Here is a 72,089-nt window from a genome sequence, read left to right on the forward strand (position 1 = left end):
AACAACTCCCGCTTCACTTGCAGTCTGTACATTACTTTTTACAGCGTTTGAATTACGCTTGGGTCGCATAGCAGAGGGCTGGGTGGGTGGCTTATTGCGAACAAGTTTATTACCCACACGAACCGTGGAAGAGTCTTTAAACGCGACCTTCTGGGCGGGCTGGCTGTGAAGAACATGAATATCCATGGGCGGGGCAGCACTAGAATTGTTCTTGCGTTTACGCAAACAAACAGTCTGGATGTGTCCTTGCCTTTGACAAAAGTGACAAACCGCGTTTCTTAACGGGCAACGTTCACGAGGATGAGCAAGAACACACTTAGGGCAAGACTTAACTCTATCATTTTGCACACGCGGCTGACGAATGTGTTTAACATGACGCGGCCGGCTAGTGTTTACAGTCTGACTCTGCCGGTGGGGCCGCGGGCGTGACATAACTTGCTTAGCACAGGCAATTTGAGAAATACATGGCTGATCTAACTCACACTCAGCATAGTCAAAAGTATCTTGGACTTCAATGATGTTCATCACAGTCTCTAATGACGGGTCAGGCAACTTTAAGATAGCAGCACGAATACGAGAATCTGCAATGTTTTGAGTAATAGCGTCTCGTAGCATGACATCACTGTAGGAAGCTCCACACACACAATTAAATCGGCACTGACGGGTGAGGCCCCGTAAATCTGTTAACCACTGTTTATTAGATTGATGTGGCAGTTTCTTTAATCTGAAGAACTTGAATCTGGCTGCTGCCACATGAACTCGCGACTCGAAATACTCAGCAAGCTTGTTAACAACAACGTCATAGTCTAAAGCTTCTGGCTGGGATTCCGGGAACAACTTACAAAGTAGTCGATAGACTTCCACGCCTGTAGTGGAAATTAAATAAAGCTGCCGCTCAGTACCTGTGATTTTGTAGACTGTCATGTGCGCCTGCAACTGCGCGAAATATTCTCGCCATTCTTCTCTTGATGCATCAAAAGCACGGAACGGTGGTGCTGCCTGCGCTTGTTCCTTTTGTGTTGGAGGATTAGCCGCTTGTTTGGCGATTGCGTCCACCAGACTTTGTATTTGCTGACTCTGTAACAAGATCAACTGTTGTAATTCGGCAGACATAGTGAACACAAATTAAACCAGCCCCCAAAATTTTATCGCTATAATTAGTATAACCAGAAACAAGTAGAACCAGCCCTGCACACGAATTCGGAAGTCCTCGTCGCCAGTTTTGTGGCGGCGTTCGTAGCGACAGCAATTCGCTGTAGAAACGGCTTACGAAGTCACCGCCACACTTTTAATAGCGGGCCGACCGGTCCGCTGGAACAGTGAACAGAAAGATGAAAACCCAAACACTCTGATTAAATAAAAGTCGGTACTTATCTTTATTAACGAAGATACAGAACACAGTAGTAAACGCCGTGTCTACAGAGATCTGTCTAGTTCGAGTCTGAGCGGCTAGGTCAGCGTCGGCTGACGACAAACAACAACTCTGCTGCGATGAACACACAACTGACTAGCAAGTACACAATTCGGTGGCGAGTATACAACTGAGCGGCGAATACAGAACTGTCCTAGCGCTCACGACTCCAGCGCTTAAGAACCCAGAAGCCAGCGGTGGCGCGCGCAGACTTGCGGCGATTTCCTGTCTCGCTGGCGCTGCTTATGCGGACGGCGTCCGGACTTTGATGCTGCCAACCTTTTGGCAGCGGGCTCGGGTGGCATTACTGGCTAGGATATAACACAAAGCTATGGCATCACCACATGGCAACTTTGTACTATAAACGAACAAGATCAAGAAACTCCTTGAGGAGTCTCATAATTTATGCTATGAGATGGTAGCGAAACATGTGTACCGCAAAGAAAAGGATAAGTTACTGCAATCTTTTTCCATCGATTTTGGCATTAGTGCAATTTCAGCCTGTACATATACTGAGCCTGTACATATACCTCCGTTCTGAGGGAACAGCACATTTCCTTTTGGAAATATTCGCAGTGGTCTTACACTATGATCTTAATAGATTCTCCACTTCAGTCACTTGCTGCGAATAAAAATGTAGTAATCGTTTCGATAGATACTGACTATAATTAGAAGTGGTTATTTTAAAAACGCTCGGCACTACCCTACAGCAATGAATTCTGATTAATGAGTTCTTCAATACGTGAATGTATTATTTACTACGATTGAATTGTTACTAGATAAAGAGAAAGTTTGACATCCGATTGTACGAGTAACGGCAACGCTCCTCGCTACTTACTTTGTACGTTTGTCAAGGATATCCAGGTAAGACCTGCCCGTAAACGTCTGAAGTAGTTGAGGCAACCTGAATCTGTGCAATACTAAGAGATGTAATACGAAAGAAAAAAATGGAGCCATCACGCAGAAGATTAGTTGACATGTACATTACAAGTTTAAACTTGCTGATGCAGTAAGAAACAAACGCAGTAGAAATACCGCATTTACATAGCGGCATCACACAGAAGCTAGCTGCATGTGATTTGCAATGTTACAATTTCGTAACTTAAAATGTAACTGATAATTTACAATAATTAAGTTGATGTCAGTCAAACGTAACACAAAATATACATTATTTTACAAATACTATACAGTTGAAAAAATAAGATATCAATCTTAAATGTCGATACAAGCAAAACAAATGAGATTAGGAAGAGAGAATCTGAGGGAAGTTGACGAGGTTTCGTACTTGGCGAGCGAAATAACTGACAAAGGGAGAAACGTAAAGTGGACATTGAAAAAAATGGAAAATGTGAAATGCTAACTTCGATCACAGACCAAAATGTTAGGATTTTCTCAGTCTGATTGCTTGGAGTGTGCCCTTACATGGTATTGAAACGTGTACGATGAACGAAAAGATGCTTTTGAAATGTGGTGACAAAGAAGAAGACGAAGATTAGCACAGAGTAACTGATGAAGATTTACTGAATCGAACTAGGGGAAGAGCATGACACAACCGTTAGAAGACGTAGGATGACAGCACATATCCTGCCGTATCAGGAATAATTAATCAAGAAACTGTGGGAAGTGGGAAGTGTGAAAGAGGGATCAAGTTTTGAATACAGTAGGAGGGCTCCACTTCGCATAGATAACAACAGGTATTAGGAGTCTTGCATTGAACAGTCTAGCTTGGAATACTGCATCAGATGAAGACTCAGGTGGTGACTACTACACAAGAAAACCAGAGAAGTTGCTACAAAACGCTTTAAAAAATGTTAAAATGAATAGAAGCTAAAATTATCGTACAAAATGTTTTCAAAACGTTTTAGTGTTTATTCTCCTTCCCCGGTATCAACTAGACATTATTAGCCCGTTAAGTTGCCTGTTTGTGTGTGTAATGCTCGTCTGCCTTAGATATTACATGGAACATTTTTACTGTTGACTAAGACTTATGTCTATGCCACGGCACTTACATGTATCATTTTATTGTTGACTAAGCCTTATGACTTTTCACACAGCATGTAACATGCGTTATTACTTCTTCTGAGGAAGGCAGAAAAAGGCTTGAATAAACTTTTGACGTGCTACTGGTTAGCTGTATGATTCCCACAGTATCCATTATTAGACCGATTAACGAAAATTTCCATCCCTTCCTGCAAACCTCGCTGTGGCCTTTATTAGCATCTTAAAGTAAATTAAGGTTTGTATAGACATTATTAAACATATGTTCATTCTCATATGTAAGCTTATGAGTGTCTATAGCAGACTTGTTATTTTAATATGTAATACAAACTTTAGGCCGTCAAAATTTCGTTTTGGATGCATTTGTTCGTACTTAAATGTGTGGTCAAAGTGTTGTGGACGTCAAACACTATTCTGGGCACGGGTTAGGAAATCGGCCACGATTTTATTGGAGCAGCCACACTGGCTTTCACTTTTCCTTAAACAAAGGATTTACGTAAAATATGGGCTGAATCTGAAGACCGCTCCTCTCGCTGAAGTCCAGTCAGCGAAAGTAAATGCACTATCTTGCGCAAGTCCACAGTCCTGCATATCATTTGGATGATTCCTATGATATTTGTCTTTGAATTCAACCCGATCCTCTGCTATGAATCAAGTGAGGTCGATCTACGCCAAGAGAATAGAGTCGTATTCTGGAGTACGGTAGTGGAAAATCCCATCCGGTTAGTCACATTTAGTTTATTCGAGAGTCATCTGAAATTCTTACGATGAATGCCGAGATGGTTCCTTTCAAAGGCGAGGGCCGATATGCTGACTGATTCTTCCCCTATCCGAGCACGTAGGGCGTCTTTAATGACATACAGCCTAATCCACCGACGTCGGTTAAAAATAAACTGTGGTAAAGTCGGCATTTAACCCTGTTCAACGCAAAATCCAGTTAAGGGTGACAATTAAACGCTCTCAATTTTAACGCGGCTCATGCCCGGCTTTTTCGAGGTGATTAGGGTTTCATAAGGGTATGGTATTAAGATGGTTACGCGTTTCAAAGTACTGAGTCAGACACAAGGCATTGTATAATATTCGAAGTACATAAGATGAACGCAGAAAGTTTATTAACTTAAGAACCAAACTTATAAGGAGAAGAATTAAATTGTGCCTCCACACTTGACCACATTTCACGTTTTCCTCTAACAAGAAAACCACCCGAGAAACGAGGTTTTGCAGTTTTTTATGTTTGTGGTACGTGCAGTTCAAAACGCTAATATACCTGTCCCAAAGCAGTAGGATGCAACTCCCGCAAATTATCGAGAAAATCGTCTTTTAAGTTTTCCATCCGTGGTTAACATGCGGGAACGAAAAACATTTTTTTCGATGGGCAGTACGTCTCTCTGATAACGTGCTTGTTTGACGCGTTGTTGGGGGGAGGGAAAGGGAGCCTGAGTACGATGCCAGGCCTGAATTCTAATATATATACGAATGTGTATGTTTTATGAGCATATAAGTGAAACGTAAAATACAAAAAGGAAAAAATAAATTTTTAGTTCCTTTAACCATACAATCTCGATTAGCAATCTTTTATAAAAGATCGCTCTTTTAGAATTCTATGCCATATATAGTTAGAAATAAGAATATGTGTGATGAATTGTAAGTTTAAATGAGATAGGTATTCGAACTAAACAGACCAAAACAGAGAGAAATAAGCGAAACGAGACACTGTTCGTGTCCTCTTTTATACTGCAACTGTCACTTCTTTTCTTTTCATGAAATGGTGCATCCGCGCTGAACAATTCAAGTACATCCATTTGGTACTTGGTAAAAGTTCGTGTTCATCTTTTTCCATTTTACCAAACGTAAACGAACGGACTAGTAGCGAGAGATAAACGTACTTCTGTTTGTTGACGGAAGTGAGATCATAAAAATAAATGGCTCTGAGCACTATGGGACTTAACATCTGAGGTCATCAGTCCCCTAGACTTAGAACTACTTAAACCTAACTAACCTAAGGACATCAAACACATCCATTCCCGAGGCAGGATTCGAACCTGCGACCGTAGCAGTCGCGCGGTTCCGGACTGAAGCGCCTAGAACCGCTCGTCCACCACGGCTGGCTGAAGTGAGATCATAAGACAGTGACGTCATTTACCAGTGACTGTCTAGAAAACTTATGTATGTAGGCTGCCGTATGGAAACTCATATCTCTATTAACATCTTTGCATCTCCAGGGCGTCTTCCATTACAGACCAGGTAGTTAACTGTGGTCAAACGCACAGTTGGCTGGCGACGGTTCGCTGACCGGCGATTAACGCTGGTGCACAGCAGAGACATTTTTATCGCGGATTACTGTTCACAATGATCACGGGAATTCGGTTATCTTGCTTTTTGACTGATGTTGGTGCACCCGGCCAATAGTCAATGGAATGTTAGATCCTAATCTTCCTTCCCGTGCTAAGTTACATGAAATTGCAGAGAGGATTAAATAAAGCAGATGAGAAAAAAGTTAAGCTAGTGGCATTTGGAGCAGGGCAGCTCAAAAAAGATTCGAGTACCTTAGCAAAGACGCTAATCGCAGAACTGGTTCAGCCACCTGCAACTTCAAAGTGCAACGGACGCAGATGAGGAACGAGAAGGGCAAAGGAGGGTGAATTCAGGCGCAGACTTCTCATCCAAATCCCCGGCAGGATCAAAACGCACAGAGGGCAGGGCTGCGCTCGGTGAGCCCTGCGCCCCTCTGAAATGCGTAGCGCAGCGCAGCGCAACACCCCCTCTTGTTTCACCTCGGCCGCCGCACAGTTAACCAGAGGGTGGATGCGCTTCCCGTGTCTCGCGGATGACAGACGCCGCGTGCGCCACTTGCTCCCCTGTAATTACTTTGCTCAGCCGGGAGCTCTCCAGCATGCAACGAAGCGGGGGCACAGTCGACTAATCAACTCATCGCCCCATTACCTGCTGGGAAATTCTACATTTTTCACGAGGAGTTCTTCAGAATCTTATAGAGGAGAGCAAAAGGCAAACCTCTAAAAAGCGACTCATTATTATCTAGCTTTTCGTCACTGTATGTTGCACTCTATAGACAAATCTGAAACAACAAAATTAAAAAAAAGGAAATACTATTAAATACAAGCTCTAATGGCTATAAGTGCAGATAATTTTACATGCGGTACCTTAATATGCCTTAATATGTACATGCGTCAATGTGTTGTATTTGTACTCTGCATCACACAATCATCACGCAAACACGTCAATAATTTTAGGACTTGATATTATCTGCATGGTTGTACTGCACCATTTATTAAGTCATCTACACCTGTCCGTGTAGTCTGTTTCGAAGCCACATGTCCCAGTTCAACACCTGACCTAGTACCTAGGGGAAAATAAGCTCGTGACACATATACTTGGAGGGACCGATGACCATAGCAGTCTGGTCCCTTTAATCCCACAAACCAACCAACCAACATATACTTGGAGGTGCCCCAGGGATCAGTGTTGGGACCACTCCTGTTCCTTATTTATGTAAATGATATGCCCTCTGGTATTGCGGGTAACTCTAAAATATATCTGTTTGCTGATGACACTAGCTTGGTAGTAAGGGATGTCGTTTGCAACTCTGGCTCGGTTTCAAATAGCGCAATTCATGACATAAGTTCATGGCTTGTAGAAAATAAACTAAAGCTAAATGACAATAAGACTCAGTTTTTACAGTTTCTAACACACAATTCAACAAAACCTGACGTTGTAATTTCACACACTGGGTATATGATTAGTGAAACTGAACAGTTCAAATTTCTAGGTGTCCAGATAGATAGATCCTGATCAAAGACTTAATCCTGCCATTTTTACTATTCGAACGTTATCTGAAGTAAGTGATCTTTCAACGTGAAAATTAGTCTACTTTTGCTTATTTTCATTCACTTATGTGGTATGGTATTATATATTGGGGTAACTCTTCCCATTCTAAAAGGATATTTTTGGCTCAGAAACGGCCGGTTTGAGCAATAAGTGGTGTAAGTTCACGAACCTCTTATCGACCCCTGTTCACGAATCTGGATTTCTGGCATTGACCTCTCAATATATATATATATATATATATATATATATATATATATATATATATATATATATATATATATACTCCTTATTGTCATTTCTTGTTAACAATATTAGCTTATTAGCAAGATTAAGCAGCTTTCACTCAGTTAATACTTGGCAGAAATCAAACCTGCATTTGGATCGGACTTCCTTACCTCTTGTGCAGAAAGGTGTGCAGTGAACTCCTACATCGTCTTTCAATAAGCTACCACAATAATTTAAAAACCGTAGCAGTAATCCATTCGCTTTCAAATCGAAATTGAAGTGTTTCGTAATGAGTCACTCCTTATATTCTGTCGAGGAGCTCCTTGAGAAATTAAACTGATTCTAATTGTATTGTTTACTGCGTTTACTTAAACTTACGGCTTGACTTTTTTCGGGTTCATAAACATTTTATTTTTATCTGTTATTAATTTTATGTTGTAATTTCATGTACTGACTCGTTCCATGTCCTTGGAGATTTGCTATTCAGTTTGGCCCTACGGAACTTGAAGTGTAAATAAGAGTAAAACCAACCTAACAATATACAACTTGTAATGTCTGTAATTATTAGCCCGCTAATGACGTTCAAACTGAAGTATTGTAGTTCAGAATACCGACCTCAGTTACCAATAGAAATATCGGCACTTATACCCTTATAACCTCTATTACAAGAAGAGTTGGCCGAAATCTTCCAGTTTTATACTTTCAAGAGGTGGTATGAGACACAAAAACCCAATCTGTTAAGGACAAATTTCGTTTCTGAAATTAGACCATTCATAATACATGTCTTCGTAGAAGAGTTGTAAAGAATATGCTGTCCCCACCTACATTTGTTTTCTAGTCATCCAGCTAAACAACGATTAATTTGATGACTGACACGTTATACAGACAGATATCCACTCATCGCGTTCGTCATTAACAATAGGCTACTTCCCATCATTAAAGTGATGTGCTGCACGATGCTGTGTCGTGGCCCTCAGTTCAAAGACTGGTCTGATACAGCTCTTTGCACTAGTCTAGCCTCTACAAGCCTCTTCATTTATATACAGCTACATCAGAATAACACCCATTGTACTTACTGCAGTTAAATATTGATGTTTCTCTACAATTGTTACCCCTCCCTGCCCTACCACCTTACCATCATTACCAAGAAGATGATCCCTTCATACTTAAGGATGTGTAGTGTCAATTGATTCCTTCTATTAATCAAATTGTATCATACATATGTTTCTTCGGTTCAGTACCTCCTCAGTGATTTCTGCTCCTGATGGCGATAGTGGAAGAAGCTGCAGAAAGCACAAGCCATACCACTGTGAAAGACTCCAAGAACATACCTCTCATTAATAATCCGATCAACCCATCTCATCTTCAGCATTCTCCTGTAACACCATGATTCAGAAACTTCTATAGCCTTTTTGTCTGAACTGTTTATCTTCCATGTTTCACTTCCAAGTACCTTCAGAAAAATTTTCCTAACATTTAAATTCACATGGATGCCAACGAATTTCTCTATTTCGGATATAATTCACTTTCTATTGTCGCTTTACACTTTATATGCTCTCTACTTTGATCATCGTCAGGGACATTGTTCCCCAAATAAGCTCCATCTGCCATTTTTGGAATTCCGTCTCTTAATTCCCTATTAATCACTTGAAAGAAGACTTTATTCCATAAAATGATTTTCTGTTCACCTTATAATCTCTTTGCAAGACATTGTCCACTCAGCGTCCAACGTGATAATTTCTAATAATCTGAGACCAATAAGCAAATTCATTACGGAACAGTCAAATGAAACTTGAAAGAAAGTTTCTAGAAAAAGTGTGGACAGTATTGAAGCTACAGTGTGTAGAATAAATTACTTGTTTAAAACATTCCAAGTCGCAGCATGTTTGGTGACAGCATGAAACCTGCCGAAAAGCTGATCTCTTCAGCTACAGTGAGTGATCCATTCTTCTTTCCGAATATTTTTCTTTTCTGCTCGAATGAGCCAACAAAGGGCCACGTGTCTGTTTCAGTTCCTTGTTATTTCCTTATTCGCTGTTTTCTTCCTGTCTTCTGGCCACTTCACACTAGTTTTTACTCTCCTGCCTTGCATTCTTTTCATATTCAACTACCTTTTCCCTAAAAAATTCTCTGTCAGTCGTTTCTTCGGCTGCTGAATATTTTTTCTAAATCATTTATTTTTTGTAGACCAACACCTTGTTGGCTTATTATTCCAGAAACATTTGAATATATTTTTGGTTAATTTACTGTCTTGCATTCAGCACAAAAGTCCAAAAAATTGCAGTCTTCTTTTTCTCTTTGCTTATGACATCTTTTCTATGTTTCTAGAAATTTCGTCAGTACTACGTAATCTCCAACCTTCCATAGTTTATCGTGAGCCTAATATTTTCTAATAATTCATCTTTCTAGTATTTCTAATTAATCTAAATGATAGTTGAACACTTGACATTCATCTGTTCTAGCTTCAGTACAGTACTGTAATGTTTTCTTGTAGCATTTTAGGCAAAAATGTCGATAGCTATACCACATGTCCTTCCCACATTATGTAGTCCTCCCTCTATAGGAGCTTTTTCCAAATCATTTTTTATTATAAATAGATTAATTTTTAAATTTTTTAATCTTTTCGGTTTGGTCAGTATCTTTTTTACATATTACAGTGCCTTTTTATCGTTTGTAAAAATCTGATTTTTCTGCAGAAGTTCTGAGGCCGGTCCTGGTGGCTGTTTCTTCTGAAAGATTAATTTCTATTGGCTGCAGATGCCACATTTTCAGAAAGTATGTGAAACTGTTTATTCCAGTATTTTTGTTTCCCGTCCCCACCTTGACTGGTCAAATCTTCATTATAGTTTTCAGTCCAAATTATCGCTTTTTTCCAGAATATAACAGAAAATAATTGGGGATAGCCCACCACCTTTTCGTACACCTCTGTGTGTTTCCAAGGGATGGATATTTCTCCCATAAATTTAGCTTTCGATACTTTGTCCGTATATGTTTCCCGAATCAGGTTTGCTAATTTAAACTTAACATGAAATCTTCGGATTCTGTGATCAATAGTTTCTCTATCAATTGAACCAAAGACGTTTTTCAAATCAATGCACTACAAATTCTTTTGCCTTCCAGAGTCAGTGGTGAATGATTGTCTTCAGATTAAATATTTGTTCAAAACATGCTTTTCCCATCCTAAGACCACCTCGAATAGTCACCTAAATGACTGTCGTGTAGTTTCTACTCTGTTTAATACAGTCTTGGAAAATATTTTACACGCACCTCGTAGCAAAGAAAGTCCTCTACAGCTTAAACGTCTTATTTACGTTCTTTCTTATTTACTGGATGTATTAAGGCTATATTTTTCTCTCGTGGAATTTTTTTCTGATTTCGGCATTTACTCAGAGATTAAGTTCAGCTCATTTTCTTATATGTTTTTGGTAGACACCATTTCTAATGTTCCGCTGTAACAGTTTTCTCCATGAGCTTTATTGTTTTTTAAGGTTTCAATTACTTTCTCAATTTTTTTACTAGTCTAACATAAATTTTGCTCCGAGATTTTGATGAGTTTATGATAATGAAACAAAAAATTGCCTCTTCCTGTTCATAAATTTATGATTGTGTTCATGAAAGAGTTAAATTTTAGTAGTCTTCTCTCTTTACTTTAAAACGGTATTTAAGGGGTGATGAAAAAGTTTCCGTACGAGGGCGTTCCTGCAACGTAGCGCGGCCTCGATTAAGGTATATAAGCACCGACATGTAGGTGAACGATTAGTGTGGAACTCGTGTCTTTCCGATAATTGCGGAAAGGTGAACTTTGGCGATGTGATTATCAAATGCGGCCAAACAGGACCAACGTTCTGTTATTCTTTTCTTGGTTGCTGAAGGGCAAGCATCGGCAGAAATCCATCGGAGAGCGAAGAATGTATATGGAGCAGCATGTCTATATAAAACCACCATGGAATACTTTTGCTTCATGGTAACACACGTCCCTATTTCGCAAATGTTGTGACGTGGAAGGTACGCCAACTCAAATGGGAGACACTCGAGCGCTCGCCCGACACTCCTAATCTCTGTCCTTATTCGACTATCACGCCTTCGGTTCCTTAAGAAAGATCTTTAAGGTTCCATTACCAATGTCGGTCGAGGATGTGCACGAGGCAGTTACGGACGCAGCACTACACGGTTTTTTACCTGTCGTGTATTTAGGACCTGGTGCGTTGGCACAATGATTGCCTCAATACTCGTGGCGATTTTGTTTCAATAACATACCGATTCTGGAATGTACGCCTTTAGAACGGAAACTTTTTCATCGGCCCTCATAGTAATACCTTTTTTACAACTGACGCCATTTTCAGCAATCTTGATCCTAGTTGTCGTCGGTAAGCATGCGACAGAATGTGATGGCTAATATTTTCCAAAGCGCCGCGCATAAAAGCGGAATATTTTCGCTTCTCATATCTACTAGTGACCGAAAGGTAGGGTCAATTACTTTGGATAACTCTTGGGCTACGGTCCAATTGTATACCGAACGAAAGTATAATCTCACTGTGCCAATACCAGAGTAATAGGTCAAAGAATATTCTACTTGGGTAAATGGAGCAAGTCGGTTGTTTCTTTCTCTGCGGTGAGTCTTAGGGGGCTTATAGAGGCACCATTTAGTTCATAGGCGGATCTTGAGAAATTCAGAAAAACACGGTTTTTGGGCAACAAAACCGAGGCGTGGTTTTCATGACGTAAATCGCAACAGTTGGCCGAAACTTCTAAGGTATATTCCTAAGATCCCGATATCGAAAAACTTTGAGAAGTTTCTTGGTATCTTTCTCCACTTCCAAGATACAGAGGTTCAAAGTTACTGTAGTTGTACAAAACAAACGTTACGTCAGGTGTGAGGCGAGAAAGTCTATAAAGTGACATAAAATGGAGAAATATGCTGTGAAGTGTCTCCGTTATCATCAGAAGTGGTCTGGGCACCCTATGTTGGTAGTACTGAAGCACATGCAAAATTATATACTTTTCGGTTATTAGAATTTCACGTAAATAAAGTATCAAAATTTTACTGGCCCAAAAAGTTCTTTTCATAGAGTGACGTGCTCTGCTGTAGCAAGGAAAAGAAGGAAGCCAGCGGAAATATGCCCCTATCGGAGCACAAAGAAGCGGATATGCTCTTGTTCATTTAAAGACTGACTGAAAAGTGGGATACCAGCTGCCTCATTCAATTTTCCTCAGCACCTATAAAAAATTTCCTAACAATTTTAGCAAGGGAACGTGTTCACGCTTTTTATGCTAAGAGTGAAGGAGACAGTGGAAATCGGAAAGAGACGGAAAAGTAATAAATATTGGAAGAAAGTCGACAGTGGTTGTGGAACAGAAAGAATGAAGGAGACAATGGCAGTGTAAGAGAAAGATAGGGACACAGTGACAGTGGAGCATAGTTGATAGCGACAGAACAGTGTTAGGAAACGAGTGAAGGAGAGGAATAACGGGATGGAGAAAATGGAAGTAGATGTGAGCCAGCAATAGTGTGAGGCACGACGGTGAAAAGAGAAGTGAGAATGAAAAGAGACAGCTGCAGTGAGAAGAAGGAATCAGAGAAGCAGCACGATATAGCAAAAGGTAGACAATGGTAGTGAGAGGAGACAGTTGTATTAGGAACGAAAGAGACTGTGGCTAAGAGACAGGTGACAGAGAGAGAGAGAGAAACACACAAAGTGAAACCCAGGTTATAGGTTTAGGATAGGACAGGATCAAACAACACGTGGAAGGGAGACACACGAAGTGACAAGCTACTGAAATTTACCAGTACAAACAAAACAGTATTCAATAACCACAAAGCATCTGAGTTTATAACATTAAGAATGAAATTTGAATCGTAACTTACTAAAGTTCACCAGTTAATCCCACCAAACCCCATAGCCTGCAACCCGGCGGCTGTCGCACCAAGGAACAAGACAACTGCTCAGCTTTTGCAAGGTATGACAGACGACGCTGCAAAGCAGTCCCGCGGCAATAACTTAAACCTCGGGCGGTGGGCAGGATGCCGCCAAGGTAGCGGCCCAGAAGTCACGGCTGCAAACACCAACGTAGACTCGCGTGATTTGCAGTCAACTACGAACATAAATCACACGCGAGGTAGCATCCTCAAACAATAACAGAATATACACTCACAAAAGATGAGACTCGCTTTAGCAAGATAAATACAACTCGACACCTTAGGTAAAACAAATAGCTAAAGCTAAACTTAAATAAATAAACTAATATACAGGGTGGTCCATCTGAAGTTTAGGATGAGATTATCCCGAAAACTATACATCGGGTAAAAATAGTGCGTAAGACAAGTTCGTAAGGTCAAAGAGGTACATCAAATGATACTACACGTGACACCCGCCCCAGCCCCTGTAGGTGGGGTGGGGGGCAACTTTTAAATCTTAAACGGAAACATCCATTTCTAATTGCAGATTCGGATTCTCCATAAAAAAGTAATCAAGTTATCTCTGAAACATTTTTTAAACCATTGACAGATGGCGCTGAAATCAAGAAAAATTGGGGAAGAACTACGATTTATTTAGAATGATCCGAGAAGGACCCATCAAATCGATACAAAATATGCACCAATTCTTTCATTACGCCAAATTAAGCTATTTTGTTTACAAAATATATCCCACCCACCACACTTTTTGATGGAGGGAGGCGAAATGGTATTAATATCTCGTTAAGGAACTCTTCACAATTGCATTACTTACCCGACTGTGGCGCTACCGTGGCCAAACTGCAAACTATGGGTCAGTATAAAGGTCAGTGCAATGCAATCAGACGTCACTTCACTTTCAGATTGTGGACCGTAAACATCAACTGACGAAAGTAAATTATTCTTTAGCGAAACATGGCTCACTATCCTCCTACAGAGATTGTTGATATGATGTTAATTTTAGGTGAATATCATGACAATTACGTCGCAGCTGCGCAATTGTATGCGGATCGTTTCCCAAACAGACGACATCCAAGCGAAAACATTATTCGAAATTGCACTCAACGAGCTCGAAATGAATTTCGTCATCGCGAATACAATGAAAAGGCCCCCCGTACCATTACTGTTCTCGCCTGTGTTCAACTGGATCCCGAAATTAGCAGTCGTGCGATTCAGAGACAAAATGGGATACCGAAATCAACTGTTTTGAGAATTTTGAAGGCACATAAATACCATGCGTATCATATCACACTGACACAGTCATTAACGCCGAAAGATATGCAAATACACGTGCATTTCTGCCAAAGGGCCTTGGTAATGATAAGAGGTGACAATGATTTTTTAGATACGTTATGTTCACCGATGAAGCCACATTCAAAAACAATGGCGAATTAAATCGTCATGATTGTCATTATTGATCTCCTGTCAGTCCACACTGGCACCGACCCGTTGACAATCAACACAAATGGTCGTTAATGGTCTGGTGTGGAATTTTAAACGGTTACTTGATAGAACTGTATTTTTTTGGCTGAAATGTTACTGGGGAATCTTATTTACAACGTCTTCGCGATGATTAGTTGGAGCTAATGGAAGATGTTGATTTAGAAACTAGACAACGAATATGGTTCCAACAGAACGGAGCAGCTCCCCATTATGCTAAAAATGTGCGGAACGTTTTAAGTTTACGGTACCCTGGTCGGTGGATAGGACGCGGCGGACCAATTCAGTGGCCTTAACGATCACCAGACCTGACATGTCATTTTTTTTGTTGGGTTATTTAAAAAATATTGGTTATGAAAGACAGCTCACAAACAGAATCGATACGGAGCACCGCATTCGAAGAGCGTGTGCTGCCATACCATGGGATGTGCTGCTCAAAACTGTGGACAACTTTCGCAGACGATTGACTTAATGCATTGAAACAAATGGGAGATAATTTTTAACAATCTCTTCGTGGCTAATTTGACTAATTAAGCACCCCAAATTGTGAGAGGCAAGGGGAATCACACCAATTAAGCACCCCATGGGAACGTCATTCTACTACGTCGATGTCGTTGTACCTGGGTAACGCTAAAAGTGGGATACAGTACATTCTGTACAAAAATAGCTTAATTTGGCTTAACGAAAGCATTGGTGCACATTTTTTATCGATTTGATGCGTTTTTCTCGGATAATTCTAAATAAATCAGAGTTATTACCCAATTTTACTTTTTTCTCGATTTCAATGCCATCTGTCAGTGGTTTGAAAAATGTTTCAGACAAAACTTGATTATTTTTTTAAATGGAAAATCCGAATCTGGAATAAAAACTGGGTGTATCCATTGAAGATTTAAAAGTTGTTCCCCGCCCCACACAAGGGGGCAGGGGGTTGAAGGTCACGTCTGGTATCATTTGATGTCCCCCTTTGAGCTTACGAACTTGTCTTACCCACTATGTGTAGTTTTCGAGATAATCTCATCCGAAACTTCAGATGGACCACACTGTATATATATATATATATATATATATATATATATATATATATATATATATATATATATATATATATATGTGTGTGTGTGTGTGTGTGTGTGTGTGTGTGCGTGTGTGTGTGTTCAACGCATCAGTGCCAAAGCTAAGTACTTGGTTTTTTACGTTCATTTTTACTTTTTGTGACTACTCACCACAAAATTCAGTAATTTCAAAGATGGAATTGTATGTGTTGGCTTATGTTTATGCATATTATGGCTTGGCAGCCTGTTATTTACAATGTAGTTGGACCAAAGTGCTGTTATTTTCGCACTATTTTCCTGAAAGTAGCAATACAGACGGTTGTGTTGTTACATTGGCCATTGTATTACACACCCTTGGTGGGATCCTTTTCCAGTGAAGTTATGTACATCGTTTACGCAGCTGTTTCAGTTTGTTTTCTTTTAGTATCTAAAATTTTCTTACGGATGAACGAGATTTAGGAATATTTATGTCGCCACATTCCTCCAGATATTATGTTATTGCCGCTTCTCACTTGTTCAGCGAGCTGTTTCGTACAATGCGGTGCAAAATAGTTTGCTGTGACGTTTATTGGTGCGTGGGTTGAGGCAGAACATATTCTCCGAGATCAAAAGACAAATAAAACGACTCACCATTAAGGAATTATCCGAATGGAACTAACATCGGTAGGCGTACACGTTGAAATAATTAAATGGTTTCTGTTTAAGAAAATCACAAATTGAGCAATTCATTAAAGCGATTGTCGACCTCTGGCCCTTATACAAGCAGTTATTCGGTTTATAATCGATTGACAAAGATGGTGGATGTCCTCCTGAGGGATATATTGTCAAATTCTGTCCAATTGTAAGTAGGCTGTTTAGGTTTTTATGTTGGTACCGCCACGTAGCGCAATGTATGAAAATCACTGACTATGCAGTCTGTGGCTGGTTGGACTCATTCTTGGAATATTCGCTTGTGTAGTGTTGGGCAGTTGGATGTGAACAGCGCGTAGCGTTGTGCATTTGAAGGTGAGTCGCCAGCAGTGGTGGCTGGTTCAAATGGTTCAAATGGCTCTGAGCACTGTGGGACTTAACATCTGTGGTCATCAGTCCCCTAGAACTTAGAACTACTTAAACCTAACTAACCTAAGGACATCACACACATCCATGCCCGAGGCAGGATTCGAACCTGCGACCGTAGCAGTCGCGCGGATCCGGACTGAGCGCCTAGAACCGCTAGACCACCGCGGCCGGCCAGCAGTGGTGGATGTGGGGAGCGAGATGGCAGAGTTTTGAGAGCGGACGATCTAGACGTGGAATGGAAATTTGTAACACTGGATATCATGAACTTTTGTACACTATTAAGGTAAATACATTGTTTGTTCACTATCAAAATCTTTCATTTCCTAACTATGCCTATCAGTAGTTAGTGTCTTCAGTAGTTAGAATCTTTCATTTCGCTGCCAGTATTGGCGCTCGCTGTATTGCAGTTGTTCGAGCAACAAAAATTTTTGTGAGGTAAGTGATTCATGAAAGCTATAGGTTATTGTTAGTCAGGGCTAAAAAAAAAAATTGTGTGTCAATTTAGTGATGATCAGAATAAGTAAAGAGAGAAATGTTTGAGTAAGTTCAGTTTTGTTCAGCTGTTTGAAAATCAAATAACGTAAGAGGTTTATCAGCACAGTCATTTATAATTTTTCTAAAGGGACGTTTCACAATTGACGGGTTAGATCGTCAAAATCTCGAGATGGTTGAGGGTCCTGCCCATAATGTTACAAATGTTCGCAATTGGGAAGAGATCTTTCGATCTTGCTAGTCAAGGAAGGGTTTGGCATGCATGGAGACAAGCAGTAGAAACTGCCGCCTAGTGCGAGCAGACTTTATCTTGCTGAAGTGTAAGCATTAAGCACAGGATGGCTAGTCATGAAGGGCTAGAAAACTAGTCGTAGCATATCGTCAGTGTTCCGCTGTGCTGTAAGGACATCGCGGATGACAACCAAAGGGGTCCTACTACGAAAAGAAGTGGCACCTCAGACCCTCACTCTCGGCTGTCAGACAGTACGACTGGCTGCAGGCAGATTTGCATCCCATCACGGTCCGTGGTGACCCCAGACACGTCTTCGGCCTGGAATCTCATTGACTGGAGTAGAATTGTCTTCAGTGATGAGTCACTCCTCGAACTCAGCCCCGATGACTAGCGAAGACGCGTCCGGAGGACAGCGTTGGGATACCACCCTGACATATATGTCGACAACCTAGAGTGATGGTCTGGCTTGCCATTTCTTTTTATAGCAGTGGTCAATTTGTTGCCAACTGAGGCACCCTTGCACCACAGCGGTACGTCGTCGATCTTCTACGCCCCGTTTTGTTCCCCTTCATGGCATGCTACCGTTGCATTACATTACAGCGAGTTAATGCCTGCCCACACATGGATAGAATTTTTACCGGTTGTCTTTGGGCTTGCCCAACTCTACGTCGGCCAGCAAGGTCGCCGAGTCTTTCACGAATTGATAACGGTGGGAGAATTACAGGCAGGACCTTCCAACCATCTCGTGATTACGACTGATGAGCCAGTGCGACAGAATAAGGCACGATATTCCTCAAGAGAACATCCAACAACCTTATTAATCAATGCCAAGCCGAATCACTTCTTGCATAAGGACCAGAGGTGGGCCAACACGATACCAACTACATCAATTTGTCGAGGTCCTTGTCTTGAACAAATCATCCAATTTTTCTGAAATTATAATCATTTGTTTATGAGTACATCTACATCACATCTACCGATGAGCGCCCCATTCGGATAATTCTTCCGTGATGCGTTGCGTTTTCATTCTTTTTTTTCGTACATTTGTATAAAGAAACTGCAACGAACGCTTGACATTAGCAGAACTTCGTCTAACATTTAACCATCCTATTTTCCATAATGTGCATCACCTGGGGTGGGGATGCGGCAGGTTCTTTACACTCACTCCAAGAGAACTTAAAAAAACTCGTGAATGAAGAAGGATTTTTTAAAGAGGTACTGATGTGTTACTTGGGTCCACAAAATGTTAATATTTTTTAGTATTTTCTAAGCATCATCAATACACTTTCAATAACACGCACTACCAACGGTGGGGTGCTTCAAGCCCACCCTAAAAAAAATTTAAAATGCAAGTTTATTAATTGTTGTTGAGTTTTACTCACAACATACTTCGTAAAGAAAGACTTACGTGGAAGTAAGTAACTGACGAGATTACAATACTTTCGAAAGGTGTATAAGAAGTAGGCTCCCCAGCCTTGGTATTGCCAAGGCTACTAGAAAGAATCAGGTAGGCCATTCCGGGGTTCGCACTGCTATTGGCTAAAGCGTATGACGTCAGCGGGAATATTGTTTGGAGCTGCCGCTCCTGGGCCTCGGAATACTGCCCCAGTGGTACGCGAGAGTTTCTACACTAGGCTCATGGACTGTGTGTTGTAAAGTCCTGATGCACATTATTTAAACCTAAAATTATTAAATAAACACTTGTACGTCAATAGCCACCTTCAAAGACTCTTACTGCGCCATAAATAATTGTAGCTCAGAAAGATCACGAAGCATACCACCAAGTTTTTTTATGTTCCCTGTATTAGCTAGTATGTTCAGCTTCCTCATTTTAATGATGGTTCTTGCTTCATTTCGGGATACTTTGACGTAGTTTTGGAAATTATCTTTTGCATACTCCGTCACCATTAACAACATATCGCCCATCAAAACTGGAAAATGTCACTTTAATCTCATTTATTTTATCGAACCAGTCAACGGAATGATTCCACCTCCAGAGATTACAGATATCCAATCGCTATCGGTGATGTAATCTGAAGGAGAAGTGACTCCACCTTCGGAGAATACAGATATCTAATCACTATCGGTGATGTAATTGAATCCAGAACAAGTTTCTCTGAGACTGAACCCAAGTAATTGTCAATATATGATAGACTCTGCCCTGATGTGAAACACTGTCTAATTCGTTGATTAACTGTAGAAGAAAACTGATAGCTGAATGTACGTAGTGCAAATTTGACGTCATCCACATGAATGCGAAAAGGAATCCGCTAAATTTCGGTTACACGATAAATCACACAAATCTAGAGGCTGTAAGTTCAACTAAATACGTCGGGACTATGGTTACGAACAACTTCAATTCTAAGATCACATAATAGTGTTGTGGAGAATACAAACCATAAACTGAGATTTATAGGCAGAACACTTAGGAAATATAACAGATCTAATGAAAGGACTTCTTCTCCGACATCTCCTGGAGTGTTGTTCTGCGGTTTGGGGTCCGCGTCAGATAGGACTAACGGAGGACATTGGAGAAGTTCAAAGAAGGGCAGTTCCTTCTGTATTATAGCGAAATAGGGGAGGGAGTACCATCAATATCATATGTGTCTTGGTGTTTTTCATTGCGGTAGGATCAAATGGTTCAGATGGCTCTGAGCACTATGGGACTAAACTTCTAAGGTCCCCTACAACTTAGAACTACTTAAACCGAACTAACCTAAGGACATCACACACATCCATGCCCGAGGCAGGATTCGAACCTGTGACCGTAGCGGATACGCGATTCCAGACTGTAGCGCCTAGAACCGCTCGGCCACCTCGGCCGGCGAAGTAGGATCTTCACATGAAATGTTAATCACCATCTTTCTCCTCCGAATGCGAAAAAAAATTTTGTCGCTCACCTACATAGGGAGAAATGCTCACCGTAAAAAAAAAAAAAAAGACAAACAGTGCTCACACTAAAATATTTAAATGTTCGTTATTCCCGCGCAATGTTCGAGTGTGGAATGGTAGAGAAATAGCTTGAGGGTGATTCGATGAACCCTCTGCCGGGCAATTAATTACGAAATGCGGAGTAGTAGGGTGGATGTAGAAGAAGCATATCTATTTACTTCCACAACATATTTCCTCTACTTGGGTTGCAGGATCCTTTTACTTCTTTTTCGAAAAGTAGTTTTCTCTCCTTAGCCGTTGTATATAATCTGGCTACGTCGTGTTCAGCAGTAGCATCTAAGTCAAGAACTACGTGTGTGCTTGTCGACAGATTTAATTTCTTCGGAGACAAATCATCTAAAGCACACAGTGTTCTCTTCTGTTTTCACATCGGCGATCTCTATGAAAAAGCAATAAGCTTGTAACTGCAGAGCTGGTAATATATAGAAACGTGTTTGTAAAGGGGATGAATATATGGCAGTTACATGTACGTTGTCCTTGTTGGTACTTGCGACAACTTTGGATGCACGTCCATGGCAATTTGAAATTCATTGTGATGGCAAAAAGTCACAGTTTAAGTACCTTTTCAGTGAAAACCACAAAAGCTAATTCGTTAAGTCCCCTTCATAATCTTCGGAAAGGAAATGATCTCAACAAATCTTTGCATTATTCACATTAACAGAAACGGTATTTTACAGCGTGGCATCTATTTCCGCTTCAGTTCTCTTATCTTGAGGAAATCGATGATAAGCGACATCCACAGATTTATATGAAGCATTTTTGCATTCAGCAATAGGACAGTGATTTCTAATTTTGCTCATAGTACTACAACTCGACCAGCTGGAAGGATAGCCAATAAGAAACTGTATTCTATTTATTTCAAAGAAGGGATGTGAGAATTTGCTTGCATTAACAATGCACGTGTAGCGTTCTCACCTCCCACTTATTCCTAATGACGTCATGATGTTTCAGCAGCAGTCTGCGTGGACAGTCAATATGGCATGCCCTGTGCGGGGATTAACAGGAATAAAACAAGGTCAACTGAAAATGACTTGTTCCGGGAAAGAATAAAAAGAAGAAATGTTATATTTTACGGATGGCTGGGTTTTACAAAACCCTAAATTTAATTCACATACACAAAAAAGCATCAAGCTCAGCTTCCGTGCCCAGAAAAACTACTGTTTGCAGCCACAGTATCCACGAAGTATGAGGAGGACTTCACGAGGCATAAATCAATACTTCAGCATGCTTCCATCCCAAGACAAAAGTCCATACACATGGCAACTAAGACAAGCTGACCGCTGAATGAAAAGGTTTCAAGACTGGCCATCACGCTAGTGCAAGATATTCCGGAAATCGGCATTCTGAGGAGCTGCAGTGAATGGTGGATTCGTATGTCACACTGGAAACGTCGCTGCCCCACGTGCATAGAATCCAGCAAAGCTCTGTTGGCGGGGCAGTGCGAAAGCAGGTACAGAAGCAGAAATAAGCTTCTGCAGTTTAGATTCACCGTAACGAATGAACAAAGGCTGAGGGTTGAGAACTGTAGGGTACGCATAAATGGGTCAGGTGTGCACTACCCGTAAGAGGCTGCTACTCAGGTAGCTGTTTTTTTGTGGGGTGAAGAAAAAAAATGGCTCTGAGCACTATGGGACTCAACTTCTGAGGTCATTAGTCCCCTAGAACTTAGAACTAGTTAAACCTAACCAACCTAAGGACATCACAAACATCCATGCCCGAGGCAGGATTCGAACCTGCGACCGTAGCGGTCTTGCGCTTCCAGACTGCAGCGCCTTTAACCGCACGGCCACTTCGGCCGGCGTGGGGTGAACACAGGGGTTTTTAGATTACACGACTCTCCATCTAATTCAGACAACGAAAGCTGATGAAAAGCCAGAATTATCAGTGTCATATTAAAAGAAATGCCTCTACAGGTGAGAGCGTTAAAATCCTACTGTTTAACTGTCGAAGCGTTCCCAACAAAATGCCAAAGTTGGAACCGCTCCTGAAAAGCAGTGAAACTCGCATAATAATAGGCACAGAAATCTGGTAGAAACCTGAAACTGAGAGCAGTGAGATTTTTGGGAAAAATTTAAGTGTATCTCTAAAGGACAGGCAAATGGAATGTTGCAGTAGACTAGAAACTCAGATTCACCGAGATAGAAATTTAAGCTGCAAGTGACATTGTTTGGAGAAGACTTAATATTAGGGTTGGTCACAAAATTATAGTTGGGTCCTTCTTTCGCTCACCTGACTCATCTCGTGATGTAACCGAAAACTTTATAGAAAGCCTTAGTTCACTTGTACTTAAGTTCCCGGATCATCAGTGGATACATTAATCATCCAATAATGAACTGGGAAAATAACGGTTTTATTCGTGGTGGGTGTGATAAAACATCCTGTGAAGCATTGGTAAGTACCTTCTCTGAGACCTGCTTAGAAGAGACAGTTCAGAATGGCATTCATGGCGGAAATACGTTGAATCTAATGGCAACAAGTGGACCTGACCTCTTTGAGGATGTCCAAATCGAAACCGTTGTCAGTGACCGTGACGTGGTTATGGTAACAATGATTGCCAAACTTCAAAGGACAACTAAAACAAGCAGAAAGATATATATGTTCAGTAAATTAGATTAATAATCAATAGTGCCATTTCTCAGTGAGGAGTTTGAAACTTTCAGCATAGAGCATGAGAATATATTGGAACTATGGCTCAGGTTTAAAGGAATAATTGACCATGCACTGGATCGATATGTTAGATACGTTTCCAGCAGAACAGTTCATAATGGGAGTGACCATCCACGGAATATAGACACTGTAAGGAAACGTCTAAAGGAACAGATTATGCAGCATAAAAGGTGTAAAACGAAGCATAGGGCTATAGAGAGAGAGAGAGATGCTGAATGAAAAGCATTTGGATAGCAACCGAGCAGTGTGTGAAGCTTTCAATGACTATCGTAGCAAATATTGTCGAATGATCTTTCACAAAAGCCAAAGAAATTCTGGTCGTATGTAAAGGCTGTTAGTGGCACCAGAGTTAGTGTCCAGTTCCCAGAAAATTCGACAGAAATGAAGGACAGCAAAGCAGAAGCCGAAATTCTCAACTCCGTTTTCATATGTTTCTTTACGAAGGAAAACCGAGGAGAATTACCCCACTTTAGACCTCGTACGACTGAAAAGGTGAGAGAAATAAATATTAGTGTCAACGGTGTTGAGAAACAGCTGAAATCGTTAATATTGAAAAAAGCTCCGGGGCCCAATGGAATCCCTATCATACCGCATAATGAATTTGCGCCTGAGGCAGCCCCACTTATGAAAAGCATTTGATTCAGCACCTACCCCCTACTCTTATTGCCAAAAGTACGATCATATGGTGTTCTGAGCACTATGGGACTTAACATCCGAGGTCATCAGTCCCCTAGAACTTCGAACGACTTCAACATAACTAACCTAAGGACATCACACACATCCATGCGGTCGCGCGGTTCCAGACTGTTGCGCCAAGAACCGCTCGGCCACAGCGGCCGGCTAATCATATGGTGTATCAAGTGAAATTTTTGACTGCATTAAGGACATTTTGGTAGGGAGGACACAGCAGTTATCTAGGATGGAGAGCCATCGTCAGATGTAGAAGTAACTTTGGGTGTGCACCAGGCAAGTGTGTTGGGTCCCTTGCTGCTCATGCTGGGTAGTACTGACCTTGCAGACAATATTAACAGACTTTTTGCATGTAGTGCAGTTATCTATAATGAAGTATCGTCTAAAAGAAGCTGCATAAATATTCAGTCAGATGTTGATAAGATTTCAAATTGATGCTCAGACTGACAATTTGCTTTAAATGTTCAAAAATGTAAAACAGTGCACTTCAAAAGACGAAACCATAGTATCCTATGTAATACCTCTGAGAAGCTTTTTGAACTGGGCAACTCATACAAATACTTGGGTGTAACACTTCGCAGGTTTATGTAATGGAATGATCACATAAGCTCCGTCGTGCTTATAGCAGGTGGTAGACTTCAGTTTGTTGGTACAATACTGGGGAAGTACAATCAGTGTACAAAGGAGACTGCTTGCAAATCACTTGTGCGACCGGTTCTGGAATATTGCTCTAGTGTACGCGACCCATAACAAATTGGACTAACGGGAGATATTGAACGTATACACAGAAGGGTAGCGCGATGGTTTCTTTGATCCGTGGGAGAGTGCTACAGAGATACTGAAGAAACAGAACTGGCAGACTGATGAAGATAGACGCAAAATATCCCGGGAAAGTCTGTTACCAAATTTTCGAGAACCGGCTTTAAATGATGACTCTAGGACTATACTACAAGCCCCTACATGTCGCTCACATAGGGGTCGTGAGGATAAGATTAGAATAATTACAGCATGCACAGAGCGATTCAAAATATCATTCTTCCCACGCTCTATACGTTAATGGTACGGGAAGAAACCGTAATAACTGCTACAGTGAGACGTATCCTCTGCCGCGTACTTAGTGGTTTTCGCATAGATGTATATGTAGACGTAGACACTCAAAGAACGGGTAGTACGAATAACAGCACTGCAGATTGCGAATTTAGCTAAAGGATTAGTATTATTATTGTAGTGGAGAAAGTGTTTTGTTTCTGTTTTCCTGTTTATTCACTGTAATATCAGGTATTTTTGTAGTAATGTTACTGTATTAGGACTGAAGTATTTTTAGTACCATGCACATAAATGTGGCTTTTTTGGTCTATTTTATCTTTTCGGATAATAGAACGTGATTGTACAAAAAGAAAATTATGAATAAATAATGGATTGGGCAAATTTGCAGTACACCATTAGTGTGAAAATAATAACTTTCTTTTTTGTGTCTGTGTATCGTGTAACAAAGTAAGATTTGATGAGCTTGTAAAGGATATAAAGCAGCACTGAAGTTGTATGCGAGGCACGACCAAGAACAGGGGACACATTTTAACAAATGACAATTGTTTTTGGATCACTTAGTAGCTTAGCAGACTGTTTCGCCGAGTGAGGGCTCGGACTACCGCGCGAGAGCGTTCATCTGGAGGAGACGGGCAGAAGACACGGCCTCTGTGTCGCGGAGTGTGTGCGCCCCCCTCCCCCAGTGCCGCTCATCGCTCATTAGCCCGCCCCCCCCCCCCACCCCACCCCCTCACTCCTCCTACACAACTGTGTTTGGCTCACGCGAGCCGGAAACAAAGGCCGCCCGCGGGCACGTGTGCCTGTGTGTGTGTACGTGTGTGCCGCGCAGAGCCGCTTCAAACAACGGCAATGATTGTTTAACGGTGCGCACGGCCTGGTGCCTATTGCCCTCCCCATCGTTGGCAAATGTTGTTATACCACAGCAAACCTCCACCCCGCCACAGCGGCATCCGTGCCTACACATGTCACGACACTCAGTGTGTACTCTATGTCCTTTCCTCTTTCCGTCTCTCTTTCTCTCTCGTCGAGACCTGTCGCCGCGGTCCGCTAGGTAAAGCGGCTATACCTGTGTAGATGACTCACTCCACGTACCAGAAGGCGCGTAGCTGCAGTTCATGAGTGCTGGTTTCACTTCGTTTCCGGCATGGGGAAGACCGCGTGCAGCTCATGTTCCGTTCTGCAACATGCAGTTTTGCACTGATATCATTCGCACACCGGACAAAAGTTAGTCACTCCCAGGGGCTGTGTCCACTCATTAATGAATATGTTCTACAGACCTAACAATTTGTGAAGAACCTCCGGCCGGCGTGACCGTTCGGTTCTAGGCGCTTCAGTCTGGAACCGCGTGACCGCTACGGTCGCAGGTTCGAATCCTGCCTCGGGCATGGATGTGTGTGATGTCCTTAGGTTAGTCAGGTTTAAGTAGTTCTAAGTTCTAGGGTACTGATGACCACAGATATTAAGTCCCATAGTGCTCAGAGCAAATTATAACCTTTTTTTTTTTTTTTTTTTTTTTTAAGCAGAACCTGACAGCTACGCTTCTCCTTCTGTTCCAGATAGTAGGCCATTCAAAGTGCAGTACGGTCGTACATCACCCTATTTCTTCCAAATAGTCACAGACATTTTCTATGAAATTGAGGACAGTTGATTTGGAAGGATAGTCGAGGCACTATGGGTAGCCAAACCAACAACGTACGGGTGTAGTTCTTAGAACACATTCTCATCTTGGTAGACTGGAGTATCCACTGCTTGCTCATCGTGAAGATATAGAAAAAAAGGCAACACTTTGTCACTGAGAATGTCGATTTAAAAATTGTGGTCCATTTTGAAGGTTACGTGAATGAGTGGGCCCAAGCCTTGGTACGACAAACACCCTAAAACATCACAGAACTGGAATGAATTTTTCAGTGTTCACTGGAGGTTGCACTGATATGAAACTGTCTTCTACATTAAAATTGTGTAGCAGACCGGGACTGGAACCCGGGGCCTTTGCCTTCCACAGGCAAGTCCTCTACTAACTGAGCTACCCAAACAAGACTCACAACCCATCCTCACAGCCTTACTTCCGCCAGTACCTCATCTCCTAACTCACGGACTTCATAGAAGTACTGCTGCGAAACTTACATTACTAGCAGCGCTGGAAGAAAGGATATTGCGGAGACATGACTAAGCTACAGCCCGGGGTACGTTCCCAGAATTTTTCACTCTGCAACGGAGTGTGTGCTGATATGAAATTTCCTGGCCTATTAAAACTGTGGGCTGGATCGGAAGTGGAACCAGGAACATTCGTCTTCTCGGGCAAATTCTCTACCGACTCAATTACCCAAGCACATTTCACGACGGCAAAGGTCCAGGGTTCGAGTCCGACACACAGTTTTAATTAGGCAAGAAGTTTCATCATAGAATCCCTTCCGATCTGAACTATTACGTCCCACAAAACACCCCGAGAGAGACGTGTCACTGGGTTGTCGAAGCACACGTGGCCTTCCACAATTCGAAATAAAAAATCGCGACATATTGGACGACGCTATTCGTCTCCAGGTGACTACTACCCACTTTCTGTGTGCCTTTTATAACCTACCCATTCTAACGGTCCATTGCACGAAGTTCAGTTCGCACTTTTCGCTCGGAAATTGGTTGACAGGGACCCGTAATCACTGAGGGCGTCGACTGATGCCGAGTATCACTGACAAGGAGTGGGTTGCGCGGGATTAGCCGAGCGGTCTGAGGCGCTGCAGTCATGGACTGTGCGGCTGGTCCCGGCGAAGGTTCGAGTCCTCCCTCGGGCATGGGTGTGTGTGTTTGACCTTAGGATAATTTAGGTTAAGTAGTGTGTAAGCTTAAGGACTGATGACCTTAGCAGTTCAGTCCCATAAGATTTCACACACATTTTAACATTTTATTTTTTTTATTTTATTTTTTTTGACAGGGAGTGACACAGTTCTCTGGTCCCTGTCGATCAATATATCGTTACGACCACTGTTCTTTGTTCGCACTACGTGCTTGCGAGTGGGATGCGCCATTCTTTGATGACACACCGGAGAGTCCGCGTTGATACACCAGGTAATGAGCACATCCAAACACGATGGCCCCTTCCTACCATTCTGTCACGTCTCCGTGTCGATGAGTGTTACTGTTGTGATTCCGTACATCAACTCACTGCCATAGGTGCGGTCTGCCTCGCCAGACACCAATTGTACACCAACTATATGTCTCCAGAGCGACAAACGCACTCTTTCAAGACAGCAGTGAATATTGTGTCGTGTGAGCTTAGCTCCATTACAGCGACGTTAGCAAGCAAGATGTCTCATTTTCCAAGGTAGTGAATTCGTGTTTGGTAGAAGATGATCAAAGGTATAAAATGTAATGCTGGGATTGCTTTCGTCGTTTCGTCATGCTACTTCAGTTGAGTGATGGTCTGATTTCGTCAACATCGTAAGTACGATTATCTCCAACCAGGTCTACTCTGCAGTTAATTCATTTCCCCGCAGCCTTCGTCTTCTGTGCTACAAAATACGACGGTGAAGAAGGGCGAATGACGTCATTCGGTGGAAAATTATTTGAAGCTGCTCCACCTCGGACGCAAAGCTCCGTCTTACTTTTGATAGTGTATAGAAGCATGAGTGATTATTATCTGTGCTGGTGTGTATGTTCAGTGAAAATATAAATTACTTGTCGTTACGTAATGTATATTGTGTCCATTATAGAATGCAGAGACGAATAAGTAATATACGCTACAATATAAGCAGATTCCGAACTGCGAACGATAAAATCGTCAAATTGAGGGACTCGTTTTCATTTCAGCAAGAGCGTAAGCTAAATTTTAAATTTTCATGGCAATTGTTAAACTTTTATGACGAACAATCAATAGAGCAAAACTTAATTACAAGAGGCGAATAATCTCACGCGTGTAGCGTTCACCGATGCTATGACTTGTTGACGGTGCAGCCCGAATCGTCGGCGTTTAAAACAGTTAAATGGCGTTGTCGGTGCAAAAATCCGTTGTTGAAAGTTATATAAATTGTTCTAAATGACGACACTGAATTGCTTATCGCCGCAATTTTGAGACGGAGATGACACTCTGAAAGAATTCTTTAATTTATGAAGCACTGTTGTTATAGAAATGATCGGAGCAAGGTAAGATGGCTCTGAGCACTATGGGACTTAACTGCTGTGGTCATCAGTCCCGAAGAACGTAGAACTACTTAAACCTAAGGACATCACACACATCCATGCCCGAGGTAGGATTCGAACCTGCGACCGTAGCGGTCACTCGGTTCCAGACTGTAGCGCCTAGAACCGCTCGGCCACTCCGGCCGGCAGCAAGGTAAGAGTTGGAAGTGGAATGGTACAGGAGGGAAGACCTTTCAATACAAGGTTTTTTACAAATCAGGCAGCGCTAATCAACGCAATTTTGAGACTGAGAAGATTCTCTGAAAGAGTTCTTTATGAAGCAGTGTTATAGAAATTATGGGAACAAGGTAAGAGTTGGAAATAGAGGGGTACAGGAGAGAAGACCTTTCAATACAAGTTATTTTAGAAATCAAGCAGCACCAGCCAGAATTCCGCATCCTGAATAAAATCTTCCGCACTTTTATTAAGAAGTCACTACCGGTTTCGCATTAGTAGGGATGCATCTTCGGATGATCTGTACAAGAAATTAAAACATTACAGAATTACAATGTTTTTTTTTTTTTTAAAGAGAGGTGCACTACCGTAAAGCACAATATATAAATGAGAGTTGAGTGTTCAGAATCTTTTAAAAGTCGGCATTACACTCTATATTTTAGACGGGGCTGAAATTTATCGGTCACTAAAAAAGTTTCCCACAAATTACTCTTAACGCGCAGACCGAGGAGTTGGAACGATATCGCTAATCAAGTTCTAATTCATTCAGTTGACCACGCAATCTGCTTCTTAATTCATATGAATTCGTAACTGAACAATGTACCAAGATATTTATACATATGAACTTTTGGTTTTCAGTGTTCAATCACTCCTTAAAACATTTGTTTGCTTTTTCGCCTGTGTCTTCCAGATTTCTTAAAGAAATGGTCTTCAAGGAGGGAGAAGCATCTGGATCTGCAGTAGTGCCTTTTAGTACATTGGTAGAGCCTGTTGACAGCTTGAGTTCGCCCGGTCCCGCCATGTTGACGAGAAGCAGTTTCCCGTGTAATGCCTGAAGAGGGAGAGCGGCGCGACGACTACGTGGTCGACGACTACGGCGCCTGCAGCCTCAGCCTCAACCTCAACCACCACCTCAACCTCAGCCGGGGCGGGCCCTCAACGCGCCGCGCGCCGCGGATCACGTGACAAGAGGCCGCCGCTAAGACGGCTCGTCGCCGCAGCGCTCCTTCAGCCTGAAGACGCGACGTCCAAGGGCGGCGCGGCTGCAGGTGCAGGGCGGCGACGGCGGTGCCGGCGGCGCACAGATGACGTTGTGCGGGGTCGTCGTAGGCCGGGGCCACGCGCTGCCCTGTCTATGTGAGCGGTTCCCCGTCTGCATCTTGTCAGTCACTCGGTAACCATACTGGCACCAACACACAAGGTGACAGAGAGTAGGTCGACATACAGGATAATGTTTCCCAAAACTGTTTCATAGCGGAAGTTCGTAACGCTGTCGCTCGTTTCAACCATCGCAAGGCGTTCGATACAGTTCCCCACAGTCGTTTAATGAACAAAGTAAGAGCATATGGACTATCTGACCAATTGTGTGATTTTGTAGAGTTCCTAGATAACAGAACGCAGCATGTCATTCATTCTCAATGGGGAGAAGTCTTCCTAAGTAAGAGTGGTTTCAGTTGTGCTGCAGGGGAGTGTCGTAGGACCGTTGCTATTCACAACATACATAAATGACCTTGTGGATGACATCGGAAGTTCACTGAGGCTTTTTGCGGATGATGCTGTGGTATGTCGAGACGTTGTAACAATGGAAAATTGTACTCAAATGCAGGAGGATCTGCAGCGAATTGACGCATGGTGCAGGGAATGGCAATTGAATCTCAATGTAGACAAGCGTAATGTGCTGCGAATACATAGAAAGATAGATCCCTTATCATTTAGCTACAAAATAGCAGGTCAGAAACTGGAAGCAGTTAATTCCATAAATTATCTGGGAGTACGCATTAGGAGTGATTTAAAATGGAATGATCATATAAAGTTGATCATCGCTAAAGCAGATGCCAGACTGAGATTCATTGGAAGAATCCTAAGGAAATGCAATCCGAAAACAAAGGATGTAGGTTACTGTACGCTTGTTCGCCCACTGCTTGAATACTGCTCAGCAGTGTGGGATCCGTACCAGATAGGGTTGATAGAAGAGATAGAGAAGATCCAACGGAGAGCAGCGCGCTTCGTTACAGGATCATTTAGTAATCGCGAAAGCGTTACGGAGATGATAGATAAATTGCAGTGGAAGACTCTGCAGGAGAGACGCTCAGTAGCTCGGTACGGGCTTTTGTTGAATTTTCGAGAACATACCTTCACCGAAGAGTCAAGCAGTATATTGCTCCCTCTTACGTATATCTCGCTGGACCATGAGGATAAAATCAGAGGTTAGAGCCCACACAGAGGCATACCGATAATCCTTCTTTCCACGAACAATACGACACTGGAATAGAAGGGAGAACCGATAGACGTACTCAAGGTACCCTCCGCCACGCACCGTCAGGTGGCTTGCAGAGTATGGATGTAGATGGATGTAGATGTACATGTGCTGAAATGTCATATATTGAGATAGGCGATCGCACAACAGGCTCAGCTAAAGTACCTTAACCATTCTAGGGACATTAATAAATTTGTGTATCACCGGTCTTAAAGTCTGCTTATTACTTTATTTACAACAAACCATCGATTGTATTGGTATCAAAGTATTCATAATATTTCGTAAAAGATATCATAGTCGCCGTTGACTATATGAAATATTTGTTATTACGATTGAAATTTCGGCCTTAGGGCCATTTTCAAGTAACACTGCAAAAGTCACCTTTTTAGCTCGCTTTGCTGCTGTAGATGTCGTTTTAATTTTGACATTGATTTAATTAGGAGGTACATCGTTTGCTTTACATTTCCTATTAAACTTCATATACTCTGATGTCTTCGGTAACTCAATCTTGGTGCGCTGGTAGTGCAGTAATATCCCATATGCCTGGCTAGGCGTACGGTTGATTAACTTCTCATGGTTGGGATTCACAGTCACACAATATTTCTTACAGGACACCATAGTCACCTTTCACTACATGAAATATTTATTATTAGGATTGCAGTTTCGGCCTTAGTGCCATTTTCAAGTAACACTGCAAAAGTTACCTTTTTAGCTCGCTTTGCTGCTGTACATGTCATCTTTCGTTTATATATCGGTATCTTAAAACAGTATAATACTACATCACGATTATTAGTTTACAAATATATGACGGCAAGTGCCAATAAAACAGAAATTGTTGAGTATTATTCAACCATTAATTTTTTTATATCATAGATACATATGCCACTATTTGTATTTTTACTGCATTACTGTCGACACTCATTCGTCGTTTTATTACAACATGAAGTTAACAGCACGTAGAATATTTTCAATATTGTGAAAGATTCACTCTAAAACATCCTGAGAGGAATTGACACTCTTGATAATCACTTATTAAACTAAAAATAAACTGAAATACGAAATCGGAAATCGTAATATAATTGTTTTGACTCTTAGAACATTCTGGAATCTTTGGAGAATAATTAGCGCTGTTTATATTATCACAGCCTGATGCCTTTTGGGACAGACTTGATTAGCCGTTTTGTTACTGAAAGGGTTAGCATCATGAAACGCTCTTTCGGGATGGTAGTTTTGAAAAAGACAATGAAACTGTTTCAGATGTTTGTATTCGATCTGAAATTGTGGTCTTTTTTGTGTAATACAGAACTATGATTATCAGTGTAGATTGGATTACGTATGACGAAAATAAAAGCACGTATTCGAAAAATGTATACTGTTGCTTCTTGCTTGTCGTTATAACAACTCAGGACCTGATAGCTGGAATTAATATGGCGCATTCATTTAGATGAACTGACGCGATCTCGAAGTTAAATAACCTTTTTTAGATTTTGTGTGTTGTCACTTCCTTAAACCTGGCAATTCATTGCTTGTTCAGTGGTTTCCATTATTCTGCCATGTCACCGTGAAAACGAACTATTTTCTAATCGCTGTTATTAAGGGAGGGGCATTACCTCCTACAGCGACCACCTACAGCGACCTCCTACATTCATTCATGGCCGTCTGCAGTGTCTTCTCGGAATACCTTATCATTATCGTGTCATAAAAACGCTGACCGTCGTACTAACTCATTTCCGGGTACAGGCGACTTTTTGCCGCGATATTCGCTTTGTTTGCGTGACTTACAGTCCACGACCGTCAGTCTACACAGCACCCCACGACCGTGAACTAAACACAGCGGATGAAATCGCTTGGGAATATCTGGAAACCAAAACATTATCACGGGAACAATCTCCTCCTACTGTTGTGCTCAGTGGATTACCTTAGAAAACAGGTAGCGTATTTCAACTGTTCCAGACAAGGTGGACTGAATTCATGGGAAGAGTTCCAACACGATCGTGTTTACGTCTTAAAACAAGGATATCACGGGTAGCAACAAAGTTTTGATTGCCGAAGTTAACAGATTGCCAGGTGCGATAAGTGAGTGTCTTCTGGAAGTTACCTCGTGTCCACGACAAGTAGAACTGTGTGCGCGTTACAAAGGAATTGGAGAAGCAACAAGGATAAAATAAATTACTATTGTGATTAATATAAAAACGGAGGAATACATAAAATTATAATTACCATCTCACAAGAATTTAGCCTGCGACGAGGAGCTTTGTGTTCTTTCTTTCTTTGTATAGGCTGTAACAAGTAGAAGTGCAGATATTTTGTATGTGGTGCCTTAATACGCATACACATCAGTGGGTCGGTTGTTTTTTTCTCTGCATCGAACACTCTCCCAACAAATACGTCACGTCAGAACTTTACGTACTGATGTCGTCTGCAAGATCGTAATGGCACAACTAAGCGAGTTCCGCCTTTCAGTGTAGACTAACCGTTTGCGTCCACGTGTCCACACTTAAACAACTGACCTGCTGCCCAAGGGGAAGTAAGCATACGTGTATTGCTCTTTCCACGCACACTTGTACTAAAAAACCTAAAAGCATACGACTTGCAATATCTATTATTCTTAGTCTGCAGATTACATAAATACTGATGTAATGTTGCCCAGCACACCGTTCTCAGTCGCCAACAGAAATATATGAACTTGTGCGCTATAAATCCAGTATACTGTATGAATGCAGAGTCTCGCGGCGATAACATTGAATAAGATGCTCTCGGGTTTCCAACCGCGTCAACTGCTTAAAACTACACGAGCTTTCGGCCAAGCACTCCTTGGCCATTGTCAAGTGTATGACTGCCAGTGGGCTGTTGGTGCGCCCTTAGATATGCTAGCTGCCGGCTGTGACGTCACTGGAGCCCGTGACATTGCCATATATGGGCATGTTTTGAGTCGGCATTCGGTGTGCCCTCTTCAACCGCGCGATCGCTGGATCCCACGCAGCGCTGAGCTACAAGCCACCGTCTCCTTTCGGGGTGTTTGCGGTAATTTTTATTTCAATAGCTTCCTTTATTAAACTGTCCCAGAAGCCGTTAGTGCCAGCCACGACAGAGGTATCGTCAAATTTTATGTGGTGACCGTTTTCTAACGCATGCACAGCTAACGCAGATTTCTCTGGATAGCGTAGGCTATAATACCTCTCACGTTCTTTCCTGCGTTGTTCCACAGTACGCACTGGTTATCCGATGTACTTCTGGCCACACTCACAAGGTATTTCGTAGATTCCAGGTGTTCTGAGACCTACCGCGTCTTCACTGGTCTCAGTAATTGACGGATTTTCGTTGGAGGCCTGAAGATTGATTTGATACTGTGTCTTTTGAACAGGCGGCTTATCTTTGGCGACACAGAGCCAAAGAATGGCATCAAAGGAAGTTCCTTTTCCTGCTCTTCGTCGGTGGTCTTATTTTGATATTTCCCAGAAATCACTTCCTTCACTTGATGGCCGCTGTATCCGTTATTGCTGCAAACCTTGCGGAGGTGGCTCAGTTCATGGGGCAGGTTATCGTCGTCTGATATTACTTTTGCACGATGCATCAATGTTTGTAATACTGTGCGCTTCTGTGCTGGGTGATGATGGCTGGTGACGTTGTACACGAAATTGGAGAACTTAAGAGTGTGCCTAAACAGCTCGACCACGTCACTTACAAAGTACTGGGAAATTAGGTTCAAAGCGTCTTTGATAGGCACATTCGTAAACAGCGCCACTACATCAAAACTGACCATTATATCATCCTCACTAAGGGGTGGACGGTTGGGTGCTGATAAATTCTGCTGAGTTTTTTATATGATGATCTCAATGTCCCACATGTGGGGCGAGCAGCTTGCTCAGGATTGCGATCAGACAGACGGCCTAGCAATGGGTAGCCCGTTGGCTCCAGCTGTTGTAAACCTCTTCATGGGGAATTTTGAGGATTTTGCCATAGATACAGCGCCATTGAAGCCGAATGTTTCTTTCGATACGTTGACGACACGTTCGTCATTTCGTCACCAGGACGCGAAAAACTAGACGAGTTTTTGGAACACCTCAATGGCAGCAACAGTAATATTCAGTACACCATGGAGGTGGAAAAAGATAATGCATTGCACTTCATCGACGTCCTTGTCCACCGAAAACGAAATGGGTGCCTTGGCCGTAGCGTCTACAGAAAACCCAGCCACACAGACCTCTACGTGCACGTCACCATCCATCATCATCCAGCACAGAAGCGCACAGTATTACAAACATTGATGCATCGTGCAAAAGTAATATCAGACGACGATAACCTGCCCCATGAACTGAGCCACCTCCGCAAGGTTTGCAGCAATAACGGATACAGCGGCCATCAAGTGAAAGAAGCGATTTCTGGGAAATATCAGAATCTACATCTACATCCATACTCCGTAAGCCACCCTACGGTGCGTGGCGGAGGGTACCTTGAGTACGTCTATCGGTTCTCCCTTCTATTCCAGTCTCGTATTGTTCGTGGAAAGAAGGATTGTCGGTATGCCTCTGTGTGGGCTCTAATCTCTCTTATTTTATCCTCATGGTCTCTTCGCGAGATATACGTAGGAGGGAGCAATATACTGCTTGACTCTTCGGTGAAGGTATGTTCTCGAAACTTCAACAAAAGCCCGTACCGAGCTACTGAGCGTCTCTCCTGCAGAGTCTTCTACTGGAGTTTATCTATCATCTCCGTAACGCTTTCGCGATTACTAAATGATCCTGTAACGAAGCGCGCTGCTCTCCGTTGGATCTTCTCTATCTCTTCTATCAACCCTATCTGGTACGGATCCCACACTGCTGAGCAGTATTCAAGCAGTGGGTGAACAAGCGCACAGTAACCTACTTCCTTTGCTTTCGGATTGCATTTCCTTAGGATTCTTCTAATGAATCTCAGTCTGGCATCTGCTTTAACGACGATCAACATTATATGATCATTCCATTTTAAATCACTCCTAATGCGTACTCCCGGATAATTTATGGTATTAACTGCTTCCAGTTGCTGACCTGCTATTTTGTAGCTAAATGATAAAGGATCTATCTTTCTGTGTATTCACAGCACATTACACTTGTCTACATTGAGATTCAATTGCCATTCCCTGCACCATGCGTCAATTCGCGGCAGATCCTCCTGCATTTCAGTACAATTTTCCATTGTTACAACCTCTCGATACACCACAGCACCATCTGCAAAAAGCCTCAGTGAACTTCCGATGTCATCCACAAGGTCATTTATGTACATTGTGAACAGCAACGGTCCTATGACACTCCCCTGCGGCACACCTGAAATCACTCTTACTTCGAAAGACTTCCCTCCATTGAGAATGACATGCTGCGTCCTGTTATCTAGGAACTCCTCAATCCAATCACACAATTGGTATGATAGTCCATATGCTCTTACTTTGTTCATTAAACGACTGTGGGGAACTGTATCAAACGCCTTGCGAAAGTCAAGAAACACGGCATCTACCTGTGAACCCGTGTCTATGGCCCTCTGAGTCTCGTGGACGAATAGCGCGAGCTGGGTTTCACATGACCGTCTTTTTCGAAACCCATGCTGATTCCCACAGAGTAGATTTCTAGTCACCAGAAAAGTCATTATACTCGAACGCAATACGTGTTCCAAAATTCTACAACTGATCGACGTTAGAGATATAGGTCTATAGTTCTGCACATCTGCTCGACGTCCCTTCTTGAAAACGGGGATGACCTGTGCCCTTTTCCAATCCTCTGGAACGCTACGCTCTTCTAGAGACCTACGGTACACCGCTGCAAGAAGGGGGGCAAGTTCCTTCGCGTACTCTGTGTAAAATTGAACTGGTATCCCATCAGGTCCAGAGGCCTTTCCTCTTTTGAGCGATTTTAATTGTTTCTCTATCCCTCTGTCGTCTATTTCGATATCTACCATTTTGTCATCTGTGCGACAATCTAGAGAAGGAACTACAGTGCAATCTTCCTCTGTGAAACAACTTTGGAAAAAGACATTTAGTATTTCGGCCTTTAGTCTGTCATCCTCTGTTTCAGTACCATTTTGGTCACAGAGTGTCTGGACATTTTGTTTTGATTCACCTACCGCTTTGACATAAGACCAAAATTTCTTAGGATTTTCTGCCAAGTCAGTACATAGAACTTTACTTTCGAATTCATTGAACACCTCTTGCATAGCCCTCCTCACACTACATTTCGCTTCGCGTAATTGTTGTTTGTCTGCAAGGCTTTGGCTATGTTTATGTTTGCTGTGAAGTTCCCTTTGCTTCCGCAGCAGTTTTCTAACTCGGTTGTTGTACCACGGTGGCTCTTTTCCATCTCTTACGATCTTGCTTGGCACATACTCATCTAACGCATTATGTACGACGGTTTTGAACTTTGTCCACTGATCCTCAACACTATATGTACTTGAGACAAAACTTTTGTGTTGAGTCAACAGGTACTCTGAAATCTGCTTTTTGTCACATTTTCTAAACAGAAAAATCTTCCTACCCTTTTTAATATTCCTATTTACGGCTGAAATCATCGATGCCGTAACCGCTTTATGATCGGTGATTCCCTGTTCTGCGTTAACTTTTTCAAATAGTTCGGGTCTGTTTGTCACCAGAAGGTCTAATATGTTATCGCCACAAGTCGGTTCTCTGTTTAACTGCTCAAGGTAGTTTTCAGATAAAGCACTTAAAAAAATTTCACTGGATTCTTTGTCCCTGCCACCCGTTATGAAAATCTGAGTCTCCCAGTCTATATCCGGCAAATTAAAATCTCCACCCAGAACTATAACATGGTGGGGAAATCTACTCGAAATATTTTCCAAATTATCCTTCAGGTGCTCAGCCACAACAGCTGCTGAGCCAGGAGGCCTATAGAGACATCCAATTACCATGTCTGAGCCAGCGTTAACCATGACCTTCACCCAAATCATTTCACATTTCGGATCTCCATCAATTTCCTTCGATACTATTGCACTTCTTATCGCTATAAACACGCCTCCCCCTTCACTGTCCAGCCTGTCTCTGCGGTATACATTCCAATCTGAGTTTAGGATTTCATTACTATTTACGTCTGGTTTCAGCCAACTTTCTGTCCCTAGTACTATATGAGCGTTGTGACCGTTTATTAATGAGAGCAGTTCTGGGACCTTTCTGTAGACGCTCCTGCAGTTTACTATTAGCACATTAATATTGTTATTCCCTGTTGCATTTTGCCTACTCCTACCTTGCTGCGTCTGAGGGGGCGTCTTGTCGGGCCTAGGGAGGGAATTCTCTAACCGAAAAATCCCCCCTGTGCACTCCACACGTAGTCCGCTACCCTTGTAGCCGCTTCAGCCGTGTAGTGCACGCCTGACCTATTCAGGGGGACCCTACATTTCTCCACCCGATAGCGGAGGTCGAGAAATTTGCACCCCAGATCTCCGCAGAATCGTCTGAACCTCTGGTTTAAGCCTTCCACTCGGCTCCAAACCAGAGGACCGTGATCGGTTCTGGGAACGATACTACAAATAGTTAGCTCTGATTTCACCCCGCGAGCGAGGCTTTCTGCCTTCACCAATTCCGCCAACCGCCTGTACGAACTGAGGATGACCTCTGAACCCAGACGGCAGGAGTCATTGGTGCCGACATGAGCAACAATTTGCAGTCGGGTGCACCCAGTGCTCTCTATCGCCGCCGGTAGGGCCTCCTCCACATCTCGGATGAGACCCCCCGGCAAGCAGACAGAGTGAACACTGGCCTTCTTCCCCGACCTTCCCGCTATTTCCCTAAGGGGCTCCATCACCCGCCTAACGTTGGAGCTCCCAATAACTAATAAACCCCTCCCCCCGTGTGCCTGCTCGGACCTTGCTGAAGGAGCAGCCACATGTCCACTCACAGGCAGAGCGGGCGATGCCACACGGCCAGCCTCCACATTGACCCTCCGCCTCGTGCGCCGCGAACGCCGCTGAACCCGCCACTCCCCTTGGGGAGAGGGTGGCCCAACCGCGCCCAGTACACGCGAAGATGTCTCGACAGCAGGGACAGTGGGTGAAGCATGTAACACCTGGGGTGTACCTTGCGACGCACCAGACTCCCCACTGCCGCTACACTCCGAGGCAGCAGCCTGAAGACGGCTGACCGCGGCCATCAACACGCTCAGCTGTTCGCGAACAGTGGCCAGCTCCTCCTGCGTCCGTACACAGCAGTCGCACATCCTACCCATCCTAAGGAATCAATTTACTGAAGAGAGTTAATCAACTTTTAACTAGACTGCTAATTCACTAAAGGCGGCTGTTTATTCACTAAACTGTGGTTGCTAGGCACTTCTTGTAGAAAAAAATGAAAATAGCACTACCTGTCTCTGGACTGTATTGCAAACAAACACTAGCACTACTGGCACTATGGTTGACTGAAGGGACTCTCTCTGACTGTATTCAAAACAAACACGAAATCTATGGAACACCGACGAAGAGCAGTTAAAGAAACTTCCTTTGATGCCGTTCTTTGGCTCTGTGTCGTGAAAGATAAGCCGCCTGTTCAAAAGACACAGTATCAAATCAATCTTCAGGCCTCCAACGATCTGCGTCAATTACTGAGACCAGTGACGATGCAGTAGGTCTCAGAACACCTGGAGTCTACGAAATACCTTGTGAGTGTGGCCAGAAGTACATTGGACAAACAGTGCGCACTGTGGAACAACGCAGGAAAGAACGTGAGAGGTATTATCGCCTACGTTATCCAGAGAAATCTGCGTTAGCTGAGCATGCGTTAGAAAACGGTCACCACATAAAATTTGACGATACCTCTGTCGTGGCTCGCACTAACGGCTTCTGGGTCAGTTTAATAAAGGAAGCTATTGAAATAAAAATTACCGCAAACACTCTGAGTAGAGACGGTGTCTTACAGCTCAGCGTTGCTTGGGATCCAGCGATCGCGCGGTTGAAGAGGGCACATCGAACGCCGACTCAAAACATGCCCATATATGGCAATGTTACGGGCACCCGTGACGTCACGGCTGGCAGCTAGCGTATATAAGGGCGCACCAACAGCCCACTGGCAGTCATACCACTTGACAATGGCCAAGGAGTGCTTGGCCGAAAGCTCGTGTGGTTTTAAGCAATTGACGCGGTTGGAAACACGAGAACATTTTATGCAATGCAACATACTGTTCTCAAAGATGGACTGGCTACTTTTGATCTTCCTTGTAAATGGCAGCGTTTTGGCTGTTTCGGAAACGTTCCCTCGTGAATCAGCTCATCATTCTCGGAATGCCTACCGTGCAGTTGTTTCTTCAATGGAGGAAAGGGGAAGGAGGCGCTGGGTGAGGTGACAGGAGTACACGACGGTTGATCTGATAACCCAGAGATGCAGAGTTTGTGACTGTGTCCTGCACAGAAGAGTTGGCGTGTTGTGGTGGAGCAAAAGCACTCTGTTCGACAGCTTCGATTTACGCTTTACCTTCACAACCTACCGAACCGTCAGAGAATTTCAGTATGATGGTCCTTTGATATTTTGTCTTATGGGCATAAGATCTTAACACCATACCATACTTAGTTAGTTGACCTAATCCTTTGGGCTCTATGGACAAATAGAGAATCCAGGAGAGATCGCCATCCATTTGTCTTTGGTTATTTTTCCCAATTCCTCCCACGTGTTGCCAATTCTCCTCATTCCTCTTCCACCGTATTCTTTCTTGTACAGGGTTGAAAAAAGTAGTATGACTCCTCTGACATATACAAAATATTTTTGTTTGTTGAAAAGGAGTTGGACAACCATTGCCTATGAGAGCAGTTATAATTGCTTACGGAATAGATTCGTGGAGTGCCTGAATAGTTTCCAACCCAATGTTCTCCCATTTCTGCACCTAAGCATCCGCCAATTCCCTCATCGTTGTTGGAGCTGGAAAGCTGCTTGTAACCCTCTGCTCTAATACTCCTCGTAACGGTTCAGTGATGTTGAGGTCCAGCGATTATGCTTATGAGGGAAGATGTTTGATGAAACTCTGATGCTCCAAGAACAACGCATGATCCTTATTGGATGTGAGTTTCTGCGCTTTGACATCTACTGATAGGGCAGTGTTTGGTAGCAAAATGCTACTCATAGTAAGCACTTCACTGTCGAAGATGCTGACACATTCATTCTCAGAAAAGGGGCCAGAGAGGATAATGATTGGACCCACTGAATACCGCGAATTAGCCGCTCAAATCAAAAGGGAACCTCCCCTGTTAAGGCTGTAGGATGCACCAGGCCGGTTCGGAGGATTCATTTGGGGTTTTCCAGGCGTATACCAGGCCGTTTGTAGAAAACAATGCAGTTATGATTCACCGGACCATACCACATTCTTTCAGTCATCAAGTGTCCAGGTTCTACGACAGTAGCACTACTTCTTTTGTAGCTTCGCGTTGGCTTCCATTATTAGCAGTTTCGAAATTGTGTCACTTTGTGAATTTCAGTCTTTTGAAGCTCCCGCCGTACTGTTTTTGCTGACACACCATTACTCGAGTGAGCGATGAGTCTGTAATCACTTTTGCCTCGGTAGTTTTGTATTGCCACAAACTTTTTTAATGCTCGTGGGTGTCTATAAGTTAACTTCCCCTTTTCCTCAAAAATGGTTCAAATGGCTCTGAGCACTATGGGACTTAACATCTATGGTCATCAGTCCCCTAGAACGTAGAACTACTTAAACCTAACTAACCTAAGGACAGCACACAACACCCAGCCATCACGAGGCAGAGAAAATCCCTGACCCCGCCGGGAATCGCACCCGGGAACCCGGGCGTGGGAAGCGAGAACGCTACCGCACGGCGCTTTTCCTCGCTACCCCTCTTCGCCGACGTTGTTTTACCACATTTTGTGCATGCTGTCATTACTGGGAATACTGTCGCTCGTGAAACGTCATACAGTGCAGGTATTTCGTCACACATGTTACCACTAACCGCACGCCAATGAATTGCCCTTTTTCGAAGTCTGAGAGATCATATATTTCACCGATCGCTTGTATCAACTGACGCAGAATAAAACGTATAATACGTGAAAAATAATCTCCAAGACTTGGCATGTCAACTGCATACTGCAGCCGCGTAACAGTATTTACACATGCGCAGTGATGCCAACTTGCAACAAATGTAATGTACTGCATAGCGTTCATATTATTTTCTTCATTTCCTGTATATCTAGGCCTCCCTCTCACTCTTGTCCCTTGGAGATTCCATTCCAGGTATTCTTTTCGACTCCTCCGTCTGGCTTTCTCGTTGTGTGCCCCAGTCATCTCCGCTTCTTATCACTTATCAGTTCTTCTTCAAGTATCTCGCTTGTTGTTTTCCAGGGATCCTCATTACTTATTTCTTCTGGCAAGCAGACATTCACTGTGTGCCACAGACACCTATTTACAAAGCTCTGTAATTGTGGTGCTGCTCCTTGTCTACTTTCCAACATTCACAGATGTACATTTGAATTAAAAATACGAATCGTAGTTTTCCACGTGATGATTCTGTTTTTCCACATTGGATACAGTTGTATGAACGCGGCACTTGCCTTTTTTATGAGGTTTTTCACATCTTCTCCGACTCCACCATCCTCTGTCACCACACTGTCTAGATACAGGAATAAATGGGCAACGTGCACCTGTTGGTCAACTATAATCAGTGACACTTTCGTTTTCCCAGAATTTACTCTTGATTCCTCTGTTTTACCTATTTTTGTTACATCATAGTTACCTAAGAAGAAACAATTTTAATATGACAAGTAGTATTAAAATTATTTACGTGTCCGAAGTGGCAGTGAGTAACTTAATTTTGAACAAATAACTCAAACTGCAGCGACTACCGCTAACGGTAGTATCAATAATAATAATAATAATATTAATAATAATATGTACATTAATTATGTCTGTAATAACAATAATGGTAGTGGCATATAAAAAAGGAACTTGTAGGTGTACGGAAAGGTGTTTTCTGATATAGCGAGTTCTGAGAAAAGGAAATTTAAGGAGTCTGCAACGTCTAAGAATATTGGAAAATTAAGATCAGGTGGGAAAGGGGGATGTACAAGGGTAAAGAGTGCGAACAGAGACAACTGTAATCATTATTGTTGCTTTAGTAGACACGATATTTCATTACTTGTCTTCTGAATCTGGCAGTGTTACGTAGTTCACTAATATAATGCGGGACGTTGTTCCAGAGTCAGGCTCCTGCTACTGAGAAGAATTTCGAGAAGGTGGCTGAACGATGGAGTGGGATAGAAAGGATATTGCTCTGATTTGAACGGGTGTTTCTGTCATTTTGTTCAGGCAAGAGTACAGCTTCTTTATATTTCCTTGGCTTGCTACCTTTTCTGTGAGCTGTGCTTACTCGTCTATCAATTTCCTTTTACCTCTCCTTACCTGAATTTTCACTCTTTTCTTTGCCTCCGTACATTCTTTACGTGCTTCGATCTTCTGCGCTCTTGTCTTACAAAGATTTAACGTTTTTTTAGTTATTTCCTGCAGTTAATTTCATTCCACGTGTCATCAGAGATCCATTCTTTCCTTTGATGTATCTTAAATCGCAAGATATTCTCTCCAATACGTAGATAGTTGTCTTTAACTTTTTGCCGGTCTTGTTCAATTCCTGCACAGCATAAGCTGGTGCTTTGGCATGGGGCAGAAGCGCCATCTTTGGCATTGTAGCGTGACGTTTCATCTTGACAGGTTCCCCTAGCCTCCTGAGCGGTTTTCAGTATTATGCTCCTACAACATTTAGCAACTTTCACGCAAAATCTGTTCGATGTGCCATGGAAGCCACGAAAGAGACTCAGAATCCCGTTTCCCAATGGTGGTTGGGTTTTCATCTCTACTGGCTGTCATTGAATCTCCATGTTTCCTCTGCTTGCTTACTCCTGGGTCCTATGGTCACAGTGATACACCAGCCCTGGTAAATAGGTCGCGGATGGAAACGTAACCCTTGGCCTGAGACAGCTGCAACATCTCCACAGGTGCCTCGGTTCGGCGGGCTTTTTGAAAGAGGGCGATAAATCGTGGAACCAAGCTAGCTGAGATCATTGTCTTGTTCAGATGTCCAGCAAGATGTTGAAAATTGATCTACGACTGATTTTTCAATTATCACCTCGAACACCAAAGACTGACACTTCGTTTTACATTATTTAGTATTGTTTCACCATAATGGTAGCCTCTTTGCTAATTAACTGTTTTCTCGTATCATAGTTCATTGTTGCTGTTATGACCTGATGAAACCACAATTGTCCGCCCATAACTACGGGTTCTTTCACTGCTCTGAGAGACAGGTGATCAGAACTACAAAATATTAAATACTACTTCACCTTATTACAAGAGTAACAAAATAATTTACTTAACTTTATATAATCAAATGCTACAGGAATGAATCGTATCTTTACAGCCGTCTTACAACAGTAAACATCGCCTGATGCACGCAACTCTAGTCTTGAAGTGCAAGTTAAACATACTAAACACTTAAATTGAATTTTACTGATGTCCTAACTACATGACACTGACAGCTTCATTTGAGGTCGCGAACTGGTGCTTGGCAGTATATTAACCTCCGTGCGATGGCGCTGCAGTGCTGAGAGAGAGGGCGTTTCTTGAGGAGTGCCTTTCATTCGTCATTGCGGATTGCAGCGAGACGTATTTAATATCTTTGGTATTGATGTATGTTGCCGACTTTGGTGTGGCACCGTGATTTTTGGACTGTACTACAGTTCCAGTACTCTTCCACTCCAACTCAAGATGGACTGTTGCAGCGTTGTTCCTTCCCAAATGCAGAAATCGAAATATCATATCATGCTCCTCTTTGTTAATGGGACTCAGTATCTAGTTTAGGCTCTTCTAGCGGCAAGCTATGGTATTGTGCTGCATGCATTTCAATGCAAACCAAGACTGCAGATGTGTAACTGCAAACAAACAAAATATTGATGAAGTTACGTTATTTTTTTGAGCTGATAATAAAAAATTTATTGCTGTCTCCAGTTTTCCCGCAAGACTCAACTGTTCCTCAGTTTTATATTTCCTGACATGTCCTACTTGCCTCAATATTATTGACGTTATCTTCTTGTAGACGCAACCTATCTACGCTACTTAACAATGCGAGCACAATTCGTTAAAGATGTGTGTGTGTGTGTGTGTGTGTGTGTGTGTGTGTGTGTGTGGTTTTATTTACTGTGTTGTGTGTGTGAGTTTACTGTTTATAGTGATGACATCTGTTGGTGTGTATTTTTCGGTCATCTGTTGTTTGCATTGTGGTGGCTGGACAGAGTGTGATATTCGTTTGTTTGTCACGTAGGTGTATGCATTATTGTGTGTGTTGGAGAGACATTGGGCAAAGAGGGTAATTTGATTCGTGACAAATGCAAATGTTAGATTTTCTTTTCTTGATGTAACATGGTGGGTAAGGGGGGGGGGGGGAGGCAGTTTCAGAAAGTTACTGTTCAGGCTACTCTGTTATTTTTTTAGTGGCTGACATGGTCAATGATTTCTTATGTTAATACCGCCATTTATTACCCTCTTGTTCAAAACAGGAGCTCTTTGTATGTGAAAATGAAAACCAGCAGTATCTTGACGTAAGTGTCATGTTGACAATGTATGCCAACATCGAAGGTCCCATAAATACATTGATCGTTTTGTCCTTGTTCAGTCTTTGATTAACAAGCTATTAACTCAATGAAAGTATGGGACCAAAAATAATCTAGGCAAGATCACAATGCAGTCAGTCATATTTCACAGATACAAAGACAAGACCGAATGTACTGACGGACGGTCAAATCCATCACTATCTCGGAATGTTATTTGTGCATTCTTACCTCCTCATTAGTGTCTGTACAAAACACATAGATCCCATTCATTTACATTCCACATGGGATACCAGTAAATACCAGTATGATTGCTTCAACTGTCTTAATTTATTTTATTTATTTATTTACACGTCAATTTCCGTAGGACTAAACTGAATAGCAAATCTTCAAGGTCATGGAACTTGTCAGTACATTAAATTACAAAACAAATGTTCATGAACCTGAAAAAGTCAGTCCATAAGTTTAAGTAAATGCAATCAGAAGTACAATAAGAATCAGCTTAATTTTTCAAGGAACTCCTAGACAGAATAGAAGGAGTGACCCATGAGGAAACTATTCAGTTTCGATTTGAAAGTGCGTGGATTAATGCTAAGGTTTTTGAATTCGAGTGGCAGCTTATTGAAAACTGAAAATGGATGAAGCAGTATACTGTTCAGCTTTTTGCACAAGAGTCAAGCAAGTCTGATCCAAATGCAGGTTTGATTTCGCCGAGTATTAACAGACTGAAAGCTGCTTATTCTTGGGAATCAACTAATGTTAGTAACAAGAAATGACAATAAGGAACATACATGTTGAGAGACCAGTGTCAAAATACACCATTTATTGCCCGAACCACCCGTTTCTGAGCTAAAAATATCCTCTTAGAAAGTGAAGAGTTACCTCAAAATATAATACCATACGACAATAAGCGAATGAAAATAAGCAAAGTAGACTAATTTTCGTGTCGAACGATCACTCACTTCTGATACCGTGCGAATAGTAAAAATGGCAGTATTATGTCTTTGAACAAGACCCTGAACGTGGGCTTTCCACGACAGCTTACTACGTATCTGAACACCTAGAAATTTGGACTGTTCAGTTTCACTAATCACGTGCCCGTTCTGTGAGATTAAAACGTCAGGTTTTGTTGAATTGCCGGCCGGAGTGGCCGAGCGGTTCTAGGCGCTTCAGTCTGGAACCGCGAGACCGCTACGGTAGCAGTTGGAATCCTGCCTCCGTCATGGATGTGTGTGATGTCCTTAGATTAGTTAGGTTTAAGTAGTTCTAAGTTCTAGGGGACTGATGACCTCAGATGTTTAGTCCCACAGTGCTCAGAGCCATTTCAACCATTTTTTTTTTTTTTTTTTGCTGAATTATCTGTTAGAAACTGTAAAAACTGAGTCTTACGATTATTTAGCGTTAGTTTATTTTCTGCAAGCCATGAACTGACATCATGTACTGAACTATTTGAAACCAAGCCAGTGTTGCACACAACATCCTATACTACCAAGCTAGTGTCATCAGCAAACAGAAATATTTTAGAGTTACCCATAATACTAGAGGTCATATCATTTATATAAATAAGGAACAGGAGCCGGCCGCTGTGGCCGAGCGGTTGTAGGTGCTTCAGTCTGGAACCACGCGACCGCTACGGTCGCAGGTTCGAATCCTGCCTCGGGCATGGATGTGTGTGATGTCCTTAGGATAGTTAGGTTTAAGTAGTTCTAAGTTCTAGGGGACTGATGATCTCAGATGTTAAGTCCCATAGTGCTCAGAGCCATTTGAACCATTTTTTGAAGGAACAGGAGTGCCCCCAACACTGATCCCTGGGGCAACCCCCCCCCCCCCCACTTGACAGAACCCCACACAGACCCCACATCACAGCCGTTATCAACATTGCGAATAATGACATTTTGCTTCCTGTTGCTAAAGTAAGAGGTGAAGCAATTGTGAGCTACTCCCCGTATTCTGTAATGGTCCAACTTCTGGAGCAATATTTTGTGATCAACACAGTCAAATGCCTTAGTTAAATAAAAAAATATGCCAAGCGTTCGAAACCTTTTGTTTAGCTCATCCAGTACCTCACAGAGAATAGAGAATATAGGATTTTTAGTTGATAAGCGATTTCTAAATACGAATTGTACATTTGATAGCAAATCTTGTGATAAAAAATGATCAATTTTCCTTACATACACAGCCTTTTCAATAACTTTTGCAAACACTGATGGCATAGAAATAGGTCTAAAATTATCTACATTATCCGTTTCTCCCTTTTTATAAAGCGGCTTTACTACTGAGTACTTTAATCGCTCAGGAAACTGACCATTCCTAAAGGAAAAATTACAAACATGGCTAAATACAGGGCTAACTTGTGCAGCACACTACTATAGTATTCTGCTAGACACTCCATCGTAACCATGTGAGTCCTTGGTCTTCAGTGATTTAATTATTGACTCTATCTCTTGCCTGTATCACTGAGGAGTATTTCAGACATCAATCTCGGAAAGGCGTTTCCCAAGAAAGTTATATGATTTCCTGTAGAAACTAATTTTTTACTTTATTCACTTCCTTCACAACTGACGATATGGTTTTAATCTTATCCTGTGAATAGCTATTCTATTTGCACACCATATACTCTTTGCCTTCCTAATAACATTTTTAAGAAACTTACAATACTGTTTGTAATGGGCTACTGTAACTTGATTGTGACCTAACATTTTGATATAATTCCCGCTTTGTTCTACATGATATCTTTATCCCACTAGTCAGCCACCCAGGCTGTCCATTACTACTAGTACTCCGTTTAGAATGTTCTAACGGAAAGCAACTCTCAAAGAGCAGGAGAAATGTGTTAAGGAAAGCATTGTATTTATCATCTATGTTATCGGCACTATAAACACCTGCCACTCTTGTTCCTTGACAAGGTTTAAAGAACTCTCTATTGCTGTTGCGTTAACTTACCTAAATAGTTTGTAGTTAAATATGACATTGGTTTGAGTACAAAAGCCTTTTAGTGTTAAAATTTGTGCATCATGGTCTGAAAGGCCATTCACGCTTTTGCTAACAGTCTGCCCATCTGGTAATGAAGAATGAATAAAAATATTGTCTATGGCTGTGCTGCTGTTCTCTTGCACCCTAGTTGGAAAAAACACAGTCTGCATCAGATCATGTAAATTTAGGAGATCTACCAACATTCTTTTTCTTGCACCATCATATACAAGATTTATACTAAAGTCCCCACATATAACTACACTCCTGGAAATGGAAAAAAGAACACATTGACACCGCTGTGTCAGACCCACCATACTTGCTCCGGACACTGCGAGAGGGCTGTACAAGCAATGATCACACGCACGGCACAGCGGACACACCAGGAACCGCGGTGTTGGCCGTCGAATGGCGCTAGCTGCGCAGCATTTGTGCACCGCCGCCGTCAGTGTCTGCCAGTTTGCCGTGGCATACGGAGCTCCATCGCAGTCTTTAACACTGGTAGCATGCCGCGACAGCGTGGACTTGAACCGTATGTGCAGTTGACGGACTTTGAGCGAGGGCGCATAGTGGGCATGCGGGAGGCCGGGTGGACGTACCGCCGAATTGCTCAACACGTGGGGCGTGAGGTCTCCACAGTACATCGATGTTGTCGCCAGTGGTCGGCGGAAGGTGCACGTGCCCGTCGACCTGGGACCGGACCGCAGCGACGCACGGATGCACGCCAAGACCGTAGGATCCTACGCAGTGCCGTAGGGGACCGCACCGCCACTTCCCAGCAAATTAGGGACACTGTTGCTCCTGGGGTATCGGCGAGGACCATTCGCAACCGTCTCCATGAAGCTGGGCTACGATCCCGCACACCGTTAGGCCGTCTTCCGCTCACGCCCCAACATCGTGCAGCCCGCCTCCAGTGGTGTCGCGACAGGCGTGAATGGAGGGACGAATGGAGACGTGTCGTCTTCAGCGATGAGAGTCTCTTCTGCCTTGGTGCCAATGATGGTCGTATGCGTGTTTGGCGCCGTGCAGGTGAGCGCCACAATTAGGACTGCATACGACCGAGGCACACAGGGCCAACACCCGGCATCATGGTGTGGGGAGCGATCTCCTACACTGGCCGTACACCACTGGTGATCGTCGAGGGGACACTGAATAGTGCACGGTACATCCAAACCGTCATCGAACCCATCGTTCTACCATTCCTAGACCGGCAAGGGAACTTGCTGTTCCAACAGGACAATGCACGTCCGCATGTATCCCGTGCCACCCAACGTGCTCTAGAAGGTGTAAGTCAACTACCCTGGCCAGCAAGATCTCCGGATCTGTCCCCCATTGAGCATATTTGGGACTGGATGAAGCGTCGTCTCACGCGGTCTGCACGTCCAGCACGAACGCTGGTCCAACTGAGGCGCCAGGTGGAAATGGCATGGCAAGCCGTTCCACAGGACTACATCCAGCATCTCTACGATCGTCTCCATGGGAGAATAGCAGCCTGCATTGCTGCGAAAGGTGGATATACACTGTACTAGTGCCGACATTGTGCATGCTCTGTTGCCTGTGTCTATGTGCCTGTGGTTTTGTCAGTGTGATCATGTGATGTATCTGACCCCAGGAATGTGTCAAAAAAGTTTCCCCTACCTGGGACAATGAATTCACGGTGTTCTTATTTCAATTTCCAGGAGTGTAGTTTCTAGTACTTCCTTCAAAGTGAATCAAGAACCCTCTCTAGCTTGAGCTGAAATGCTCTGAAGTCGGAGTTAAGGGACCTATAAAAACAACAATTAGAAGTTTAGTTTCACTAAATTCAACTACCGCTGCACAACATTCAAATATCTGTTCAGTGCAGTGTCGTGATACGTATATGGGCTCAAATGGAAATTTTTTACGTACATGGCCACTCCCCCAGCCCGCAAGGAACTCCATGAGAAACAGCCAGCTAACCTGTAGTCTGGTAAAGGAAGCCTCTGAATTGTCGAATTACTTAAGTGGGGCTTGATATACTAATAATGTCAGAGTGAACATCTATAAGCAGTTCACTAACTTTAAGACCTCTTATATTTTGATGAAATATGCTGATTCCTTCTCTACTTGGAAACATTACTTCCTCGGAAGGTGGGCCCTTAGTTAGAGGGACTTCCTTTAAGCTGACTTCAATCTAAAAAAAGGGGCAGCTCAAACAGCAACTACTACCGGAATTTTTCCATGAGTGGCACGACCACCACCACCCACTACACTGTCACTTACAAGCTTAGCCGGCCTCCCCTTCCCATACCTATTGAGGTCAAGGCCATGCTTAGTGAATCCCGATCTACTGATGGACCCAACTGGCACCACTGAGATGTGACGCATGCCCTCTTCCAGCAGCGCTCTCCCCAGCCCCACGTTAACGCGCCTAACAGTCGCATTAAGGTGAGGCCGATCATGACGCTGAAACAGCTGCACGAAATGCACTTTAGTGCCACCACTTTGAGTAGCTCTCTTAACAAGGTCACCACCTACATCATAATCCCCGTCCCTATCAAGACTGTTCCCTTCTCCACCCACTATCACTACCTGATCTTCCTTCGTAAAATTTTTACATTCTTACTTCATGCAACTGCTGGCCCGCACCTCTATCGCGCAAACTACCTAGTAGCAGAACCTTCTTGTGTTAGTCTTTGCAACCAACTGAGGCCTCTTAATTGCTGAGGACTGCTGCATGTTCCCTACATCTACAGCTACACGAGGCTCCTTGCCACTCAACTCTGACAACTGGTCACATCTATTGCATGTACGCAAAGTAAAACTGTCTGAATACCTCCTCTTCCTAACTGCCTTCCTGCCAACTGCCAGTTCCGACCACCCTTCACTTTTCTCAACATATCTAGTTTCTCCTTTGCGCATTGTAACGGCACCTCAAAAGCAGATCTTACGCTTCTGGTCCTCTATCAACTTATTTCTACTTCAGATTCTGCATTCCCAGGAGAGGATCTCACTAAAATGACCACTGGCTTCCCCACTGCATTCCCCCCCAATGAAAATACTTTGAACAAATCCCACGTCGTAACCCACTACTCACAAACCTACGACAGAGCCCACACTTCTCACTCATGGTTAAATTTTACAGTTACTGAAAAAAACTATACGTCTACGGTGCCAAAAGTTCAGTTACGCCAGTATAACTATGTAAGAACTAGCAATAATGGTCACGAAATTCTCTGCCTACTAAGAAAGCAACTACTCGTATTAATACTACTACACCATAGCTAATTCCAATATCAACAAAACTTCACCAAAATATTATCTAAAACCAAAAAATTCAAACAGCCACTGGAACACTGAGCGAAGTTAAAACAGTGAATGAAAATTTTACTGAAATGTACTCGAGGATTGTCCGTCTTCGTATAATTTCTGGAGGGCTACCTCCGCCTTACGCAGTGATCACCAGTAATCCAGCTGTTTCAGATGAAACAATTTAATGTTATCATTACTTAGGAAAAAGAGCTTTTAGCGAGTTCGTGTCATGGCACTGAAGCTTATAGCTATGATATTCTATAGAATTCTGTGTGTTCAACCCGTGAAAACTGAAGTGGAAATGGAGCTTTTGAATGCGGTGCTACCTACGAACGATATTCGTCTCGCATGGTATGCGGCGTCAACATTGAGAGAATTTTATACAGGTATCATACCGCCTGTAAGTCAGAATCCTGTTAAATAAAATGAATAAAACTTTTCAGCCGTATGATCTAGACATCCGAAATGAAAATAAATAGAGCCCCGTGGGAATAACAAACATATTTTGTAATAATCCAAATCTGCATTCACTGTTGAGAGCGTTTTGCATAATTACAACGATTTAAGCTCATACAGCTGTTGTCCTCGTTAATATTTTAAATTCGCACGCAGAATGATATCGTGGCAGCTCCCAACTGCGTTCTGAATTCGACATGTTACGTCTGTATCAGTTGATTATGGCAGGTCTCGGATTATATTTTCTATCGTTTCTTCAGCTGTATAATTACAATCAGCATCAGGAGCAGCAGTCTCACTTTCGCTGTTACTCCAGACATTGCCAAGTACCAACTGCTTTCGAGAAAGCTAAAATTATAAAGAATAAAGCGAGGAGAACCAAGGGACAAACCACAAAGCTACCACTCAATTTTCCCACTCAGAATCCACTCTTGGGGATATTCATTTTAAAACAGATTGGAACGGTACTGAATGACCAGATCGAACTATCCACATAAGGAATCCAACAAGGACTCAAGGCGAAAGATGTCTTCGTGGATCTCGCTCCTGCTGCCCCTGAGCCAGATGCAGTAGCTTGTCCTATTTCAGAGGATACGTCCCAACCTGCAAGATCTGGGCCGTCACAGAGGGTGGGATCGTTGGTAGTTGGGAGCGTTATGGGACCGCTTAGGGACATGACTGTCAAGGAGTGGAAGACGGCCAATGTGAACACCGTGAGCAGTGAGCATCCCACGTGGAGTCGTCTCAGACGTGGAACGTGTCCTACCGCATGTAATGAAGAACACATGGTGCAGCCTGATGCAGGTGGTAGCTTACATCGGTACCAATGATGTGTGTCGCTTTGGATCGGAAGAGATGCTCTCTCGTTTCAGGCGGCTATCTAAAGAGGTGAAGGCTGCCAGGTTTGCTTGCTAGATGAAAGAAGAGCTCACCATTTGCAACATAGCCGACAGCACCGATTGTGGACCTCTGCCGTGTCTGAAACAGGGGCCCAGAGGGTTCTGCGACCGTGTAGATGGCAGATTCATCGACTTTTGCCGTAAGGTTCCGCTACATAGGTAAGGGTCATTTACACACAGGAGGAAACTACACGGGAAGGGGTGGGAGGCTGTGTCGCATGGACTAGGTGACATTTTAGGTTAGAGTATCTCAGGGAAATAGCGAAATGGCTTCAGTCCCAAAGGGTGCAGGTCAAACACAGCAAAAAAGTAGATGTAGGAGCCATCGGTACAGAAGTTGTAAATTGTCATAACTGTCTTGGGAACGAACCGGAGCTCCAAGTGTTAATAGAAATCACTGATGCTCAGATCGTTATAGGCACTGAAAGTTTGCTTAAGCCGGAGTTCAGAAAGGATATGCTCAATACAGTTGGTAATGACGTGTTTGTTGTTGTTGGAAGTAGTTTATCTTGTAGTGACTGTGAGTTAGTATGGGTAGAGATTATTTTTGGCAACGAGGATAAGATATTAATTGGATCCTTTTACTCACCTCCAAAACTCAGATGATACAACTGCTGAAACGTTCTAAGAAAGCTTGCGTCTAATTTCAAACACGTATAATTTTAGTTGGTGGTTCGTTCAAATTACCCTCGCTATGTTGGCGAAAATAAATGTTTAAATCGGAAGGTACGCATAAAACATCATCCGAAATTGTGCTAAAAACTTTCCCTGAAAATTATTTCGAACATTTAGTTCATTAGAAGTTGCCAGTAATAAACGGTTGTGAAAACACACTTGATCCACAGATACAGCCGCGCGTTGCAGTCGAGCGGTCTCAGGTGCTTGGCCACAGTTCGCGCGGCTCCCTTCGTCGGAGGTTCGAGTCCTCCCTCGGGCGTGGGTGTGTGTGTTATCGTTAGCGTAAGTTAGATTACGTAGTGTGTAAGCCTAGGGACCGATGACCTCAACAGTTTGGTCTCACAGTAACTTACCACAAAAAAGACGGATGCGGTTATGATTGAACACGGGATTCTCGTATCCAGATGGATTCCCATAACTCCAAAACAATAAACGAAAAATATATCTATTCGATAAAGCAGATAAAAGTTCACTTGACGCCTTCCTGAGAGACAGTTTCCATTACTTCCAAGTCAACAACGCAAGTGTAGATCACATGCGGCTTGAATTCAAAGAAATAGTATTGATAGAAGTTGACAGACTGCGCGAAAGCAATGGAATTACTATCGATGACAGTGTAGCTAAAGCAGAGTTACTGAACGTAGCCTTACGATATTCCTTCGCCAAAGAAGAAAAAGTAACTGTTCCGGAATTCGAATCAAGAACAGCTGCCAACACGAGCAACTTAGAAGCAGATATCCTCAGGATAGTTAAAGAACTAAAATCACTAAATAAAAGCAAGTCTTCTGGTCCAGACCGTATACCACTTAGATTCCTTTCAGTGTATTCTGATACGATAGCTCCGTGCTTAACAATCACACACGACCGCTCGCTTAACGAAAGATCCGTACCCAAAGACAGGAAAGTTGCACATATCGCACCAATATACAAGAAAAGTAATAGGAGTAATCCACTAAATTATAGGCCCATATTATTAACGTTTATATGCAGCAGGATTTGGAACATATGTTGTGCTCGAACAATATGAATTCCCTCAAGGAGAACTGTCTATTGACACATAGTCAACACGGGCTTAGAAAACATTGTTCTTGGGAAACACGACTACCTGTTTACTCACACGAAATGGTGAGTGCTATTGACAAGGAATTTCAAATTGATTACGTATTTCTAGATTTCTAGAAGGCTTTTGACACCGTACCTGACAAGCGGCTAGTAATCAAATCGTTTGCTTATGGAATATTGTCTGAGTTATGCCACTGGATTTTTGATTTCCTCTCAGAGAGGCCACAGTTGGTTATAGCTGATGGAAAGTCATCTAGTGAAACAGAAGTGACTTCTGTCGTTCCCCAAGGTAGTGTTGTAGGCCCTCTGCTGTTTCTTGTCTTCATAAACGATTTTGGAGCCAATCCGAGCAACTTTCTTTGGGTGTTTGCAGATGATGCTGTTGTTTATCGGCTAGTAAAGTTATCAGAAAATCAAAACCAATTGCAAAATGATTTAGGTAAGATATCTGTATGGTGTGAAAATTGGCAGTTAGCACTAAGTAACGAAAAGTGTGAGGTAATCCACATGAATGCTAACAGGAATCCGTTAAGCTTCGGTTACACGATAAATCAACCAAATCTAAATCAATTAAATACCTAGGAATTATAATTACCAGCAATTTAAATTGGAAATAAAGTGTTGAAAATGTTGTGGGGAAGGTGAACCAAAGACTACGTTTTATTGGCAGAACACTTAGAAGAGGCAAAAGATGTTGTACTGAAGAGACTGTTATTCTTTCGGAATTCCACTGCGCGGTGTGGGATCCTTACCGATAGGATTAATGGAGTATAGCGAGAAATTTCAAAGAAGAGCAAAAAGTTTTGTACTATCCCGAAAAAGGGGAGAGAGTGTTACGAGAATGATACAGGATTTGGGGTGGAAATATTTAAAACAAACTCGTTTTTAGTTGCCGCAGAATCTTCTCAAGAAATTTCAATCACCAACGCTTTACGCCGAATGCCAAAATATTTTGTTGACAACGACCTATATAGGGAGAAACTATCATCACAATAAAATAAGGGAAATCAGATCTCGCACCGAAAGATATAGGTGTTCTTTTTCCGCGCTGTTTGAGAGTGGATTAATAGAGAATTAGTGTGTAGGAGGTTCGGTAACCCCTCTGCCAGGCACGTAAGTGTGATTTGCAGAGTATCAATGTGTATGTAGATGTAGGTGTAAATGACACCGCATGGACAAATGGTCTATTGTATAAACTGAGTCTCTCCGTCCCTTGCCAGAAGGTCTTACGCCTTGTCTATCAGATGCTACGTGACAGAACCTTCCAGATAAAAGTGGGTAATAATGTAAGTGGTGTCCGAAAGATAAGAGGATATTGGGTTCCATCAGGGATCGGTGCTGGCGCCCGCAGGTTTCAGCTGGTACTTGTCACAGAACAAGACGATGTAATTTTAGATATGCCAACGACCTGGCCGTAGCCGTCCTAGCCAAGCGAATGGAAGATGCTAACAGTCTCGTTTCCGAAGACCTTAAAGTTGTTGGAAAATTCTGCACTTACTGGAGCATAAGCAAATCCGAAACCGTGTTTTCACCTGAAAAAACCTCCCGCATTGCTCCTCCATAATCAGTTTCCTAATTACCTTAGTGTCATACTGGATCGTACCTTGTCCTTCGGGAAACATCTAGATCCAAAATGGCTCTGAGCACTATGGGACTCAACTGCTGTGGTCATAAGTCCCATAGAACTTAGAACTACTTAAACCTAACTAACCTAAGGACAGCACACAACACCCAGCCATCACGAGGTAGAGAAAATCCCTGACCCCGCCGGGAATCGAACCCGGGAACCCGGGCGTGGGAAGCGAGAACGCTACCGCACGACCACGAGATACGGGCCATCTAGATCCACTGGCATCTTAAGTCAACTTACGCAACAATATGCTACACAAATTCTGTGGCATCAGGTGGGGAACGTATACTTCCACATTGAGAGGTTATGTTCTAGGACTAGTATACTCTGACACGAAGTACTGCAGGAAGTGTATCATTAGTGCATGCGCTAAGGTACGTGGCCCTATCTCTGCTCCGCAGAAAGGGCTCTTTAGTCCATCAAATGAAGAGAATTCAAAATGCCCTAGAATTGCTAGTGCGTGAGGCCATTCTCCATATATCACTGAGAAGGTTGAGGCCTAGAAATACCCCACAAATCTCAGCGAATCAACTATTAGATTTTAACATCAATGCGCAGTGGCGGAATGTCTACAGGACTAGAAATTCTCCGATGATAATGAAAGCGCTCTTCATGATTCGACCATTATATGAAGTTTGCCAGAAACTTTCGTACAGGTGGGCTAATCCCTAACGTCCTTAGTGTGGCTATGATGCTCTGTGACAGTAACTGCAACATTAGAGCGTACCCAGGACCAAAAACTGATTACGAACTGAAAGATACTACAGTTACCTGACTGGACTACATAGACATTTAAGGATTACGCTTGCTGTCTATGTTCATTAATGTGCTGTCAGTTTTTAGTGTAGTTTTCTTGTTTAATTTATAATTCACTTTATTACTTATTTTATTCTACATTTTAATATCGTTTTTTATTTCTGATTTCACTATACATTCAGCTGCTGATTTTACTGCTCACTTATTGGTCTTTTTTATTGGCTCTTTTTACAGATTATTTTTACTAATTTAAATTCCCGAAGTGCTTTATATGACCACACATTTATGCCAAGCAACAAGTAAGTGAATAAAACTACTCGGGAGTTGTAATTAATCCATTGACATTTAGAAAGTGAAAAAAGAGGAACGATTACCTAAGAGGGCATGTGCCTATTTAAAATTCAAGGATGATCTTTACTTTGTTTCTCTCCAACTCCTTTCGTTTACAAAATAAAGAAAAAGTCATCCATTTGCCTAGAATATGTTGAACTTTAAAACCTGGACATGTTTTTCTTCCACAGTTGTATTCCATGGCACAAAAAGATACTGATTTGTCGCAGCCAGCATTGGAATGACACGTGAAAAAACTCAGCTCCTCTTACTGCTCTAGCGGTCGTATACGAACTTGTGAACCATACATCACCAACAGCGACAGGAAAGCGGAGTACTTTTGGATCATGCAGTCGCTCTGAAAACCTCAAAAGATCTTTGACATTTCTTGACTTTATGAAACAACAATGGCGGCAAATAAGCAAAAATTTGAGGCGAAAAATGTAATTTCACAATTTCTTTACGACTGCGTCACATATTCGAAGAGACTGCGTAGTTCGACGTTCATCTCTTGACATAAGAACACGGGGAAAATGATTTTGCCTTTAGTTGTGTAACACAGTGCAAAAAATATTTTTCTTCTTTTATGACACGTCATATGGATACGAATGTGCAGCGCTAACTTGTCTTTCCCTCTCCATCCCCCAGCCTGCAATCAGTATCGGAGAGACAAATGTTATTTTTAGCAGACCGTAATATCGTTAGACTTCCATCTAGATAACACGTTGTAGGAGGAAAATGTACAACCGAGTTGCCATCACATATTTTGCGATTCACGCTACTGTAGGGCTCACTAAGTGATAAACATGCCGTTCTTAACTAATTTCGTCGGTAGAGATTCGAAACTAAATTGAAACTACATGTGCAGTTCTACATAATGAGATGAGTCTGGACTACAGTGATAGAAAGAAAACAGATATTCAATGGCTGTAACTTTGTGGAATAATTTCGTTACACTACCAGTTTCGGTGCCTCATCGACACAATCTTTACGCCCCCATCCAAGAAACGAAACAAGTGACTCATCAGTTTGTGCTTACTGTATGAAACCGATTTCCGTAGATATCTTGACAATAGACGTGGACACATCACAAATCTAACGATGCGATTGTGTTCGTGCGCAGTACTGGTAACTATAGAAGCTGAAGATGAGTAATATCCATCTTTTAACTTTGACTCTTGAGTAAAACAAAGGACAATGTACATTTTCTGATTTTCATGATAGACACACTTATGTAACTGTCTTTGTTTACTGAAAATAAAATGAATACACGAAAACGTCGTTTTACTGTATTTTTCAGAATAACACTAATATCAGAATGTTATGGTTTGCAGTGAATTTCTCCTTCCGGTTGTTGATATGTCAGAGAAAAGTTGTGATTTTGGTTTTAGAGCATCTGGAATGCTGCAGAAAACTGGACTACGGGATTTTTATACGTTTTCGTTGCTACACTTTTTGAAGCAAATACTTTATACGGACAGCACACCCAAATAATTACCCAACCAAACATTTCCTTAGTTATTAGCACTGTAGCTGCCTATATACTCTTCTTACTCTGCAACGTATCTTTCATCTTCTTTATGAACTCCATCCTCTGATGTTAGATTCAGGTAAAAGGCATGGTACAAAGGGTATGCGTGAGGAAGAATTTCAATTGCTGAGGTAATCTCTTGCTGTGTCTACTCTCGGCATATACAGCTGATGAGCATTTTTGAGAATTTCGCTCCCGTTCTTCCTGTGTAGCAGTTACTAAGTATTTTGCAGGTGTACCTTTGTTTCAGATATGGAAAGTGATATTAAAATCTTAGTTATAACGTCATAGTGTCACTCCTTAATTTGCTATAATATTTTTTCCTACCATTAACTTTCTATACATCATTTCAACATGTAACGATATGCTAAAATTATTATGATGTCTTCCGATGTGTAAATTACAATTTAAAACCGGTAATATACGAAAATGTAATGCACTATTGCGTTGTTCAGAATTACTGTTAGTATGAAGTTTCAAATCACAGTCCACCACATTCAACAATCGACGGACACGGCCCATATCATTCCTGAGCAAATGTGTCTCACCTCTTACAAGTAGATAAACCTGTTCAGAGATGGCTGGGAATTCTGATTTCCACTATATGGTCCGTTTATTGCCATGAAATATATCTCGCTTACAACAACCGAGAGGTAACACAAAACCCGTGCAATTGGACTTAGCTCACTTTTTGCTGAAGGGTCCATTTGTACCTGTGTTTTCAATATCTTGGCACTCACAAGGGAACCTCCCCATCGCACCCCCCTGAGATTTAGTTATAAATTGGCACAGTAGATAGGGCTTGAAAAACTGAACACAGATCAATCGAGAAAACAGGAAGAAGTTGTGTGGAACTATGAAAAAAATTAGTAAAATATACAAACTGAGTAGTCCATGGGATTGATATGCAACATCAAGGAGAGTGTAAACACAGGAGCGCAGTGGTCCCGTGGTTAGCGTGAGTAGCTGAGGAAAGGGAGGTCCTTGGTTCAAGAATTCTCTCGACTGAAAATTTTACTTTCTTTATTTTCGCAAAGTTATGATCTGTCCTTTCGTTCATTGACGTCTCTGTTCACTGTAATAAGTTTAGTGTCTGTGTTTTGCGACCGCACCGCAAAACCGTGCAATTAGTAGACGAAAGGACGTGCCTCTCCAATGGGAACCGAAAACATTTGATCACAAGGTCATAGGTCAACCGATTCCTCCACAGGAAAACACGTCTGATATATTCTATACAACACTGGTGACGGCATGTGTGTCACATGACAGGAATATGTTGTCGACCCACCTAACTTGTACACTTAGCGAATGGGTAAAAAGATTCTTCTACCTTGCCCGATTTAGGTTTTCTTGTGGATGTGATAATCACACCTAAAAAAGTGATGAAAACATAAGAGTTAGTCACATAAACTGAAAATAAAAAGTTAAAATTTTCCGTCGCGGGAACACTTGAACGTAGGACCTCTCGTTCCGTAGCTGCTCTCCCTAACCAGGAGACCACGGCGCTCCTTGACTCTCATTGTCCTTGATGTTACCTATCTTCGCATGGACTACTCCGTTTGTATATTTTATTAATTTTTTTCATAGTTTCACACAACTTCTTCCTGTTTTCTCGATTGATCTGTATTCAGTTTTTCAAGGCCTATCCACTGTGTCAACTTATAACTAAATCTGAGGGGGGTGCGATGGGGAGGTTCCCTTCTCAGTGCAGCTACGCCAGTTCCCGTATTTTTCCGCTCTCCTTTGCCCAACATCTGTAGCAACATCGTTAGAGAGGCGTAAAAAGTCTTTTATGTTCGCAGTTTAACTAAGGAACGCCTCCTGCTGGGGGAAGATGGCCATTCATTTACGGTAAACCCCGTTTATTGAATGACAAGGAACGGCCTCCTGTCACCGGCGAAATAACATGGGGGCCCCTACACTCGCCCTCCGACCATTCACCAGGGAGGATCGATAAATAAGGGAAACAGTTGCGGCCTCAGGGGCACATGTGGGACCCCATCTGTTCTGCCCGGCCGTAACGAGAAGCCGCTGCGGGGGTAAAATAATCCACGCAAGATGCAGCGGTATAAACCGCTACGCAATTAGATGATTCACGCTAGCCGCTACCCCCGACCTTCGCACCAACCACCCCCGCCTTCGTCAGCCTCAGACAATGCAGCTTTGCTTACTCGATGTTTGTGCATGTGCAGCCACCCTTGTAACGTCGCTGGCTGCACACCACAACACGGAATTAATATGAATTTTTCAGTTCTCCCACCAACCCTATGTATTCACCGCTAATTTCAATTACAACAAACCGCAAGCTTATCTTTTCCCAGTTGCTAGTGGTGCACTAGATTCAATTTAGTCCAGCGTACAACTCTAATAAATTGTCCTTACACTGAGGGACATCTACGTAAGAAAACTAGAAGTGCGTCAGACTGATTTTACCTGTCTATATACGAGGGGCGTTCAGAAAGTAAGCTCCGATCGGTCGCGAAATGGAAACGACTATGAAAATCCGATAAAGCTCTGCACAGATGTGTTGGGTAGTGTCTCTAGTATAACCCCAGTTAGCATCACGTCGCTTTTCTCATTTCTGAACTCGCAGTGAGTGCGTAAAGATGTCTAGAAAATAGTGTCTGCCGCCAAGTACGAGGGCCTGGTGAGAAATTTCGCCTGAAGCTATGCAGCTAACATTACATAACTGTCGTGCTGTTTCTTCTTCAAGACAATTCTCAGCCGCATTTTGCAGGGGCAATGAAGATGCTCCTCCATCGTTTTCAAATGGAAATGTGAGATTACCCACAATACAGTCCGCAATTGTCTCCCCCTGAGTTTCATCTCTGGTCACATGAACCGCTGTCTTTGAAGACAACATTTTGACACAGACAACGAGGTGTAGGCCAGCGTGGAGAATTGGCGGAAAGCACTGGCGGCTGCCTTCTATGATGAGGCTATTGAAAAGTTGGTACAACGCTATGACAAAAGTCTAAGTCAGAACGGCGACTACGTAGAGAAGTAGCTGAAAGGTGTAGCTAATTGTTACAAGTAAAACATTTCTGATGTTCACTGTGGTTTCAATTTGGCAATCAATCGGAGCTTACTTTCTGAACAGGCCTCGTATAAAAGGAAACGTGCCGACTCAGTCACTGACTCAACACCGCCCAGCCAAAGTGCTAAACATAAATACTTCAAATTCGGACAGGGTGTTGATCTTATACTGCAGGAATCGTATAAGAAGGGATTTTCTGAATTTCACCCCTAATGACGTTAAATTATGGAGGAAAGATTTTTTGGAAACGTGTCGCTATTAAAGCACTTTTGAACCTAGAACTACGAAAACTGGTAGTTGGTTTCTCGGTCAGAAATAAAAAATAGCTGTTTCAGCATTTTTGTAAATGCAACCCCAAATGGGGCGATAAAGGGAGTGACATTTTTCTTAAAAAAAAAATCGTTGTTGGCGAACTACTAAAGCGTCCTCTGAAAATTACTATTTGACTCATCAATTGGAAATAAAGGAAATTACGGTTTAATTGGTTTCGGAAATTCAGCCCCTAAGGGGGTGACATAGGGATGAACGTAACGAGAGTATGTTTAAGCTAAATCTATGAAAATTTATATTTGGTTTCTCAGTTTAAGATACAATGTGCGTTTTCAGTGTTTTTAGAAATGCAACTGCCAAGAGGGTGAGGTAAGGACGGAAATTTTTGTTTTTAAAGCTACGACTATGAAAATTATCATATGACTTTTCAGTTGGAAAGAAAGAAATTTGTCTTAGGAGACGAAAGCTTCTATGGAACAGAACTCAAGAAAACAGGATTAACAAAAACCTTCCACTCCATCCACCAAAATCGCTTTTTGGTCAGAAGTACATTCGAAAAACACCAAGCTTCTATAACCTTAATTAGCGTCAAAAGCTTAGAACGTGTTGGAATCTCAGAAAACTATTCAGCAGTCACCATTGCGAATCTCCTTCTTCAGAATTGCACAGAAAAGGAAACCGAATTTTAATACGTTGTTTCCAGTAGGCCTAATATCTAATAATGTAAACGGCCACTATCTCTTTTATAGAAAATAGACTCTTTGATTTGCGCAAGATAATAACGGTTGTTATGTTTATTGTGTGAGTTGAAACCATTTTAAATCTTAATACCCTGCCTCCAGCCTACTTCGCGTAGACCATATACACAGAGTGCACAGTGTGTAGATTTACCCTTGAGCAAAACAACGTACAAATTCGATTAAAGAACAACAAAAAAAAAAACTCTGTGCAAACTATACTGTCTACGTAATCTAAGTAGCAGGCGCTAAACTGGTATGCGTGAAACAGGTTCTCCAGTGTCTTGTTTAGTAGGCTTGCACCCTTTGTTGAAGATGCTGCTGATGACATATCAATATGGATTTTTTTGAGGCAGATGTACTGTGAATCATATCCTCACGATAAGGGAAATATTAGAACAACGTAAAGAATTTTGAACTGGTAAACATCATCTCTCTATAGACTTCAGATCAGCCTACGACTGTACTGAGAGTAGAGAGCTATACCTAGCAAGGGAAGATTTAGAGTTTCATTTACATAAAATTATCCACCTTGCAGAAAGTTGCTATGAAAAACACCTGGTGTCCAGTTAGGAAATATTATACATTATAAAGTAATGCGATCATAAAAAATAGAGTAAGGAAGTGACATTCATTATCCTGTCATCTGTTTATTAGGGCCTTTGGAAAGGTTATGAGAAATGCTGGAATCAATACGATGAGGACTATCATGTACAAATTAATTCAAATGCTGGGATATGCAGATAATACCGATAGCCTTGACGGGTCTTGAAAGAGCTGAGCTGCTAGAAAAACGAACCTACAGATAAATGAAGGTAAAATGAAGTATATGTTTCAAATCCAGAATGATTATCGTAAGGAACCCCTGTACGTAGAAACTGGTTCTTATGAATTTCATGTCGTGTTCCGTTTCACTAACATTCAATCTGAAGTACTACCAAGGTGTCGGAAAACATCTGAAATCCGAACTGCTGTTCAAGAAAACTAGTTATGATGTATAAAGTTTTAGTGATACAGAATACTGTTCTGACCACAATCGACAATAACAACTTATTCAAGACACAGCACAAGTGCCGTCTGTGGTAAAATACAGTAGCGCAACCTGCAGACTTGTCTAAAATCTGCATTTATATTCAAGCATGCATTTCTCCGGTACTTTCATATTTTTGTCCAACCCCTGCGTATGTTCATAGCAAATATAATTTCGTCTCTATTCACACTCTCTACTATAGTGTTTGATGTCCGACTGTCGATATTTTGACGCGCGATCTCCTTCGCATAGAATATCTTAGGTATTAATACATTGATTGTGTTATAAAAATTTACATGAAAAGGAAGTTCTGTGCAGAATTCAATTAACGTGTAAATGGTAAATTATATGTTTTTAGTGCAAAGGAATCTTTTGCTTAATTACATGTATTGCAACTAAAGAAGACAGAAATTGGCAGACATATATAACGTATAATGAGTGAAAAGAGAATAAAAATAATAATACTGCTCATTGTGAGCAATAGCTTGACAACCTATGTAGTAAGACTGATATCGATGAGAAACTGTAGTGAGTAGCATTGTATCTTTTTTTTTTTTTTTTTTTTTTTTTTTTTTTTTTTTTTTTTTTTTTTTTTTTTTTTTTTTGTAAATCGACATGGAAACCAAACGAGAGTAGAACTTGGTCTACACATGCCTTACCCCTTTTAGTATTCCAAACATTCAACCGAGCTTAACGTCTGTGTCTGCCAAAGTTTCATTGTAGGCAGACATGTTAATGCAGGAAATGAAATTGCTGCATGAACCCGTGATCTCTGTGACTATTTTGTGAATAAAAGCGTGCAAGTTGCTTACTAAAATTTCCTAATTTATTATGATGTTTGGCTATTGCCATCATCAGATGCCTGTAACTGAGACGAAAGAATCATAGAAGCAGGCGTTTGTTACACAACAAAAAGCTAGCAAAATATAATAAATTAAAAGGTTAATACTATTTTTAAAGGTACACTCATCAAAATGCTTAGAATTTGTAAAAGAAATTTTTGCGTCAGTATTAAAAACTGTATATCATCGGGGCGTCAAGTAACAGATCGGTTTAAATATTTTAGAAAAGTTGTAAATTTTGATCGAAATGTGGCATTAGGGTGTGGGATACTGTCTTAGCTGTTCAGATAATGCCCCTTTGTATTAGATCTGATCCATATATAAAGAAAAACAACATCACTGTGTTTATTTAACTTGGGAGTAACATGGAATTTCGCAAACCACAACGGTGTAATAAGAAAAGGGGAGGGGTGGGGTGAACGGAGGTTAAACAAAGTTATCCAACACAAGACTGAAATTAGAATCCGCATTCTACACCTTATGTCGTTACTAAGTATGGTGTAAGGGATGCATCTTGTAGATATAATTCGTGCAGTGCAAATGTTTTCACGATCTGCATCTTAAGTCATCCAATGATAATATGAAAAATCATGAGCAGATGTCTTAGCAGAAACTATCTCGTCTTCGTCTCCACTAGCTAGTGTCCCGAAGTTCTAAATATAATTTAAATTAATGTGATACGTTTCGAGAACGTGGTTCTCGAATGAACTCATGTGAAGGTGTGGCACACCTAGAAGATTAACTTCAGCAAAGACTAGGGAAGTAATAACAATGTAAACTCATAAAAGCCCCATCTTACGCTCAATGTAGTACAACAAACAGTAGAAGATAACATATTTCACGTGCAAATAAAATTCGGCGGACCATGAGTCTTTATATTACCACCGGATACAATACACAAAAGATTAGCATCAATCAGTGAAACATTATTATACGAGAGGAAGAACATTTTGATAATCCGCTTGAAATCTCGGATGACTGAGTAAAAATTGGATATCGATCTCCAAGTTTTGTAAGGAAGTAGAAAGTGTAAACGGAGATTTAACTTACGTCATGCTAAACATCATCTTAACCATAGATTACTTAACGTTCGTAAAATTTACGATTCCAATAGGGTACGAAACAGAACCATTTTTACTTAATTTGGTACGTATCACACCACTGAAGATATAATAATTGTAATTAACTAATGAATAAGCTATAGATTATGACTTCCTTTTTAATAAAGTTGGAGCAGCACAATTTATGATGGCATAGTAGGAATATAACATTCCCCACTTTGTCCGCAGCTCGTGGTCATGCGGTAGCGTTCTCGCTTCCCACGCCCGGATTCACGGGTTCGATTCCCGGCGGGGTCAGGGATTTTCTCTGCCTCGTGATGACTGGGTGTTATGTGCTGTCCTTAGGTTAGTTAGGTTTAAGTAGTTCTAAGTTCTAGGGGACTGATGACCATAGCTGTTAAATCCCATAGTGTTCAGAGTCATTTGAACCATTTGAAGCGATTCCCCACTTTACTGTTCTAGGACTAAAAGGTATCGCGAAAAGAAATCTAATTCTCCATTATCCGATTAATGTACAGTTATGTAAAAGCAGTCAAACATGCAAAAGCAGCATCAGTCTCACCATAATCCAGGACGAAGTGAATGTGGCCGTTTTACTGTCACAAGACAAATCGTCTGCACCACAGGTGAGCTCGTCATTACTGCACGAGGAAGAAGAGAGTGTTCTTTTGCGCATTTCTTGTTTTCTGTGCTGCCTGGTGACTTACCCTTTTTAGCTATGTATGTGTCTAGTGTAGCAGATTCAGGGAAATTTTTCCTCAGCTTCTCTTTCTGAGGAAGGTGGACGCGCTGGTTTCAATTGGCATGATTTGGGGTTTATATGTTATATATAGAAGGTAACTGCAACCAACCACTTTTCGCAACGCTGTTTACTTATTTACACAGCGCCATTACCGGTTTCGAACCGACATGTTCATCTTCGGACGGCTAGTTCACGTTTTACATTAGCTTTCGCGTTTTGCTTCCCCAATTGACGAAATTTCCTTGGGGTGGTGGTGGCCTACAACCGAAACAAGATGTGAAGCAATGTCTTTTTAACTGCAGTTGTCTCACATCTTGCTTTGGTTGGGGGCACCCCAAGGAAATTTCGTCAAACGGCGGAACAAATGGCGAAAGCTAATGTAAAACGTGAACTAGCCATCTGAAGAGGAAACTCTTCGTACGAAACCGGCAACGGCCATGTTTAAATAAATAAATAGAATCGGAAAAAGTGGCTGGTTGCTGTAATCTTCCATGTAAGAGTCAACCTATATTTTGGACACAGTCAATGGCTCAAAATGTCAGTTTATATGTTAGTTGATATAGATTTTGATTCTGTTAGACATTGTCGTTATTTGTATGTACCCGGTAATGATACCACTGCAGAGGGAAGACCATCCCTACATTTTATATGTGCTATTCTCGCGTATTGTAGTAGAAAGTTTGGTGGTCGTTCTCTGATCTTCAGGTACGTCTCGTTTAGCGTCTCATATATTTCGGTGGTCCTTGCCCACCATGGTACCCCTAAGCTGTACTTGGTTTATCTGTTCTGTAGTATTTGAAGGTCAGTATGTCAGTTCGGCATGCCGAGCTGCAACATGGGATGGTAGGTTACACTGTCGCTAGGTGTCCTTGTGTCCTGGCCTCGAGGCCTCGTGAAAAACGATTCTCTTCGTTTCCGAGTTTCCCACTGACCAAGTTTCACTACCATACAGTGCTGTACTCGAAACGAACATTCTCAGAAATTTATTCCTCAAATCAAAATCTATGTTGGATATTATGAGACTTACTTCGATCAGGAATGCCATTTTTGCAAGCGCCGTGTGCTGTTTCTGTCCTCCTTGCTCCGTCCATTATCAATTATTTTGCTGCCTTAGTAGCTAAATTCCCTAATTTCATCTGCTTGGTGTTAACCAATCCTGATGTCAAGTTTTTCGCTGTTCTCATTTCTTCTTCTTCTCGTTACTTTCGTCTTTCTTGGATTTATTCTGAATGCATATTCAGTACCCGTCAGATTGTTCCATTCAGCAGATTACGCAATTCTTCTTCGTTCCACAGAAGATAGCAATCTCATCAGCGAATCTTATCAGTGATATCATTTCACGTTAAATTTTAATTCCACTCTTGAACCTTTTATTTCCGTCATTGCTTCTTAGATGTACAGATTGAAGAGAAGGGGCGAAAGATTACAACCCTGTCTTTTAATTCGTGTTCTTCGTTAACGGTCTTCCACTCTTATTGTCCACTCTTGGTTCTGATACATATGACATTACCCGTCTTTCTCTGCAGCTTACTCGTATTTTTCTCAGAATTTCGAATACCTTGCACTGTTTGACACTTTAGAACGCTTTTTCCATTCCAACAAATTCTATGAACTTGATTTTGCGTCAGTCTTGCTTCCATTATCAACCGCTGCTGCGTCTGTGATGCCTTTACCTTTCCCGAAGCCAAACGTTTCGTCATCTAACTGATCCTCAATTTTCTTTTCCATTCTTCTGTCTATTATTCGTGGCATCAACTTGGATGCATGAACTGTTAATCTGACTGTGCGACGATTCACGCATTTGTCGGCTCTTGAAATCTTCGAAGTTGTGTGGATGATGCTATCTACCCTCCGTGTTGGGTGACTCAAGTCAAAGTTCTCGCGACCTGTCAAGACATGTACTACCGCAGCAGACAGGGACTAATGACCTTTGAGATAGGCTAGTGTCTACAGTAGCGTACACGAACGCCCAGCGTGAGATGTGTTTCTCATAACGGCAGGCGCTTTCCAGTGCAAACGTGGCTGTTAGTAGAGATTCACCGCACTCGAGTTTTAATTAGTGCTGTACCGGAGCCTCTCGTCCACGCAGCTAATCGCCGCTGCAGCCATCGTGCTGGGCAGAGCGGCGTCCAGCCGCGCCGCCCTGGTGTACACGCGGCGGCGTCATTGTTTCCGCGGCTGGAGAGCGCGCTACACGGCAGGCGCCACGGGCCGGGCCGCGCTGTTTGAGTGTTTGCAGGGTCTGCGCAAACAAGAGCGGCCGGCCCGCGGCGTGTTCATTTCCTGCCGCAGAGCCCGCCGCCCCACGCCCAGCACCCAGCACCCAGAACACGCCCACGGTGGGCGACGCGGTTCACCGCGCCGCGCCGCGCCGCCCTGGCCGAAGCTCTGTACACGGCGAGTGCGGCCATCTTCCTCCCCTCCGCCTGCAGCCTTCGGCAGTTCAAGTCGCATCACACGACACCAGAGCTCATGTTGGGTCTCCACGTTACGTGTGTAGTAGACATGATGGTAAAATGTGAAGATGGCATCTGTTCTTTCGGAACCGTGCGGCTCTCTAGATTGAAATTACAATTAAATCACTACCATCAGGTGCTGAGGGGTGTTGATATACAGGCTGTTTCAAAAAGGTAAGGCCAAACTTTCAGGAAACATTTCTCACACACAAAGAAAGAAAATATGTTATGTGGACATGTTCCCGGAAGCGCTTACTTTCCATGTTAGTGCTCATTTTATTACTTCTCTTCAAATCACATTAATCATGGGATGGAAACACACAGCAACAGAACGTACCAGCGTGACTTCAAACGCTTTGTTACAGGAAATGTTCAAAATGTCCTCCGTTAGCGAGGATACATGCATCCACCCTCCGTCGCATGGATTCCCTGATGCGGTGATGCAGCCCTGGAGAATGGCGTATTGTATCAGAGCCGTCCACAATACGAGCACGAAGAGTCTCTACATTTGGTACCGAGGTTGCGTAGACAAGAGCTTTCAAATTCCCCCATAAATGAAAGTCAAGAGGGTTGAGGTCAGGAGAGCGTGGAGGCCATGGAATTGGTCCGCCTCTACCAATCCATCGGTCACCGAATCTGTGGTTGAGAAGCGTACGAACACTTCAACTGAAATGTGCAGGAGTTCCATCGTGCATGAACCACATGTTGTGTCGTACTTGTAAAGGCACATGTTCTAGCAGCACAGGTAGAGTATCCCGTATGAAATCGTGATAACGTGCTCCATTGAGCGTAGGTGGAAGAACATGGGGCCCAATCAAGACATCACCAACAATGCCCGCCCAAACGTTCACAGAAAATGTGTGTTGATGACGCGATTGCACAATTACGTGCGGATTTCGTCAGCCCACACACGTTGATTGCGAAAATTTACAATTTGATCGCGTTGGAAAGAAGCCTCATCCGTAAAGAGAACATTTGCACTGAAATGAGGATTGACACATTGTTGGATGAACCAATTGCAGAAGTGTTCCCGTGGAGGCCAATCAGCTGCTGATAGTGCCTGCACACGCTGTATATGGTGCGGAAACAACTGGTTCTCCCGTAGCCCTCTCGGTACAGTGACGTGGTCAACATTACCTTGTACAGCAGCAACTTCTCTGACGCTGGCATTAGGATTATCGTCAACTGCACGAAGAATTGCCTCGTCCATTGCAGGTGTCCTCGTCGTTCTAGGTCTTCCCCAGTCGCGAGTCATAGGCTGGAATGTTCCGTGCTCCCTAAGACGCAGATCAATTGCTTCGAACGTCTTCCTGTCGGGACACCTTCGTTCTGGAAATCTGTCTCGATACAAACGTACCGCGCCACGGCTATTGCCCCGTGCTAATCCATACATCAAATGGGCATCTGCCAACTCCCCATTTGTAAACATTACACTGACAGCGAAACTACGTTCGTGATGAACACTAACCTGTTGATGCTACGTACTGATTTGCTTGATGATAGTACTGTAGAGCAATGAGTCGCATGTCAACACAAGCACAGAAGTCAACATTACATTCCTTCAGTTGGGCCAACTGGCGGTGAATCGAGGAAGTACAGTACATACTCACGAAACTAAAATGAGCTCTAACAAGGAAATTAAGCGTTTCCGGACACATGTCCACGTAACATCTTTTCTTTATTTGTGTGTGAGGAATGTTTCCTGAAAGTTTGGCCGTACCTTTTTGTAACGCCCTCTACATCAACGGGGACAGTTGAAAATGTGTGCCTCGACTGGGACTCGAACCCGGGATCTCCTGCTTACATGGCACACGCTCTATCCATCTGAGCCAGCGAGGGCATAGTGGATAGTGCGACTGCCGGGATTTATCGCCGGCACGCTCCCCGTGAGACTCACACTCTGAACAGTACATTCGTAGTGCGCCTGCCATTACACCCATTATTCGCGGCAGACAATCCCCCGGGTCGCATAAGATTTTAGGCAAATCGCGTGCATCCGCACTGAAGAAGGTCATCAGCCGGTTAGCCTTAACGATATGAAGATGGCATCTGTTCTTTCGGCTGATGACCTTCTTCAGCGCGGAAGCACACGTTTTGCCTGAAC

This window comes from Schistocerca serialis, chromosome 5, assembly GCF_023864345.2.
Source record: "Schistocerca serialis cubense isolate TAMUIC-IGC-003099 chromosome 5, iqSchSeri2.2, whole genome shotgun sequence".
In the NCBI taxonomy this organism is placed as follows: Eukaryota; Metazoa; Arthropoda; class Insecta; order Orthoptera; family Acrididae; genus Schistocerca; species Schistocerca serialis.